The 71,078-nt window shown below is 42.9% G+C and overlaps 4 protein-coding genes across 6 annotated transcripts in view; 2 read left to right on the top strand and 2 right to left on the bottom strand.

Annotated features, from left to right (window-relative positions):
• psmd14 (proteasome 26S subunit, non-ATPase 14) overlaps positions 1–139 on the top strand; it is a 4,296-nt gene extending 4,157 nt beyond the window's left edge. The window contains exon 11 of the mRNA XM_070961352.1: positions 1–139. This exon is cut by the window's left edge and continues 36 nt beyond it. Coding sequence (XP_070817453.1) covers positions 1–63 — 63 coding nt within the window. The 3' untranslated portion in view covers positions 64–139.
• A 21,455-nt stretch (positions 140–21,594) lies between these two features.
• Positions 21,595–42,326, top strand: fn1b (fibronectin 1b). 3 transcript variants are annotated; one of them, XM_070983020.1, is made up of 46 exons: positions 21,595–21,735; positions 22,011–22,136; positions 22,448–22,585; positions 22,853–22,984; positions 23,415–23,552; positions 23,639–23,785; positions 23,918–24,100; positions 24,400–24,582; positions 24,796–24,972; positions 25,726–25,881; positions 26,014–26,142; positions 26,276–26,419; positions 27,620–27,741; positions 28,671–28,839; positions 28,922–29,098; positions 29,355–29,483; positions 29,588–29,677; positions 29,787–29,981; positions 31,109–31,387; positions 31,494–31,757; positions 31,845–31,939; positions 32,457–32,625; positions 32,820–32,906; positions 33,110–33,301; positions 34,238–34,516; positions 34,755–34,946; positions 35,056–35,145; positions 35,485–35,751; positions 35,878–35,994; positions 36,084–36,245; positions 36,339–36,494; positions 36,615–36,731; positions 37,085–37,354; positions 37,443–37,630; positions 37,715–37,802; positions 37,899–38,078; positions 38,194–38,283; positions 38,715–38,903; positions 38,990–39,079; positions 39,484–39,914; positions 40,017–40,155; positions 40,554–40,715; positions 40,804–40,929; positions 41,028–41,134; positions 41,254–41,349; positions 41,540–42,326. In XM_070983020.1, exons 1-46 carry the CDS (start codon positions 21,597–21,599, stop codon positions 41,615–41,617), a joined length of 7,374 nt encoding a protein of 2,457 aa, XP_070839121.1. In that variant the 5' UTR covers positions 21,595–21,596; the 3' UTR covers positions 41,618–42,326. The 3 variants fall into 3 exon arrangements, with proteins under 3 accessions (XP_070839121.1, XP_070839203.1, XP_070839283.1); XM_070983102.1 differs by lacking the exon at positions 22,011–22,136; XM_070983182.1 differs by lacking the exon at positions 34,238–34,516.
• Positions 42,327–42,797: 471 nt separating this feature from the next.
• On the bottom strand, positions 42,798–51,052 carry atic (5-aminoimidazole-4-carboxamide ribonucleotide formyltransferase/IMP cyclohydrolase). Its single transcript, XM_070983305.1, has 15 exons — positions 50,694–51,052; positions 50,368–50,494; positions 50,093–50,236; positions 48,726–48,814; positions 48,032–48,183; positions 46,830–46,986; positions 45,880–46,005; positions 45,692–45,799; positions 45,527–45,612; positions 45,335–45,424; positions 45,108–45,233; positions 44,912–45,004; positions 44,654–44,836; positions 43,491–43,646; positions 42,798–43,287 (listed from the first exon to the last, which is right to left on the bottom strand). Exons 1-15 carry the CDS (start codon positions 50,710–50,712, stop codon positions 43,168–43,170), a joined length of 1,776 nt encoding a protein of 591 aa, XP_070839406.1. The 5' UTR covers positions 50,713–51,052; the 3' UTR covers positions 42,798–43,167.
• Positions 51,053–56,721: 5,669 nt separating this feature from the next.
• On the bottom strand, positions 56,722–60,376 carry mnx2b (motor neuron and pancreas homeobox 2b). The gene is made up of 3 exons (XM_070969141.1): positions 59,959–60,376; positions 58,420–58,580; positions 56,722–57,123 (listed from the first exon to the last, which is right to left on the bottom strand). Exons 1-3 carry the CDS (start codon positions 60,374–60,376, stop codon positions 56,722–56,724), a joined length of 981 nt encoding a protein of 326 aa, XP_070825242.1.
• Between the last annotated feature and the right edge of the window lie 10,702 nt (positions 60,377–71,078).

Below are 71,078 nucleotides of genomic sequence, written 5' to 3'. Positions count from 1 at the left end.
TTAATGACATCCAACATTGTTCAGTGCCTAGCTGCCATGTTGGATACCGTAGTTTTCCAGTGATGGCCCTGTGTGTATAAGTGTTAATATTGCAGCCCTCGTTTTCTTTTATATAAAATAAATGTATGTATGAAATGAAGACTAGTGTCTGGCTTGTGTTGGACAGCTGGGGTGGTACCTTATTTTGCTATCCAAGCAGCAAGCTGCACAATTCCAGCAGTGCAGATATTTTTTCCTGTTAGAATCAAAGTAGTTTGTTTTTTTTATTGATTTATGTTTTTTTTAATGCCATAACAGCCGTGACCAGAGACGGCTGTCGTGGCATTAGACGAGAATATTTTTGGTTGTTCATTAGTCGGTCTGCACATTATTTCCACTCATGAACAAAATTAAACAAAAAAAAAAGGCCTCATAAGATAAAATGATGAAGTGATGATATTTCATATCTTGAGTGTCCACCTTCAAACTGTGCTGATTGTAAAGATCTTCTGTGCTGCGGGGTTGAAGATGTGTGTGAAGCGTCCACGTTTTACAATTTCTAGCTTCTTTTCAGCAACAGCCACTTTTGAAGCATTGTAGTCCATCACAAGCTCAGTGGTTCTGATTGTTGTTGCACCATGTGATGAAGCTCTCTATCTGTCCTCTGTAAAAATAGTCTTTTAAGTGAAGACAGCATGTTTCTGATTGGAGATTATCCACTGGAATCATACATGCCACTGTAGTGATGACTTCTATTTTGCCCAAAAATACACTTTGTACCTTTTACTAAATTCTTTCAAAGTGTTCACTGCATGCAGTATATTATATAGTCTGAACAGACATCAATGTAAACTGCAGCCTGGCTAGTTGGTGGAGGCACAGAACCACACGGTGCTAGTTCTAGTTTCTCCTTTCGTTTTAGTTGTCAGCTTTATTACGCAGTTTTATGTAGTATTTTTGTGTTTATCTGGATGAATTCTTAACTAGGCCAAATCCACCTTGTTCTGTTAGTTTTATTCCTTTGTCCTGACTGGTAGTCAGAAAGCAATGGATGTAAAAGTGCACCACTAGATGGTGCAAAAGCTGCAAGTTACATGAACAGAAACAAGAAATTGTGATCAAGATGGAGTTGTTCAACAGACTTCTTGGCATTATTTCTTTTGAGCAATCTGATACAAAAGTGATCATGGCAATACTTCAGGGTGAAACAACACTGTCTAAAGCAGTTTATACTTAGGAAGAGGTTAAATAAAACTATAAAGTGACAAACTTAATATCCTCATTCCTGTGTCCACTGTGAACTGTTGTTGCTCTACGTTGATGCACTGAATGCCGCTTCTTCCACTGTGTTCCACTCTGAACGATACCTTCCTCTTTATTCATCATGGACGTTAGCACATAGTCACTTACAAGGAAAAGGTTGATGAGTGATGGTCAGTTTTGCCTGTTTGAAAAAAAAAAAAATGCTGATCAGCAAAAGTGAACTCAGTGAAGTTCTGCATAAGGTTTCTTCTAATGTACAGCAAACAGATGTAGCAGTGAGTAATCAGCTCTGAGCACGTGAAAGACCTTTATTCCTTAATATTTCCACTGAATTGCAGCTTTTGTAATCTTTTGCTTCCAGAAAGGACGACAAAAACATTAACCGGACACAGAAGATATCTTGTCCTGACCTCTGTGGTTTGGTCTGAACAGAAGATGCAACACAAACAATACAGTTTACATATCACCTGGATGAACATCTCTCCATTGAAAGGGACACCAGATTATCAGGGAAATCTTATCCGGTGTTTTCATGTGAGGGGAGGCATGTTCTCAAGCAGCAGCCGGGCCTGACAGCCAGTATCTGTCTTAGTTTCATAATGGCTTCACAGGATCTCAGCCAGAGATGAAGCTCATGTTGACGTAACTCCAGTGACATGGAGCATATGGTCTTTCTCCACCCTTTCCAGTATATACTAACTAAACAGAGAGTTAGGACAGATGTGGCCTCTGGCCAGGAAATCAACCTTAAGTGTCTTCAGGATGCATCGTTCTTGTCCCTAACTGAAATTTGCACAACCCACACAGGACGGCACTGGCTTTCTCTTTGAGCCCACTCTGAGAAAAGTGAAAATTCAGGCCCGTGAAATGAAAATGAAACACCTCCTAAGGCCATTTGGGAATGACAAAGTGGGCCCCTTCATAGTCCATAAGGTAAATTCATAACCGTAGAGCTTTAGTTTGTACTGCTTTGCTTACATTTTGAAGTATCAGTAACCGTGAGAAAGTGATCAGTTTGAGGTAAAAGTCCTGCATTCAAAATGTTAATCAAGTAAATGCACATGAGTATTATCAGAGGAACGTAAGGATTCATTATGCAGAATGCATTCATTGCTTTTATAGGATTGTTATCACTGATGCATTACTGTGTAAGCAGCATTTTAATGTAGCTGGGCGACATGGAGCTCATTTTAACCACATTCTTTGTGCAGTTTAATCTGCAATAATTTATAATATTTTATTAACTGATCTTAATCTGCACAATGACTGTTGAGTATAGCCCTGGACTGAATGTAGCCGAGTAAAAAGCACTATTTCCCTCTGGATTATAGTCAAGCTGACGTATAAAGAGGCATGAGTGGAAATCGTTAAGCGCATGTACTGTTTTCCAGATCCCCTCCAGACGTGTTTTAAGACATCACATTCTTCAGTCAAAACAGTATTTTGCATCCAATTACGTTTTTCCACAAGTAAGTTCAACTCCCCAGTTAAGCTTTCTTCAGATTACATCCACTCCTCCTTCTCTCTCACTGAGAAACCCAGAATCTGTGAACATCCAACTAACTGATATAACGACTGGACACAAGATGTCTCCTACCCCACTGAAAAGTCCATTCTCCCTGTGTGTGCACTGGAAGTTTCAAGTTTCCATATTACACTTAAGATTTAAGGTGAGCATGTAGAAACTTTCCTCTTCAGCTGATGAATGCAAAAACAGCCTTCTGCATGTGCGTCTTTCTGCACAGTGAAGCTTAAACATCCAAGTTTGTCAAACTTTCTGTCATTGCATGAAGCCAGTAGAGGAAACTACCTTTTTTTTTTATGGTCGATGAAAATAAAGATTCTCAGTGACTGCATATTTAAAAAAAACACATAAAGCTTATCTGTATATAAACATAGATTTATATGCTTGTGTCTCCTCCATTGTGTGCTGAAAGTTGCTGAATCATCATCCAGCATTTTCATTGCAGCCAGCTGAAATCATGGAGGCATTTCCAGACAAGGTCTATCCTGTTGAAAATGTCGCGCGATGTCTCACTGAGATTACAGACCCACATGAAACCAGCATCCTGCATAAAAGCCAAACGAGACAGCAACAACAACACAAAGTTTTCTTTCTGGAGCCCTGATAAGAGACTTCCCACCCCCCCAAAAAACGTCAGTGTAGCGCACAAGTCTGATCCAGCATTTTTGTGCTCAGCCTGCCTCTGAAAGCAGGATAAGATAAGCCTCAGCTATGCTTTCTTCTCCTTAGATGAGTCTGAAAGTCTGCTGCTACTTTATTTAGCCAGCTTCAGCCTTGGTCTTTCTTCCACCTGTCCAGCTTTTCTCATTGCATGGATGCCCAAAGCAGAACCAACGTCAACATCTCATTCTTAGCACTCATTTTCAAACGAGGTTTTTGCTCTCCGCTTTCCTCTCATGGCAAACCGCTTCCAAGCAGATGAGTTCAAGGGGGAGGCTGTAAACAAGACAGGGGCTTTAATAAACGCTGGTGCTGCTTGGTGTGGTTTCGAGAGGACGGATCACTCCCACGAGGCCACGGCCAAGTACACAGCGCTGCCCCGCCTCGGTGGACGACAGCCAGAGGATGACAGAGTTAAGGTTTTTTTAAGTGCGTGCTCTCACAGACGAGCAGTTAAGAGCGTTATAAAATGTGAGGAGTCGCAGCATGAAAGATGCAGATAAGACAATTTTTGTTCTTCTCAAGTGCTGAAAATTCTTTGTTGCTGAGTCAGAGTGTGCTCTCAACTCCTTAAACCTTTCTTTAAGGTTTAAAATTCACACTTGACTTTGCAAACAGTCCAGTTATTCGCTGATCTGGACCCACAGATCACAGGATCTTCACCGGCAGACTGTGTTTTGGGATGTTGCTCGGTTCATCCACCACTCTGGTACAGACTGAATTATCTCAATTGCCATGAAATTCTGTGCAGACATTCATGGTCCCGAGGGGATGAATCCTGATTACTCTGGTGATCACACAACTTTTCCTCTAGTGCCACCATGAGGTTGTGGTTTTGAGTGAGTGTCTCAGGAATTGTGAGATGGATTGCTATCAAATTTGGTGCAAACAAAAATGCGGTTCAGGCAACCCTGTCTCCTAGAAATTAAGTTTATATTCAACTAATTTGCATTCATAGTAACACATTGTGCTGACAAATGTAATGGCTGCCACTTGCCTGAGTGAATGAAGCGCTATGTTTTATGCACTACACAGTCTCTAGGAGGTGGTGGTGGTGGATGGCAGTGAGTGGACTGTGCATTGCAAGATTGCCTATTTTGGCAGAAAACAAATGAAGTACATTGTCAGTAAACAAACGTTAAGTATCAACATTTTTGTGACTTGCCAGGTCTGTTAACATTTCCACATTATGTTAATACGAACAATAATTCAGTTGGCATTACATTTCCTTGGAAATGTATTTGCTGTTGCCAATTAGCAGCATATAAACAGAATTTCTAGGAGACAGGGCTTGCTCAGGATAAACTGTAGCTACTCTGGTGATCCTCTGACTTTTCCTCTCGTGCCACCATCATGGAAAATTTCATTCTGTCCAGTTCGTTGGTTTATGAGCAAGTGCCTACAAAACCAATTACATCCCATCAGCCTCAATTATACTCTGTGTTGTGCAAACTTGAGCATGCTTACATGCTAAACTAAGAAGGTGAACATGATTAACAGTATACAGTGTCACTGCCCAGTCCGAGTAGTACGTGCACAAGTGGTTGGAGGATTGGTTAGGATTACCCATTGGTCAGGTATTAGAAACTGATTTATGCACATGTGCTGCATAGATCGGGTATCAACATAGGGGCTTAACATCAGCGTGCTAGCATTATCATTGTGAGCATGCTAGCATGCCAACATTAGAATTAAACTCAAAGCTTCATGTAGACTCATGGCTGTAGACTCCTGTTAAACCAGCACGATGAGAGGTACTTAAAATGCTGGGAAAAATCATGGGAATTTGAACATGCGCATAACAAATTGCAAACTCTGTCTGAAAGATCCTCATCATCATCATGTGATTTGATCGAAAGCTCCAGAACAACTAATAAATTTTAGATTTAGACTGTTTTGTGACCCTCTCTCTTTCCTCTGCACAGTACTGTGGGTGGAAGGAGCATGCATTCTGGACTGCGTATGTGACAAAGTGTGAGTATTTCTGCTTGTTCATCTTTGGACGTGAATGTGAATTTTTCCATGTCTTAATGGTGTTCTCTGCACATCTGGACCAGCATCTCTTTGGGCTGTTAAACACTCACCCATCACTCAACCTGATCTGCTTTCACACAGCCTCCACGGAGCACTTGTGTCCCAACTGTATTCCACCTTTCCTCACTGCCCATTAAATGTGTCCAAGCAAAGTTAACGTGGACCTTGTGGCATTTCAGTGTAATGAAATCTTCCAGACAGCTGTGCTATGTCAGCTTAGAGTCTGGCTCCCTTGTTGTGTACCCTACCCAATAGTCAGAGTGCCCTTAACCTGCAAAGATCTTCACTCTCTCAACACATCTGTCCAGCCAAGAAATAAACAGATCTGCTCTTTCTGCTTAGTTCAGCTCAGGGATGGAGAGCAGTGCATACCTACAGTGTTTTCTGCCAAATAGTAATATATACATCACATGAAAAATGGTGCCTGCTACTGGGAGAGGGTGCATGACATCTGGGAAATGTGGATTGTGGACTGTATTTGTATTTAGCTCTGAATCAAACTCAGAACCAGACAGAAGACTTAGCTCATTGTTTGAACAATTGGTAAGCGTCTACAGAGCTGGCCAGCCACATAGAAAAAACCCAAATGAAAGCATAAATGAATGGCGATGGTGTCAAAGTAGTCACGCTGCCCTTAGCATGCCTGTTCAACCGCATTTCGCCTCAGGAATACTTGTGGTGTGACTGTGTTGTGCTCCCTAAAAGGGATGAATGAAAGCAAGTGGATTTATTGGATGTCTGTTACCAGGCAGAATATTTTATAGGGTTAGCTAGACAGCAAATGAGGAACAAAATGAGAAGGAAACAGAGGGTGTGGTCATATGGAAAGGTTAGAAACACTTGGTAAGAAAACAGAAAATAGTTTGAAAAGTAGTCTCTCTCATTCCTCCTCTTCTTACACAAGTTATGGGAGCCTCTGATCTGTTTTTAGTAAAGCAGTGTAACAATAGACTATTTCCTTGATAAGTGGGTTTAAAAGTCTTAGTGCAGAGAGAGATTATGTTGGTGTCTCTTGTTGTGGCCTTATAAGACAGACTGACCTTCTCTGACCCCCCACCCACAGGAATGATTCATATGTATTCTGGTCTCTGGACTCAAAGCTGGCTATGTCACATTCAGGAACTTCAGCCAGTAAACTGATGTCCTCACTCTGGTTTTGTCTGCAGTTGCATTCGGTGTGAGATTCTTCACTGGAGACAGTTTAAAGACCCTATCTGCACTTTTTCAGCCACATAAATTTGAGGTATACAGACACACAGTTGGAGAGTTCAGCTTCCTGATCAAAATGAAGGTGGAATTCAAACAGTATCAGAAAACCTAGACCTAGTTTGTCTCAACTCAAAATCCGCTTACTCACATTTTCTAGGGCTTTCGACCTTATCAAATGGCCCTGGTGGTCTTCACACCTGAGTGTGAGATTGTTTTTTCAACTGGTGTTTCTTCACACATTTGAGAATGAATGTCAAGATTAAAATTAGCAGCATACTTTGCTGTCAGTCAGCTTGGCAGTGATAGCAAGCACCTATCCGGTGTTTTAACTTTTATTGGTGGTGCCATCATTTTGTTTACATTAGACTCACCGCTGCATCTTTAAGGTTTGGGTAAGTTGGGGCTAGACATGTGCAGTACTTGTCATGGTTAAGGTTTGGGGTAAACTTTTAGCTGGAGTTGCATTAATGAAGCTCAGTGAAACAGCCTTAAAGATTTATTGTTTGAATACAAATGCAATGAGTATACAGTATATGCATTGGTCTGTGGGTGAGATTCAATGATAATGCAGGTTCCACAGTGAGAGAAGCTTTGCAGCGTCTCTATTAACTTAGCTTAATTTTATGTTGCAATTACTGTTACTGGAGCCCTTCTTTTCCTCCTGTCTCTATTTTAATGCTATTGTTTGCAGACTCTCTCACCTTGAAGGCTTCGTGAAGTGATCTGAATGGAATCTACAGATGCAGCAGCATGTTCGGGGAACTCTTTGTGCTCTGGGCTGTGTCAAACTGTGGTAAACTGCTGATTCCTGGGAAAAGGAAACACTGGCGAAGGCTCCATTTGTTTTCAGACATGTGCAAAGACGCTCGGGTTCTGCAGGGAAGGCCAGTGGCCAAAACTCGAAGCTGTAGCCACACAGGAAGCCTACCGACCTACCATTTCTTATAATTATGTGAAGTCATTTCTGCCCGTGTTATGTAATGAAGCCATATGCTTCCAATCCACAGGAGAGAGTCGAGCAAATAAGCACAGGAATTTACCAGAACCTTTTATCTTCCACGGCACAGATAAACATATCAGCGGATAGCTCACCCCCCTCAGAGTGTTTGTTTTAAGGTGACTGTTGAGATATTGGATAGATAATGATGGAAGGGAAAGATATGATAGTGAGCAAGTACACAAAGCCCATCCGGGGCGGTGCAGAACATGTAATGTCAGTGATGATTCACTGCTTAATGTTTTTATCATGAAGCAAGATTTTTTGGAAAGCAGAGAAGACTGAGCTCACTTTGTCCCCCTGGAGAGATGTTTTTGCTCATTTGGGCTTTGTGTGTGTGTGTGCATGCATGTCCCTGCGTGGGTTTCCTCGAGTGTCGCACCCCAGAGCCTTTGCTCCTGTGGTCGTGGTACAGCAATGACAGCTACACGCTGCAGTGCTGGTGTTGTGATGTTACTTGTTGCCCGGGACTACATTTCAACTCCTCTCTGTAATGTTACTCAGAGGTCTCGGAATGATGATGTCACTGTCCGCAGTTTCCACCACAGCTGAGGGCCTGCGGAGATGAGGCCGGTGTGTGTGTGTGAGTTTGTGACATGCAGTCAGACCGGCTGCGTTTGCACAGGGAAGAGGGTCGTGTTGAGCAGAGCCACAAAAAAGAGGTGCTGTTTTCGTTGGTCTGGTCTTCAGGGACTCACCGTCTGGGTCTGTGTTATTTAAGTAAATAATGAACTCTAACGTACTTCTGAACATGTATATAAATACACACATGCACGCCAGACAGTAAGCAGCTCTCCATTTCATAGTATATTTACTCTTCCTGCTTTAATTTCTGGTTACATAACACATTTGTCCCCTCAGAAAGGCAGTAATGAGATAGCTGACTAAACGTGGAAAAAAGATTTTAAAATAATGGATTACATGCACGAAGTGCTTCATATTATGACATAACTTATTCTCAATTTACATTAACTTAGGGGAAGTCTGAACAGTTAAAATATTGGTGGGAAGTGGAGCCATTCTGGTTTGTCTCCACTTTTTCCTGTCAAATGCTGATGTTGTGGAGTTCCAGTCACTGGCCAACAAGTTTGACGATTAGGACGGGAAAATTCTTAATTGAAAGAGAGAAAACATGGTAGGTTAGAGAAACCAAACAATTCTGAAATAAACATCAATTAGACACTTACCTACTGCTGTGGATGAAACACCAAACAGATGTCCAGAAGGAGACTCGTGCGATGTCAGAATTTCTTCTTTGAGAAACAACAAAAGCAGAGTTGTTTACAAGCTCCTGATTTTTTCAAGATGCCGTTTATGCTCCTATAATCTGAATTTGTTAAAATCATACACAGGGATTTGTCATCGTTGGCAACTTGTTGTTGAAACAAGCCTGAGTATGCAGCATGTATGTATGAAGTCTGAAAAAGCTGGGACGCTTTTAAAACAAATATCGATTGACATGTTTTATCTACTCTTCAGATGGACCTGTTGGAGCATTATCTTTTATCAGTTTAGTGATTGTTCCGTTTTCTGTCATTAGTTTAATGCTATTTGGGTTAGCCAGGCTACTGTCTGTCTGTGGCTAATGTAATGCTGGTAGTAAGTAGACCTAACTGTTAAGTTACCAATGGGGAAACTTTTCTATATTTTACTCTTTTTAGTTAATCATAGAGTATACATACTAGATTACTTACTGCGGTGTTCTTCCTATTGCAACATGATATTGATCCTGCGTTGATGATACTTTCTTTCTGTGTAGCATGAGGGGTGATGACGGGCTGCACTTTTGTGAATCCAGGTTTCTTATTCATGCAGCCTAAGCTACTAATTACTGTACTACATTTTTTAAAGGGATGGCAAAAGCGTTTTGTCAGACACTCCATCACTTTGGTCCAACTAATGGATGGATAGCTGTGAAATTTTGCACAGACATTCATATTCCCAGAGGATTAATCCTTCTGACTTTAGTGATCCCCTGACTTTCCCTCTTACAACCAAATATTGGATGGATTTCTGTAACATTTGGAACAGACGTTCATGGTCCTCTGAGGATGAATGATCTTAAATCTTGTGCCACGAGCAGGTCACGTTTTTCCAAAACTTTGGTTTCTGAACAAATATCTACAAAACTACCACCAGCCTGAGCGTATTTTGTGTTTGGTGAAAATGTTAGAATGCTAACGAACGTGGCAAACGTGGTGTTTTACCTGCTAAACATCAACTTGCTAGTACTGTGACTGTAAGCATATTTGCACACTGACGTTAGCATTTATGTCAAAGCTCCGATTTGGAATCACCATCATTGAACTTGTTGTCCAGTGCTGTTTTCAATACTTTATAATTGCTTCCAGTAAAAACTGGAGGAAAAGGGCCAATTTCTGTCTTCCACCTTTAATTGGAAGTGTGTTTAGCTCGCTGCATAGCTCTGTAGTTACACTCATGGTGAGGGCAGAAGGTTGTCTAAAATTAGGGAGACAAAACAAACAAAGGGTTTATTGAGAACAAGTAAAATGAGGAAGTCAAAGCAAATTTAGAAAAACCCCGTATTACGGTCCAAGACGATTTGTATCTTCAGATCTGGCCACATTTGGCTACGTGATATTGTGCGTTTGTCCACACAACTGTAAATTCAGATCTATAAATGAGAAAACTGATGTTTCAGAAGGTTTCACTTCCTGTTTTCATACATTTTCACATTTCCTAAATTATTAGCCAATATGACCGACCCTCAGAAACCTCTAGACTTCCTCTTTGGCTCTTAAGACACTCACCACTGACCGAAGCATCTCCATAGGAAACACAATCTGTCCCCATGTCACAGAAGTTATATTTAGATTGAACTGTATATGATTCAAATACTTCTCTGTCTGGGGAACTTTTAATCCATTTCTGCAATGGTCAGTAGTTCAATAGTTCAACTATAGTTCACCCTGATATCAGGAGAGGTGTTTGTTTTCCATATAGATAGGCATTGAAAGGTGGTTAATCACTGATATGTCACTTCCTCTACCTGTTCGTGCACTTCACAGCCCCTGTTGCATCACAGTTTCCAGTGAGTCAGGTGAACGGTAGATCACATAAAGCTCTGTAACGTGTGAACATGTGAAGATGTACAATTTTTCACTTTTGAATAAGCGACTGGCTTGTGGTCATCTGATGTCATCTGCTGGATGCCTTCAGGGGGAGGATGAGCTGTATAATTATAGGAGGTTAGAGCTGGAGAGAGACATCAAACACATAAACATGCACAAACACACACATGCATGCACATACACATTGTGATGATGTCATGTTTTAATAGGAGCTTCTATCATCATCCATTTAACGGTCGTCGAAGCTGCAGGACAAAACAGATTACCATCAGTTTGTGTTGTGTTTGTCTGACAGATAATTACAGTCAGCCATGTGGATGTGAGGCAGGGGCCAGTGGTTTTAAGAGGGTCTGATTGAATTTTGGGCCTCAGGTCCGTTGTGATTTTTGCAGCTTTGTTGTCCTGTTGCTTGTTGCTTTTTCTCGTAAACGCGGAACATATCAGAAATTTCAGTTACTGGCACAACTGAGTAATGAAGTAGTAAGTCATACACTAAAGTATTCTGGCTTTATTACAAGATAATTTTCTTTCCAAGAGTGTGAGGGTGTTTTTAATAGGCTTGTAAGTCTACTTGCAGTGGAGAACTATAATGTTGTGCCCACTTTGTGTTATAACAGGGAAAGCTTTGAGAAACTTCTTTCAGTTCATTCTTAATGTTTTCTCCATGCAGAAAAGTACTGTGCTGGGAAATTCTCTAATAAGGGCTGTCGCTGTGCCCATCCACAGACTGTGAGTCAGTCTCTCACAGCATGGTTATGTTTTTTTTGTGTGTGTGTGTGTGTGTGTGTGTGTGTGTGTGTGTGTGTGTGTGTGTGTTGCATTGCCATACACGTGAGTCACAGCCAACCTGGACTACTGCCAGTGCCATAGCCAAACAAGCGGTTGAGTTTATTATTACAGTCAGCTTTCTTTATTCTGCTGTCAGTTTGAGAGGTCACTCCAGCAAACCGTTAGCAGTCACATTCAAGTAGCAAACATACTGTAGCCTTGAAGTGTTGTGGTTATAGTGCTTGGCTCTCTGTGGCACAGCCAGTAAAACGGTCTGGCATTTCCCTCAGAAAGCAGCACTGTGGCAAATGGTCTGAGGAGGGCTGCAGTCAGTCTCACATGGAGCCAAATGGAGAGAGGCATTCAGACTGAGACCAAAAAAGGTAGTGGAGAGGAAAGACGAGTGTGGGGGATGGTGACATGGGGGGAAAAATTGAAAGGATAACATAAGACAAGGTGGAATGGTATCCTCACCCACGTGAAATTATTCTTTGATGATGCTCCGGTGATGTAAATGCCATTTCTTTCCCCTTACCTGAATGCTGTATGGATAGTAGTTTTGTTTGTCCTAGCCAAATAAATACAAATAACAATTAGTTATTTTTCGATTACCTTTCTTGCATCCAGCTAGCAAATGAGTTCAGTCCATCTCAGTAATGGAAAAATATAAGAATTTATGTGTATGTATAAAGACTCTTAGTCAGGTGTTGGGGTAATGTGACATCAATGTGTGAACAACCCATAAAAGTTTAAGTGTGTGGGAACTGCCCTTCTCAACAGTGCTGTAAATCCACTTTTCTTTGACTTAACATCTCCAGAAGAAATATGAAAATCAACTTGCAGAGACTTGTAACAGGCCTGAGATAGCCAGTTCATCACTGTAAGCATTAAATCAGCATTTTTTTTTTAAAATCACAATTACATGGTAATGTAGAAGCATGGGGTAGTGATTTTTGTTGGTGCATTCAAGTTCACTAAACCCTTTCAGATTTAAGATTTTGTTTTGCATTATTTGGCTAAATGGATGCATGTAAATATTAAATGAAAGAGGCTCAAGGATTGAGCCTTGGGGAGCTCCACACATCGCGTCCCCACTTGCATGCGTAATTGAGCAAATAAGACAAAGTAGTTCCTGGAGATGGGTCCTGAACCACTTGTGGGTTGTGTTCCAGAGTTTAACACAGTTTTCCAGTCTGTTTAGTAGTGCTATTGGTAGATCTGAGACCTGAACTTTCCACAATCAGTTTACATTTTACTGATGGCTACTCGGAACAAGCAAACAAACAAACAAACAAACAAGTTAGGCATACTTATGGCATGGAGGTCCTGTAAAGTTGGTGCAAGTTCTCAGATGTATGTCACTGTTCTTTCTCTTAAAATCCAGCCCAGTATCCCTTCATGTTGGACAATTCTGCATCTGCCTTTGCAGTAAGAAGCATACCCCTTATGTAATTAGGCAGAATGTGGCGTGCAGCTCGGGTTCGTGGATTGCTGAGCAGCACGATGGAATGGAGTTTGTGTCCTGTCACAGATTGCAATTAACACTCACTTTTTTTTAACAGACTGTAAGTGAAATCTGTCCCTATCTTTCACCAAGCACTGCAACTGCCGAACCTTAAGCACACCTAAACTATAGTTTATTTGCCACAACCACAATCTCTCCCTGACAATTTTTTCAAGAACAGATTTTAAAAATGCTTGCAATGAATGTAAAAGACAGGTCAAACTGAAAATAATCCAGCATTTTTCAGAATCGTTTAATAAGTCTTGTCTCCTGATAAGTTTGTAATATCAGGACTTGTCTGTCTTTGCAGGAGAGATCACACTCTACAGTCCCAACATCGTCACCCTCCTACCAACGCTGAGAAATGCTATTATATCCCTCCTGTTAGCCACTGGTAGAATCTTTGTCTGGGTGTGAACTGTGACCCAAGCTTCACTCAGCAACTACAGCAGGACTTCTCATCCATAGCTGCTCTGCCCTTCCTCCACCATCTCCCCCTCTGAATCAAGTCTCCTCAGGCCTGCAGTGCTCATGCTGGCACGGCTGATACGGGGGCCTGTGAATGATTTCTTGTCGTAGTGTCAACACAGATTCCTAACACAGGTGTGTCTGCAAAAACCAAAGACAGGCAGGAAAGATTTCGCTGAGGTAAGGACTTCACTTCTTGTTTCACTTACAAGATCCTCAGGTGTCCACATGCAACGCACAAATGTGGTGAACGCTGAGAACAAACATCTGCATGCTTTGCAGACTGTTTGCTGAGGTGTCTGTGTATTTCTGTGAATGTGTATATTTGTGGAGGTGTCTGACTATGTGTGTGTGTTGAGGGGACTGTGGTGGTCTGCACATGAATGCTTTCGTTACACCTCCTCTCAGGCTTCTGGCAGCACAGCTTTTCTAGCTGAGCAGGGCAGTGGTTCCTACACTCGCATCTCAAATGACAGGGGCTGTTTTCTTGCTGTTGATCATAAATTCCCACCAAGCCCAACCATATAATGTTAACAGTTCAAGCGGGGCATGTCATGCAACACATTTCCCAAAACTGTCTGACTTCACCTGGGATGAGGCAGGTGGGCCTTTCTCCTCCTCCTTCTTTTCTGCACTGCCCCAGGTGAGCTGGCATGTCCATGTCGTCTAGACGGGAACGGGTGAGTAATGGTGATGCTTACAGCAAGGTACACAGTTAATGACATTTCCCCTAAAAGGTTTGGAAAGTGTGTCTGCATCATCAGGGCTCAGTTGCAGAAAATATTTGGGGGTGATAGTCGGTGAAAGGCAAAGGTTTGTGTATGTGTGTGTTGATGGCGCACAGCACCGATGACTTTTGACAAAGGATCACTACTTTGGCTGGGAAATAGTTTTGTCTTTAGTCCTTAAGAGTACACATTGGCAGAGAGAGTGGGAAAGTGCAGACAATGAGAAAAACAGACGGCAGAGAGAGAGCGAGACTCTGACTTACATTTTTCACTTGTGAGTGTCTCGTAAACCTTCATTGTGCTTCCCTGAGGGGTCGGTGGGGTGAAAGTCGACTTCATGTCATCAGGACGTCTTAAGAGGCAGGCAGGAGAGCTGGTATATACCCTGCTCTGACCTGATGTTTGCCTTGTGCATGTCGGCCTACCGAAATCCGGACACAACAACCTATTGCGTCATAAAACACATAGTGAAATAAAACATAATGAACATAATGCTTGCTCATTAAGGCTGAATGCTTTAAAAGACAAGGGGAAAACAGTACATGTAAAACAGTGAGGACAAGGATCCAAATTGGCTCAAACAAACAGCTTTTACTGCACAAGGGAATGAATGTATTTACTTATCAACAGCAACAGCATCTTTGTGTTTTCCTATGCGGTGGAGCAGCAGGTAGTGCGCGTGCCTCACAACAAGAAGGTTGCCGGTTCGATCCCCGGGCGGGGCCTTTCTGTGTGAACTTTGCATGTTCTTCCCGTGCATGCGTGGGTTCTCTCCGGGTACTCCGGCTTCCTCCCACAGACCAAAAACATGCTCATTAGGTTAATTGGTGACTAAAATTGCCCCTAGGTTTGAGTGTGAGTGTGAATGGTTGTTTGTCTGTATATGTTGCCCTGCGATTGACTGGCGACCGGTCCAGGGTTTACTCCGCCTCTCGCCCGTTGACAGCTGGGATAGGCTCCAGCACCCCCCACAACCCCGAAAGGGGTAGGCGTTATAGAAAATGGATGGATGGATGGATATTTAGTGTGACTGTTGGCTGCCATGTTTGAATCTATACTGGTATGTGTCACCTCTGCTGAAGGCCAGTGAAAGTCCTGCCCACTCAAAGCCCCTCTTTGTCTCCTTCCTCCAGGAGCGTTTGAGGACACCCTCCACAGTGAGAGATGACGACGCAGGCAGGTTGTTGCAAAGGGGGCCGAGCAAAAATGCACGTCGCAGGCACACACCAACAGCGTGAGTAACACGACTGACCAAGGGTCAGGGCAGAATGACTGTCTACCTCGCCGCCTTTGGAGCTTACAGTAAGTCCTTTGGAAATGTGCCCTGTCTGTGTGAATATCATCACCTTCCCACTGGCGGCCTAATCGGGAATTCATTAATGTGATGAATCGTGGCCTCTGTTTTATAAGACAATCAGTCTTAGTTGGTGTGACAACAGGAAAAGGGAAAGACATTTTCACATGGGTCCCAAATTCTGTGCACGTCTGCGAGGCTCATTTTGCAACGCTAGCACAGTGGCTGCTTTTTCATTTCGGTGGGTAAACAAGATGCAGACTTGTTCCCACAGCAGAAGCATAAGTCCTTATTTTCATATTGAGTGAATTCACCATGGCCAATCTATGGACTGTGTGTGAGGGCACAGGTTAAAGAAGCACACTTGTAGCACACCGTGTACACTTCCACCAGGACCACATTTCCTTTCCTCTCTCCCTCCTTCTTCCTCACAAACGCACTGCAGAAATGGAAACACACGTGTTACTCTGTTAAGGTCGTGCTTGTTTACACCTGGAGTCATGGTGTGAAGACACAGGCGAGGTTTCCATGACCCTGATTGAAGGAGTCACGGAAGACTGCTGTCCTGGGAATGGCAGCACAGCTAATGTCAGGTTTGACTGGTGCAAGTGTAAACTGTGAATAAACTGAGGACACACAGCTGTCTGCAGAGGTGGAGGGCGTGGGTCAGCATTCACACAGCTTTGCAGTGGGAGTGCTGTTCTTGGATCAGAACGGACCCTCAATAAAAAGGATAGACAGTGATGAACAATGTGTCTTTTAAAGTTAAGATAAGTCACATCCAGGCAGGCAGCTGTTTTCAGCAAAAAAAAGCTCTAAAAATGAACTTCCTGCCCATCACTGATTGAGAGACAGACCAAGTGCATCATTTAGCATCTAAAGAGCCAAAGATTTCCCCCATGAGTTGGTTGAGACCAAAACAGAGCTAAAAGGAGAGTGAGTATTGGAGTGCTGCTAACAAGTATGCGATATTAACCTCATCATGTAATACTGTTGGTAATGTGTCCATGGCTCGTTTCTGTGTTCCCCACAAGGTCAAAAAATGCAGTTAGTGCAGGTTTTAGTCACAAAATGAAGACTCGACTTGAGACTAGAAAGCAAAAACATTCAAATTCTCAATTTTTAACAGTAAAATCTCAGATCAGTACAAAATATGCCTGTCAGTGACAAGCAGGCTCTGCACACTTTGAGATACTGGGTGACAGAACTTGGCCTCAACTATGTTAAAATCCACTTTCGAAGTACGAATGAAGTGTAATTTAACTTGCATCTTCACATTTGTGAAGAGTTGTAACGTGATTTGTGACTTGTTTTTTGGCTAGACGGCCCAAGAATTTAATGGTAACATATTTTGTCTGGTCCCTTTGTTCCTCCTCTGGACTCCCGACACTGAGGTTACCTCATCTCAAGGGTGTGTAAGTGTCTAGTGTGACTCAACATATAATTCAGTTGATGAAGCATCACTGTTAGTACCCTTCACTTGTCAAATCAAACCCTGGCTGTCACTCTGCAAACCGTCCCACCCAATCTGGTTTCCACGGTAACCCTTTATTGTAGCACTGTGTTGTGGAATCTTGGGAAATGCTTCGTCAGAGTGTTCGTCTCCGCACAGGCTGCCTGCGCCCGCTGACCTTCGGCATTTGTCGTCAGCAGACCAGCAGATGCTCTTCACATCCTGTGCAGAGAATCCGGACTGATTCAGACCTGAGCTGACGAGGAATCAGCAAGAATGCTGACAAACTCAAATTACGTTGCTCAACCGTTTTCTATTCAGCCCATAGCTGTTTGGAGAATGAGCTTCTGCATGTTTTCTATGAAATGTTTTCAGGCCTTTGAATGTGCGATGCAATCTGTTCATATTTTAACTGAAAATACACAAATTTACAAAAAAATTCCACTTTTCCTTCTCCAGGCCGGGAGCTGAAGGCAAACAGCAGGAGAGCAGCCAGACATGGGTGAGACAGACAGACAGACAGACAGACAGACAGACAGACAGACAGACAGACAGACAGACAGACAGACAGACAGACCGTCCGTCCGTCCGTCATGGTCCCACTGCTGCTCTCCTCGCCCTCCACCCTGATAGTACATCAACCAGCCGCCTTACCCTCCAACCCCTTTCCACCTCTCTATCTCTTCACCCTCCCCCAGATCTTTCACTCCTCCCTCCATTTATTCCCTCCAGCTGTTGCCATCTGGCTCTCACTCTCCAAACTGCCCATCCACAGTTTGGTGAAGCCCAGGGTGGAGACCCAAACATTAAAAACAAGCAGTCCCAAGGCCCCACATGTGTTAAAACTTGGCACACATCACAAAAGCTAATTTAGATTTGGAAATCGTTGGAGACTCCATACGAAACCGCTGTTTTTACCAGTTTAATCCCTTCTGGTCACTGAAGCACAAAATAAACACACGACTCGCTGCCAAAATACTGGCAGCACATGAACCACACAGATTTCCTCATGATAATGAGAAACTCTGAAGGCCATGCCAGTGTATTTGTAATTTCTTACTCTGCTTACCTAAAAGAATAATTTGACACCCGGGAAAAAGGCTTATTTGCTTGTTTGCCAGGAGTTAGATGAGAAATTGATAACACTCTTCGTTCCACCAGTAGCTGGTTAGCTTAGCAAGAAATAATCTTGTGTAACCTCTGTAATACAGCAAAGCGTCCTCTTTACACTTAACATGTTTTTGTACAATCAAATAAAGAAGACAATATGTGCTAAAGTCTGTTCACCGGTCTTGGTGAGTACTCGCTACTGCATATGGAAAAAAGCTGTATAAAGCTGTTTGTGGCTCGAGGGGGAGCTGTGCAAAATCTGATGAATGCCGTCATGGGATGTCAGCATCAGTTGGGACTGAAGACTACAAGATTGAAAATGAAAGTATTTTGGGTTTTGGCAGTCATGTTGCATTGTGGGTAGTGTAGGCACCAGGTTCTGACAACAAAATAATGGATGGAATAAAAAGAAAATTATATCTCTAATTCTACTGATTTCCAACCATCCATCCATCCATCCATTGTCTATACCTGACTAGGAGCCTATCCCAGCTGTCAATATATTGATTTCTGTTTGTTTTTTTGTTTTTTTTAAACTACTTAAACATCATGAGTCCAGCAGTGCTCTAGGAATGCAATATTGGTGGCGTGCTCTTTTAATTAGTGAGGTTTGGAAGTGGTTGGATCTGGATTTTGTTTCTAGTTTCGTGCTAGGCTAGACTAACCAGCTGCTGGGTGTAGCTTCATATTTGCCGCACAGATGTCATAGTGGTAAGCCAGCAAGAAAGTAAATAAGTGCATTTCCTAACAAACTTTGTCTTTTAAAATTACATATGCTTTATATCATAACTCACCTTTGAATGCATAGCATAGTGTTTTTTAAGAATTTCCCCAACAGCACAGTGTGAAAATTAAGTTGCAGAAACTGTTTAGGTCAAGGTTGCAACTTCATTCCCATGCTAATGTAATGCAGCTTTGACAGCAGTTAATACAGATGCCGTGTTCCTTACAACTGTCTATCTCAAGGAAGTTTCAGTGTTGTTTTGATAATAAAGGAAAAGCATGACCAACTGCAAAAAAAAAAGGCCAGATCTAAAACACTAGATCATAGAAACACTCTGCAGTAATATCAGCTGCAGTGCCTCAAAGGATTATCAGATCAGGTTTTCCCTCCACCCCACAAATCACTCACACTTAAGGCAAACAAAAAATCACTGTGATGTGGAGGTGAGTCTTTGTTGAAATATAGATGTTACGTATGGAAAACAGAGACAGAGAAAGGAGAGACGAGGTCGTTCACTTTGATAAAAGCCAGGCTGCCTTCCAGAGGCTTTGACGGAGACAGCTCATAAATATGATAGTGAGAGCTAACAGCCCAGGAAATTAAGTCATGCCCCAAATACACCACTCGCGTACGAACTGAATGTCTCGTTTGTTCACAAATATTTAGACGTTCTTTTACACCAGTTCCTCCCCTATACTGCAAAAGTGCACATTTCAGGACGAATGCGTTGTATAACATCAGTGACTGTGAAACTCCTGCGGCTTGAAACTGTCCCGTGTCTTGATCTTCCACAGTTTGGCGCTGTTTCACAAGTGGAAAGTATGTGACGGAGTTTTCCACACAGGAGAGATTTCTGACTCACTTGCACTCACTTTAAAAACAAGGACAGTGTTTTTGCTGTTTTATTCCTCTGCTTCCCCAAAACCATCTGCTTCTTTCTTCAGCCCTCAGTTCATAAGTTCTGTGACAGGAATCATTACACGGCTGTCTCACACACACAGTAGTGGCTCTCCAGACCAAAACCAGGAGTGAGTTCAGAGGAAGCAGCAGCTTTTGCACGATGGCATGACCGAGGCAGGATGCTGTGGTTGTTTTTAGATTTTTTTCAACCTTCTGGACATTGATTTTGAAATAATTCTTGCCAGAAATTAACCCCACAGACTTTCACTGGGTACATAACCATCAACCATGAAATGTCAAGTGAAACCACAGATTCCAAAAAAATCTTACTCTCTAAATTCCCAAGGTTAAAAAATCCAAAATATAATATGTTGGGCTTCATGACAAGGAAAAGTGTATAAAATACTGTGCAATACACCTGGAATAATCCATTAAAAGCAAAGGTGTAGCCACATAAACTGCAGCATTCATGAATATCTTGCTAATCTTAAGAGTTATAAAGCTTCATCTGTGAAGCACAGGAACAAAATCACCTTTAAATGTGATGTGTGATCATTGTTTAAAATCTAAACTGAAGTCATTTCACAAGAGTTTTGGAGGAAACTCGGAAACACCTGAATTCAAGTAGTTAATCTGAGGTACGACTGGCTGAGGTGTTATGTGTTACTGATTGCATTCGGCTCAGATTCAGTTAATACGTTTTTGCAAAACATCTTTCAGAGATTTAATGGTCAGCGTGGTTTTTAAAAAAAAATGTAACTGATTTTAAGAGAGGAAATTATGGAAAAACTGCCAGTAAGCAATGACTCAGCAGGCGGTCTGAAGAAAATTAAGACTGATTTCTCAACATGGACAAAAATACATAACGGTGAACTCTTGTCTGGACGGCAGCAGAAGAGAGTCTGGAGTTACTGTACGCTCTTCCTCATTCATCAACAAGCTGAAGTGTGCAGACACTGGAAGCTTTTACTCATCAGGGATTCAGCAAAGTACACATGCTGCAATTGCTCATGTGCTACCATCAGCCTCCAAATGATCTGTAATAACGTACAATTTATTGTTTCCAGTAGTTGCACAAATCCCAATCCCATAGCTGGAGGGACATTTTGTGATTTGGGAAGCTTTAAGTCAGAGCACGATACCAAATATTTATGATGTTGATGCATTTTGTGGTTGCTGAATCATGTTTTTAAATTGAGATTGATATGATAAGTCTTATCTACACATATGTATATAATGTGTTTGAGTCCCTTTGTCTGGATACACACTGTGACACAGGGATTTAAATACTCACAAGGTGCATTTAGTTATGGCTTTGGATATGTGCACATTGCAAAGTTAATCAACTTGAGAGTTAATCTCAAACACTCCCAAACCTCAGCTGAGGTTTCTGTAGTGTCCTTTGCGTTGCTTTATTAATATTACAGTTTATCGTTTTTTTCTCTGACCCCCTGCATTCATCTCTCCATCACAGCAGGCATCTGGGATCCTGGTGCCATCCCACCTGAACTCGTTTCTGAAACGAACAGACTTCAGACGCTCATTCATCTTTATAACTTCACGGTTTTTCTCGTTTTGTGGCTTCTTTAAAGTTCTTTGAAAGTGAAGTGTCGAGTGTCAGTGTTGCTCACACTCATCCAAGCTCCACTTAAAGCCCTCCCCTTCAGCAGGCTGCAGCGGTGCGTCCCGGTATAAAACCAGTGCGCACCCCTCTCCTCAGTCTGGCGCACCAGCTGCGAGGCGGCAGCGGGGAGCAGATAATAAGGGACAGAAATTATTTCTCCAAGCTAAACCTAAGCCTTGCACTCGCTTCTTTTTTATAAAACTTTGCTTTTGTTTTTTTTTTTTTTTTTACTAGTCTTTTTCTGCTTACCTCGAGATTCACAAAATGACCGGTAGCCCACTGACGGGGTTACTGGTTGCGCTGTGCGTAAGCAGCGCGGTCCACGGCTTGCCAAAGAAGAAAAGACAAAGTGGCCAGTATCAGGTGTATCCTGAGCTCCACGACGCAGCGGCTCTTACACCAGGTCGGTACAAGGCCTTTCATTAAAGTATTCTGAATGTTAATGTGTAAAAAATGTAATAACTTTTTCCTGCATTAGAAAATAATTTCTAGTGCGTGTTGTACCAATAAATGCTACTGAGTTTACACGAACTTTTCCACAGCTAATTATTTGATTTTGCATTAATTTGGATTTGTTTTTCTTGTGATATGACCCAAATCAACCAGAACTTTAATGGACATTTTACGGTCCAAATGTTTAATAATCTTTATGTAACAATATTCTTATATGATTTCTAGTCGGCTGTGAGGAAAACGGTCGATCATTCAGACCGAATGATCAGTGGGAGAAACCCTACCGTGGTAGTACACTGGTGTGCACCTGCAATGGAGCAGCAGGCATCAAATGTAAAACTAAGCCTGAAGGTCAGTGAGAGACCAACCGGTTGAATAGAGAAATGTCTTAGCACGACATTTGCGCTCACTTTTCACATTTAGAAGCGAGTGAAAACTGACTGTGGTTTGGGATAATTCCCTCATCACCACTTGATTGACAACTTTTGTGTCAGCGCCAAAATAAAATAGTCAATCACACTAAGCTTTAAAAACACCAGACCTGAGTTACTTAAAAAAAAAAAAAAAAATCTGTGCGTCTTTACGCAGCAAGAGAAATATCCACCACAGCTCCACAATAACAATGTCTTAACCTTCCAGTGTTTCCTCTGTTTCTCTCTCAGTGGAGGAGTCCTGTTATGATAAGTACAATGACCGGACATACCGCGTCGGTGAAACCTACGAGAGACCGAAGGACGGCATGATGTGGGACTGCACCTGCATTGGTTCCGGTCGGGCCAAGATCAGCTGTACCATTGCAAGTGAGTAACCACACAACTAAACTTTCTGCAGTTGAAAAATAAACAGTAAGCATGGTAAAAAAAAAAAAAAAAAAAGCTCTAAAGAAATGTTAGTGATTTACAATGCAAACTGTGCAAACTGAAGTGGCACTTGTGTCCCCTGCTTCCCTAATGCATTGGAAACAAATAGCATTACCTCAGGATGTTTTCAGTTTCTATGATTGAAGATAACCTTTGAATGAAAGATGGGCACTTCTTGAGTGGAACTCCTACATTTGTCATTCACAGATCGTTGCCATGAAGGTGGGAGGTCATATAAAATCGGGGACACTTGGCAGAGGCCTCATGACACAGCTGACTACATGCTGGAGTGTGTGTGTCTCGGGAATGGCAAGGGAGAGTGGACCTGCAAACCTGTGGGTGAGTTCTTTCGCCACATAACCAACCAGGATGGCACCACTTTTCCATATGAAGCCTGGAATGCAGATAAATGTTAAATATTGTAGCTTAAACTTAAACAAGCACGCTTGTGTATTCAGCTGCTATCACACACACACACACACACACACACACACACACACACACACACACACACTTACAGACAGGACCGTTTCTCAGAAGCATGACTATATTTGATACCATTGTAAATATTTGACAACAGTCAAGGCAAATAAGGTAAGTATATGAGAGAGCATGCCTCTCCACTTTGCCCATCTTACGCCACAGCTATTGATTTTCACTTGCTTCATTTCTCCTGGAAAGGTCTGGGGTGATTGAGATGCTGTGATTTCACAGTATCATGTGACAAACTGACACAATAACTGAAGGCTCTCCTGTGTTTTCTGTGCAGCGGAGCGATGCTACGACAACAACGCCGCATCGTCGTACGTCGTGGGAGAGACCTGGGAGAAACCGTACCAAGGCTGGATGATGCTGGACTGCACCTGTCTGGGAGAGGGAAATGGACGCATCACATGCACCTCAAGGAGTAAGAAGAGTATTAACACGCACACGTGAACACACACTTTTAAACGCTGGAGCGATGGCTGTTGACCACTGTTGTTCTCCAACCAGATCGTTGCAACGACCAGGACACCAGGAGGTCCTACCGTATCGGAGACACATGGAACAAGAAGGACACAAGTGGGCACATCGTGCAGTGTCAGTGCTTAGGAAATGGCCGTGGAGAGTGGAAGTGTGAGAGGCACAACGCAGGCAGAAGTGAGACTCAAAACCTAAACAACAAAACCTCTTGCTGAAGTTCAGATTCGCTAAAAATGGCTAAAGCTTCACTCTGATCCTCTCACAGTCACAGACATTCATTATTCTTTCACTCTGTTTGCTGGTTTACAGCCACAGGCGCTGTTGTGGTGACCCCCACCCATTCTCAGCAGGAGCTCGAGGCCCCCCTCGAGGGGACATGCCGCACAGACTCTGGAGCCACCTACTACGACGGGCAGCGCTGGTTCAGAAGCCAGGGCAACAAGCAGATGCTCTGTACCTGTCTGGGCAATGGGGTCAGCTGTCAGGAGTGGGGTGAGTACAGGACGGAGGGAGGAAAAGCGGGGGTTCCTGTGAAAAACAAGTCATTATGGTGATTTGTACTCTTGATTAACTCATCCAGTTTTTTCAAATGAAAAACCTGTTAAAGGATATTCTTCAAGACAAAATGCTTTCTTATGTTTCTCTGTTATTTTTCTTATTGGGATTCCTTGATGCAAAATACGTTTGATAGCCCTGATTCATGTCACAACACTCAAATAATCATCAACATTAGACACACTTTGCCTTTGCTATAATTGTAATTTCCTGGGTCTTCCATCTCCTGTATGCAGAGGCCAAGAACCAGGTGTACGGCGGCAACTCTAACGGCCAGCCGTGCGCGTTCCCATTCGTCTTCATGGGAAAGACCTACTACTCCTGCACCTCAGATGGACGCACAGATGGGCAGCTCTGGTGCTCCACTGGCTCAGACTATGAGAAAGACCAGCAGTACTCTTTCTGTACTGAGAAGAATGGTGAGACTCAGGATGATGGATGTGTGTGTTGTGAATTTTCTGAGCTGACCTTTTATTGAATAACAGCTTTTGCCAGTCAGTGCCATCCACTACCAGTTCATTTAAGATTCCCTCACAATATCTTACCATTATAAAGTTTGTAAAACCTGTAATGAAATTTAATTCCCAGATCAAAGATGTGTTGTAACTCTTGTGTTTCGCTCTCTATTCCAGCTATTGTGGCGACACGAGGTGGAAACTCCAATGGCGCACTGTGCCACTTCCCCTTCCTCTACAGTGGGCGCAACTACACCGATTGCACCTCCGATGGGCGCCGTGATGGCATGAGGTGGTGTGGTACCACCCATGACTACGACACAGAGCAGCGGTTTGGATTCTGCCCCATGGCTGGTCAGTGTGCTTGTGTGTGTGTGCTGCCTTGTTTGTTCCACACCATGCATTTCAAATCAGGAGTGTTCACGACTTCCTGCTGTCAATCCTACAATGCAATGTTTCATGTTTTACAGAGGTTCAAATTACAGTTGTGTGAATCTGCATCTGTGAGTGATGGCATATATAAGTGTCTGAAATCTCAATTTACTGCTCACTATAATGAATTACTGTGTGTTATGTAGGGAGTATTGAATGACTATCAATCTTCTCATCAAACTCTCCATGAGAAAGTGAAAGATGAAAGTTGCATTTGATGTGTGGCTTTCACTCAATTTATCATCAGAAATGTTAAACACAATACTAAACTAGTATGCTAAAGATATACTGCTCATATGGGATGTAATTACACTAAATGCTTTGGTCTTTTTCTCATCTTGTTGTCAGATGTTAATGACTGTTTGGTTGCATGGGTCACTTACTCAATTGGGGACTAAATAGCTGGTGTTCAAAGGAGAGAGGGTTTATGGTCATGGAAGAGTAGTGACTCTATCAGGGCTGTTCATGGGCAGAGGACTGCGGGTGAAAAGGCGTTCAGAGTGCCCTGAAGCCATGGATGCAGGGAGGGACCCAGAGAGAATGCCCCTAATGCACAGGGTCAGCATTTGATTGCACACATAGTCGTGACAGTGGGCTAACTGGCCTGAGGAGAGCACACTGCAAGCACACAGAGCAAAGTCTTTGTTTTCACTTTTTAATTTTTTCTATCTGCAGCCCATGAAGAGGTGTGCACCACCAACGATGGAGTGATGCACCGTATAGGCGACAAGTGGGACAAACGCCATGATGTCATGGGTCACATGATGGAGTGCACATGTCTGGGCAACGGCCGTGGGGAGTGGAGCTGTGTTGCTTACTCACAACTGCGAGGTCAGAGAGCAAAAAGAAAACTTGAAGTCTTTTTGATATTGTCTTGAAGTAGTCACAGTGGTGTTGTAGTGTAATGCGACAACAAAGCCTAAAGGTTTTCTGTTGACTTGACTCCTTCTTTTACATGTCCAGATCAATGCATTGTTGATGGGCTGTATTATGAAGTAAACCAGGAATTCTCCAAGCGGCACAACGAGGGCTACATGATGAACTGCACCTGCTATGGACAGGGACGTGGACGCTGGAAGTGTGACGCTATCGGTATGTTCATGGCTCGTTAGCTCAGCTCTTGGAGAATTAAAATGCTAATGCACTTTTCATCTGAGAATTACCACCCCGTCCTTCTCCGTCCCGTCCAATGATGACATTTGTTTTCTTCTGTTTTCAACAAAAGATCAGTGTCAGGAACCACAAACCAGGGCGTTCTACCAGATTGGAGAGACCTGGGACAAAGCCATCCATGGCATCCACTATCGCTGTTATTGCTATGGCAATGGGATCGGAGAGATGAGATGTGAACCTCAGCAGACCTACCAAGGTAGGAAACATAATCCTTCCAAGCATGACTTCAGCTTTCACTGGTATACCTCTGATATCCCTAACGGATAAACATTCATAAATCCACATAGAAATCATAGAAAAAGAGGCTCCCTCTAACTTCATATCTTCCTTTTTCCTCATAATTGTCAGAATTTAAGTAATCCAGTGATAACAGGAAGTTAGTGAGTGCAAACAGGAGCTGATACAAATTTGTTAAAATAGAAACAAATAAAGGCAAACTGCTTTAACACCATTATTTTCTCATTTGTGGAGGATCTGCTTGTAATAAATCAACCATTTGAAACAACTGTGATAACAAAGGCTGGTCTGAGGCTGAAACGGGGGCAGGAGATTTAAATCCTAAATCCTGCAAAACTCCTGCAGGTTTCCACTGAGCCAGACAGCTGTTAGTGCTTAATTTGTGTTTGCTGTACTCATTCAACTCCGCTCTGTTATTGACCTCCCTCCTCTCACCTACACCTAACCTCCCATCACACGTCACTGAAATGAAAAGTTCGCTTGCCAGGTTAGTGGGGGGAAGCGGGGGTTTGGAGTCTCGACTTTGAAGTCCCACAAATGGAGAGGTGTCGGCCAATCACGTCACCCGCGTCTTCCCTTTGGTCTTTGTATTTGGAGAGGTTTTTCGTCCCCCGCCTGGTGTTGTACTGACCTGCAGAGGAGAGGGAGGGGTTTGCTGTATGCACACTTCCTGCCTACAATATCTCCCTCTGGATTGGGTTGCTTAATGTGGTACTTTGTACTGCAGCACATTGTGTGTTTTCAATCAAACATTGACTTAAAAAAGTTACAGTTGCAACATCTCACTCTCACTATGACCAGTGGCAAAGGAAAGTGGGTTGAGTGCACAGCAGGCAGTTTGAAGTGTGTGTTCTTGGGGGTACGGAGGCTAGACAAACTGTGATGAATATAGTGCTCTGGTGTTATGTCACACTGTAAAATGTCAGTGGGTGTTTGAGCTGGTTTAGCATCGTCTGGTGGTTTGGTTTTGTCCCAGAAAGATGAACCCGCCTGACAGAGCCTCACCATAAAGTAGCTAACACTCACCCACACTCTCTACAGGTAACGCTGTTCTATTATATGTCTTTGACAACGTGTGAGTCTCTTTCTCATTGCTAATAGCAGCTTTGCTCCGCTCTCTCCTGATGTCCTCCCCTCAATCCTTCCTCTAACTCCTCAGACGGCCACAGACCCGTCCAGGTGATCATCACAGAGGCAGGGAAACAGCCAGACTCCCACCCCATTCAGTGGAACCCCCCTTCATCTGTCCACATCACCCAGTACATCCTCAAGTGGAGAATTGTGAGTCTTTTGGTTCATAAGGCAGACGTTGCTTTCGTAAGTGATTTTAGTCATTTTCTTCTCAAAGGGGTGTTTTTTTTGAATTTGCTGACTGGTGAGCAAACAGTCTGAATGAGGTCAAGTGCTTTTGGTAATGTTGGAGTTTGAGCATGGACAAACAAGGTGATGAGAGGGTACATGAAGTCGCCTTTACAGTCTACACACACACAGTTTTTAGCAGATTCCAAAGAAAATATCCCCTTCCCTGTGATTTTTTTCTCACGCATCTTTTTCTCTTTGAAGACCTCAAAGACTGGCAAGCTGGTCGAAATGCTGTAGTCGAAAAGATTTCCGCTGAAGGGGTTTGTATATTTTGGACTGCAAAGTCACTCAAAGCTCTCATCTGGTCCTCCTGCTGAGAGGGCTTGCAGCTTTCCAACAGAGTGCTAAGCCAGTCTAAACATTCCCAAATCAGGATGTGGCAGCAAATGAGTCTCTGCCCAGTCCAAAATAAACAGGCTACCATATGAAGCCCTGATTTTGTGAATTAATTAAGGATTCCAGTAAATCTTGTCAATTTCACATTATATTTTCAATCAACTTTATCATATCTGTGCTGTCAAAAATCTTTAATTACTTTAAAGATTTAAGCATCCCAACAATCTCAACATAGGTCCATTTAGTAGCTGTTCTGATGCTTTTGGTCATGTTACATGGTATTCATCAGCAGATGGAGTTTGTCTAGCTCTGATGTAAATGTTCAAATTTCCATTTTTTTCCTGTGCATTTGTTGTCCATGTTGGCTGAAAAGCTGAGGTTCAGAGGTCACCTGAGCTTGGAAAAAGCGTAATCTTCATCAGCAAATGAAGATGCAATTCAGTTTATACTTTACGCTCTTAAAACTTGACTTAAGTCTCATTAAATTTTTATCTTTTTGCTCCGTCTGGTAGAAAAATGCCCGTGCCCCCTGGAGGGAGGTCAACGTCCCCGGCCACCTCAACTCCTACACCATCAGTGGGCTGCGTCCAGGTGTCACCTACGAAGGTCAGCTGATCAGCATCCTGCGCTACGGACGCCGCGAGGTCACGCGCTTCGATTTCACCACGACCCACGGTTCTTGTGAGTAGATTTAAGCAGTGACATTCTCTCAATGCCATTAATCTGAAGAAATACTCACAGAAAAATCTCTTTATATCTCAAGTGGAAACATCAGAGGGAGAGACGGACCAGCCTGCTCCTGTGGTGGACACTTCTGAGTCGGTGACAGAAATTACCTCAAACAGCTTCGTCGTGTCCTGGACATCGGCCTCTTCCACCATCTCTGGCTTCAGGGTGGAGTATGAGCTCAGTGAGGAAGGGGCCAAGCCGAAAGTCCTGGGTGAGATCCTTTGATCATCACTGAAATCTCGCATGTAAAGAATTGAACACTCTTGACGCAAACCCTTGAAGTATAGCCAAGTAAATACCTGGCGAGTTAAGGTACTTAACCACATTGATGGAAAACTCAAATAAAAATCCAATATTGCTGTTGAGCAGCCCTCCTCATTCACTTGCAAGTGCACAGCAAACTCATACTACACATGGAGCAAATATACTGGTATGTGTATTAACTAACCCTTTATCTGCTTCTCCAGATGTTCCTCTCACAGCCAACTCTGTCACCATCAGTGACCTCCTGCCAGGACGCAGGTACAACGTCAACGTCTACGAGCTTCCAGATCAGGGACAGCCAAACCTCATTCTGACTACCTCACAGACTACAGGTGGGAGAATCCACCTCCTCAGTATAATATCAGGATTATGCAAATTTTGTACATATTTCCGCAAAATGCTCCATGAATGACTCCCATTCTTTTCCTTTCCTCAGCTCCTGACACCCCTGCTCAGCATGCAGTCGATGAGGTGGGAGAGACCTCCATCCGGATCAGCTGGTCCAGGCCTCAGGCTCCCATTACTGGTAAGAAACTTGTCTCTGTATGTGTGTTTATATGTGGTTTGAATTAGTAGCTTGAAATAGAGATCCATTGTATTCTGTCTGTGTGCAACTGTGTATTCGTGCCTGTCAGGTTACCGTGTGGTGTACACGCCATCGGTGGAAGGCAGCAGCACTGAGCTGATCCTGCCAGAGTCGGAGACCTCAGTGAACCTGGTTGACCTTCTCCCCGGTCTTCTTTACAACATCAGCATCTATGCTGTAGAGGAGGACCAGGAGAGTGAGCCTGTCTTTGTTCAGGTCAACACAGCCGGATCTCCTCTACCAGGTACACATTTTTAAACAGATGCTAATGAAAACTGCTTCGTAAATTATGTAACTTAACACTTCGTAACTTAAACTAATGGCAGACTTTTTGTTTTAGTAAAAGATTCACAGTATGTTATTCTGTTCTTTAGATGGTGAATTATTCTTTTTGGATCATTCTTTGTCTTTTGGCTGAGCACTTTATACTCGCAGCTGAAGACTCCTTATAGGGCCATGGGGATTTAGGAAGGGCTCTCCAGTGTTTGGGAAAGACTGAGCTTGTCAAAACACTGCTTTGTCAAAATATGCTTTCATATATACATATATATATATCTGTAATATGCCTTCAGAGACTTCTTATCTTCATGTTAGTTTATTGCGGCCCTTTAATAAACTCTCTTCAAGAGAGACACCTGTTCAGACGTAGTTAGAACACTTACGAAGGCATGCATGTACAGCCCACACCCACATAACAACACACACACACACACACACACACACACACACACACACACACACACACACACACACACACACACATACACACACACACACTCTCTCACTCTCTCTCTCTCTCTCTCTCTCTCTCTCTCTCTCTCTCTCTCTCTCTCTCTCTCTCTCCATAAATCCTCAGTGTATCTTAAATTTACATTTCTTCCTCTTTCCTTCCTTTGCCTGGCAAGGCAGAATGCACTGTTTTATTATGCTGGAGAAACAAAACCAGATGCTGTAGAGAATGGCTTTATCTGAGCCATTATTATTCAGATCTGTAAATATCTCAGCCTGGAAACTGTTAAAGCCGTTACATTTTTTAAGTTACAGATTTTTTGCAAAGCTGCCACAACACAGATTTTTATATTATTTTACTGGATTTGGCATTTCTAATTAAGCTATGTACAGTACTTACACAGCTAAGTTAAAGGTGCCCTGTGGGGTGTTTTTAAACAGCTATGTTAACAGTCAGTGCTTCTCCCCAAATCACATTGTGATTGTACAACATGCATGTAACAACACGTTAAACGTATGTTGCACTATAAAAATTTTGTTCTCTACTGTTACTAGTGGTCAAAAAAAGGATAGATATTTTTGATTCCGACTATACTTCTAATCAATCAATCAATCAATCCATCAACCACTTCCTGTCCACAGAGGAGGTCCCGGCACCCACGGACCTGCAGTTCTATGATGTCTCAGATGTAAAGATCAGCATCACCTGGACCGGTCCACCGAGCGAGGTGACAGGTTACAGGGTCACCTTCTCCCCTGTTGGTGCTAATGGCGCTGATTTAAGACCCCTGCCGCTGCCCATCTCACCCAACGCATATGCCGATTTGACTCACTTGCAGCCGGGCACACTGTACCGCTTCTACATCTACGCCATCAATGGTGGTGTGGAGAGTGAGCCGCTTGTGGGAGAAAAGTCTACCAGTAAGTATCACCATGGACAAAGGAGCCCAAGTTAGACACAGAGGGATTACAACAAAACATCAGAGATTATCCGCCTTACATGTGTTAATTTTTCTAACCCCTCCAGAACCCGACTCACCCACCGATGTGCATTTCACTGACATCGGCCATGACAGTGCATTGGTCATCTGGGAGGCTCCTCGTGCTGTCATCTCTGGCTATCGTCTCTTCCTGAGCACCGGGGGCTCCAGCCCCATTGAGAAGAGGATCCCGGGCAGGGTCACCCAGTACCCTTTGAGAAACTTACGTCCTGACACCCAGTACAAAGCCACCCTCCACTCTGAGCTGGACAATGAGCTCAGCGAAGGCGTCACTACGGTTTTTACCACCAGTCAGTATTAAGAGAAACAGAACGCAAGCAGAGTAGAGTAAAAATATTTCATTGAATTTAACATTTTCCCATTCTGTCCTCCCCCAGACCCTGAGATGGGAAATGCTCCTCCTTTCAGCACTGAAGTCACTGACACCTCTATCATCGTCACCTGGATACCTGTCCGCAGGTTCAGCTACAAGGTAGACACCTGCATCATCTTGCCAGGGGTTACTCATAGTGACAAACCCACAGAGAATTATCACCTTACTCTGCATCTCTTGTCAGCCCCTGTGGAGCCATTTAGCATCTTTTAGCTCATTGTTTTGGTTTTGTGACCCGCCACCAGACGGCAGACGGACACAGTTAGCGTTTAGCTCGTGAACATAGTGGAGGATTTAGCAGCTAAAGAGCCAGATACTTCCCTCATTTTAGCAAAACAGAGCTAAAAGGAGAGTAAATACTGGATTTAAACTGACATGGTGGCCTGACACCTGACCATAAATAAATGCTGATATTTCTCTGTGTCTACTAGATATGTAAATAGGCAATAGCTTAACATTTTTTCTAAGGTGATAGTATGTTGTGTTTACAGCTTGTTGCATTGCCCCCAGGTGACTAAAGAAATCAGTTAATGCTGATTTAATGTCTTTGCTGTGGTGTATTTTAGGTGTATTTTCCAGGTTTCTGATCTCCGCATGTCTGCCTCTTTCTCCCCAGCTGTCTGTCCTTCCCAGCCAGGAAGGCGAGTCTCCCAGGGAAGAGACCTCTGACTCTGGACGTATTTATATCCCTGGTCTGATTCCTGGAACTCAGTACACCTACAGCGTTCAGCCCATCTTCAACGGACGCACCCGTGGAAGCCCCATCACCCGCAATGTTGTCACTTGTGCGTATCCAATTAACTTAGGCTGAGAAAAAGACGGCCATATAAAAGAAGTCGTATGGCAGATTGATTTAATATCACTGTGGGCTCACACAGTACTGTTCTTACCATTTGGCAAGAGTTTATGTAAGAAGCTACTTCTGCATCCAATCAAGCTTCTCATGTCTGTGCCATGGTCTGCTTTCTTCTCCTTGCAGCCCTGTCTCCTCCCACTGACCTCAGAGTGGAGTCCAGCCCGGACGCAGGAGATCTCACTGTCCACTGGGTCGCCTCCAAAACACCAGGTAAATATTGACTGTGCTCCCCACGCACACTAGATCACGCCAAGTCTAGACCTTGGCCCTCAAATGTTATTTTTTTTCACCAGGACAAATGTCTCTTCCCGGTATTTCCTTCTCATTTCTCACAGTGACTCATAAATTACAAAAACCTCTTGACATTATGTTCCATCTCCTCCGTATTTGTCACGTTCCCCCACCCTCTGCAGGCATCACAGGCTACAGAGTGACAAGCACGCCGACCAACGGCCAGCGAGGAAACTCCCTGGAAGAGTTTGTCCGAGCTGATCAAACCTCGTGCCTGCTGGAGAGCTTGAATCCTGGGGCAGAGTACAACATCAGTGTATTCACCACCAAGGGTCATTTGGAAAGTGTGCCTGTGTCTACTATTGTCACACCAGGTAGGAGCCACCAGCAAAGCATTCACACGTCAAACACAAAACTGAACACGAGTAAGATTTGCCATCAAAAGCAAGTCAAACAAGAGCCAACTACAATATTTCACCTCCAGTCTTTACAATAATATTTTCAGCATTCCCACCCTTACATTCGTCTTCATGCTGGAATATTTTCCATTTGAACACTTTCTCTTTGAAACTGGTGCAGTTTCAAAAGAAAAGAAAAGATGGAATGCAGGATAACTTTGAAACGACCTCACAGACACAACATTATCAGCCCACTGGATGGCCACCTCAAAAATCAAGTTCAACACTCACTTGAGCTCCGTTTTGGTCTCCACCACAAATATCTTAGTATTTTTGCTAGATGTTGGACTTCACCAACTAGCTGCTAACTTTACCTATCAGCTGTGTGGTGCTGGGCAGATAGGATGCAGCTGGAAACAAGGTTAGTTATGAGAGCAGTGCGGTCTAACCCAAATGAGCTATAAAACCAAAACAAGGAGCTAAAACAGGCTAAAAAGCTGCATGGAGCTGCTAAAGGTGGGGCCTAATTCTTGGTGAGTTAGAGCAATCTCTCTGTAAAAATAAAAAGATATTGTGTAATGCATCGTGAATTATATTACTACTAACAGGATCATTGTCTAACCTACCACGCATGGAGATCAAGTTTATTAACTGGGATGGTGAATTTTTATTTATTTATTTATTTTCTGAGCATGCCTAGAACAGAAGTATTAATCACTGCTTTAATTATAAAGTAAGTTCTGATTGTGTAATGACTTAATTTGTAATTTTCTCTATCCAGCATGGCTACTGTTACGCTGGATTTCTGATTGCTTTCCTGGGAATGAAATGATTGTTTTTGATGTAACCAGTGGGTTTTCAGTCTATCTGTCTAATTCTGCTTGCGCTTTGCAACTGACCTAACCCTTTCAGAAATCCCCACACCAAGTCACATTGACTTTGTCGACATTACTGACACCACCATTGGCCTGCGCTGGATCCCTCTGAACTATACTACCATTACTGCTTACCGGATAACGGTAGTAGCATCAGGCGAGAGCTTGCCAATTTTTCAAGATATGGTGGAAGCATCGGCTGGTTATTACACGATTCATGGCTTGGAGCCGGGCGTGGACTATGACATCAGTATCTTCACTGTTACAGAAGAGGGGGAAAGCGAGCCGACAACACACACAAAGCAAACACAAGCCGGTGATTTAATTCTTTCACTCCATCATTGGGGAGGGTTTGGGTTTTGATCTTAGAGAATTGATGAAAGCACATAAACAGCACTTTTATTAACACATATGATAAATTCAAAAGTTACAGTAAATTTCAGAAACTTCACGACAATGATTTTTTTCTTTATGTCATTGTAAATCCACTGTTATCAGTTAACCTCTTTGCTTTTCCAGTGTTCGCTATAGCTTTTAACCTCTCATTCCTCCAGTCATTCCAGCTCCCACCAACCTGCAGTTTGGAGGGGTGGGTCCTGACCACATTAGGGTGACATGGACAGTCCCGCATGTTGCCACACCAAGCGACATTTCTCGGTTTGTCATCCGTTACCACCCTGTGGCCACAGATGATGACATCAAGGAGGTTAATGTCGGCGGAGCCACCAACACCTTCCTGCTGCAGAGTAAGACGACATGAAGATCATGCCTCTTTAAAAATGCCTGACAGTTAGCTCCCTTTAAAGTCCAAAATGAGTTGTTTTTCTTTGCATTCTAACTGTAATTTCCACACAGACCTGCTGCCCAACACCGAGTACCGCATCAGTGTTGTGTGTGTGTACGGTGAACGAGAAAGTGAACCAGCCACAGGGACTCAGAGGACAAGTGAGTATGCCAGTGATTTCCAAAGTGGGTGCTTTAAGGAAGGGCCAAGGTTCCCATGAGGCTATATTTATCTTCTCATGTGCACAGCAATATAGCCTAAAAATGCTTACTTCTTTTAAGTTAAATTCTTTGTCTTAATTAAAAGTTGGCCTGCATACTGTATATTAGACTATGTACTGTACTATTGGCTTAAAATCTAATAACCGACATTCATGGTGCCAATTGTTAGCTAAGGTTACATATGTATGCATGTTTTGTGGGTGGCTGTCATGAAAAACAAAAAAAGAAAAATCACTGTGAATTGGTGCCATGGTTCATTCTCTGACGTCTTCCCTCCAGCTCTGGACTCCCCCACTGGCTTGGACTTCTCTGAAATTCGCACCAACTCCTTCACCGTTCACTGGCTGGCTCCGACTTCTGCCATCACCGGATACCGCATCCGCTATCAGAAGACGAGCGGCGGGCGGGCCATGGATGAGCGGCTGCCCCCAACCAGGAATCACTTCACTTTGACTGGACTGACGCCAGAGACGGAGTATCTGATATATGTGTATGCTGTCAGCAACAGTCAGGAGAGTCAGCCTCTGACTGGCACTCAAGCCACCAGTGAGTTTCTCTACTGGTTACCACTGTCACCGCTCATTTTCTCCTCTTACTGACATTCCTCAGCTGAATCCTGAATTTTCTTATTGCTTTTATAGCAGTGTTTTAATGCACCTCTTTCCTCTCCAGTCTCCGATGCGCCAACAGACTTGGAGGTAACATCGTCCACCCCCACCAGCATCACTATTCGCTGGGACGCCCCCTCTGTCACAGTGAAGAACTACAGGATCACCTATGGAGGAACAAGTCCGTACACGTGTTTTAATTCCAATTTTCCATAAAAATGAAACCAGGTTCTGAGTTTAACGCTTAGCCCTTCTCCCCTCTCTGTCCAGGTGGCGAGTCTCCTCAAGAGTTCACAATCCCAGGCACTCAGACCACCGCCACCATCACTGGTCTGAAGCCTGGCACTGACTACACCATCACAGTCTACGCTGTTACTGGAAGAGGGGACAGCCCTGCTTCCAACACCCCAGTCTACATCACGCACAAGACCGGTACAGCAATATGAAAAATATTTCATTTTAAAACCTAACTGTTAAGGGGTTACACTAAATCTAAAGCTCATTATGTGTCCATCTCTCCTTTAGATACTGAGCCCCCCACTGACATGAAGCTGACTGACGTGAGTGACAACGCCATCACGGTGCGCTGGACTCCTGCTCAGGGACCAATCAGAGGCTACAGAATCACCAGTGTTCCCAAGAATGGTGTGGGACCATCCTACTCCGAGGTGGTGGCCCCTGGTAAGCCAAAAACAAGCTGGTCAGAACCAAGCTGCCATGTTTATTTTATATATATCATTTCATATTTTTCCAACAGGGTGTCCTTTTCTCATTGGCTCTTTTTCTGCTCCTCTGTTACAGATCAGACAGAGCTGACGTTCACAGGTCTCATGCCCACTGTTGAGTATGTTGTGAGTGTCTATGCTCTGGGCAATGATGGACAACCCTCCTCCCCCAGAGTGGAGAATGCTATCACTGGTTAGTTTGACTCAATTCAGTGAAAAATTATCAAAGAAAGGCTTGAACAAGAACAACAAATACAGCACAAGTAAAGGAAAAGAAGGGTGGAGAATACCGTATATAAAAATCACCCATGACCAACAACATTAATTCACATTCATGAACTGGCTGCTGATTGGCGGATCTCTGATCAAAAGTCCTGCCACCCAAGCCAACGTTAATGCTTCAGTATCACTATCAGAGTAATTCACAACAACTAAGACGAAATAAATCTTAAGTGTTGCTTTAAGATGTATGTATGTCCTCAGAAGCACACGTTCTTTCATTAAAAACAACAGCTCAGAGCTGAAATGTGTCCTCCTGTCCTGCAGCTATGGACCGTCCCAAAGACTTGACCTTCTCTGACATCGACTCCACCTCCATGCGCATCACATGGGACAGTCCAGATGGTACTGTGACATCATACCGCATCCTGTACTCCAGCTCAGAGGAAGGCGAGAGGGAGCTGCGTCCGGCACCCAGAGGTGACCAGGACAGTGTGGTGCTGAGAGGCCTTCGCCCGGGGACGGAGTACATGGTTAAAGTCATCGCCCTCCATGGCCGCACACCCAGCACACCGCTGGTGGGAACCCAGGCCACAGGTGGAAATACAAAGAAAACATGAACACAATCACGACTTAATTTATATATTCCCCGACTCCAGTTCTGAATGTGTCTTTGCCTTCTCAGTAATCCCTCCACCGACCAACCTGTTGATCTCGGATGTCGGCCCCTCCTCCTTCACTGTTTCATGGCGAGCCCCTAATGCACGCCTGACAGGCTACCGTGTGGTCGTCAACCCCAAGAACATCAACGGCCCCACCAAAGAGATGAACGTTGCTCCGGACACCACACGTGTCGTCGTACCAGGGCTCATGGTAAACAGAGTTCCTGTCTCAGTATTTACATGGATTCAGAGTCAGCCAGTGAGTAAATATCAACTGTATGTCTGTGTGCCGTAGGTGGCAACCACATATCAGATACATGTCTACGCTCTGAAGAACTCTGTCACCAGCAGGCCACTGGAGGGAGAGACGACCACACAGCAGGGTAACTGGCTGCACCACAAATAGACACATTTCCTGTCATCAGCACTTATTGTCCACCGCTCTGTCTCATGTCTGTTTCCATTCCTCCCCGATGCAGATGTAAGTCCTCCTCGCCGTGTGCGTATCTCTGATGTGAAGGACACCTCTTTCACACTGACCTGGCGCTCCAAGGTGGAACCCATCACTGGTTATCTCATCGACGCCACGCCCATCGGTGGCTCGCACCCCACCGTCAGCAGGACCATCCCAGGACAAACAAGCACTTACACCCTCACAGGTACACCACACCGTCCTGCTATACAGACCTTTACAATGGTGGAAACGGTTTACACGAGTGTGATTTTCATGTTTCAGTCTTAACAATGTGCTTTTGTTATCTTTGTTGTTCTAAGGTCTGCAGCCAGGCACCACGTACTCTGTTAGCCTGTATACTCTGAATGGCAACACAAAGAGCGCCCCATTTAGCCTCATGATTCAAACAGGTACTTTGCAAATCTGTGTCTCCACTGTGAACGTATTTCGGGCTTCAAAATGTGAACTTATATTTACTTCTTTTTTCCATATGCAGAAACGCTGATTTTAATCTACTTGATGGTGTCTTATTTCTATCATTACATAATGTATGTGCAGTACAGTGTCAATACAAGCAATGTAAAGAGACAAAGAGGAAGAATAAGGTGCACAGCACTTCAAAATGCACTCATACACAGTGGATGCACACTCTTTCAAAATATGGACACACAATGTAGAACTCTGTTGCTCTTAAAGGGGGAACTTCACTGATTTTACACATCAAATCCTGTTTACAGGCTTTGGGGGTGTTACTGCATCGGTGACATGTTGTATACATCTTTCTGTGGCTCCAGAAGGAGCTGTGCAATCATATGACTTAACATGATACTTTTCTTCATAGCTGAACCAGTGGTCCAGTCTCCCACCAACCTCCGCTTCACATCTATTACCCCCACTGCCATCTCCTTCACCTGGCAGCCACCTGCCACACACATCACAGGATACTACATCACCTACGAGGAGTCGGGAGGAGCACCACGAGAGCTCACCCCACGACCCCACGCCGGCCAAAACTATGCCACCATATCCGGTATGCACTTGTCAACTGGTTCATTTTATATTTGTCTTGTATCTGTCACCAAAATAATGAATACTACTAATCATCCCTCTCATCAGGCCTGAGACCAGCCACTGAGTACATCATCAAGATCATTGCCATCCAGAACACACAGAGGAGCACACCTCTGGTGGGCAAAATCAGGACCCGTGAGTATTTTGAAACTTCTGCTGTGTACAGTGATAAATGTGATGGTACAGGTGATAAAAATTATGCAAAATTCAGATAAGTTATGGGTCCTCTTAAATGTCAGGTTTTGAATGGCAGCTTTAATCTGCTCAGCTGAACCAAATGTTTGGCCTTGATATAAACTGTGCAGTGAATCAGCGTTAGGCTCAATAACAATAATCCTCCCTTTTATTTTGAATGCCTCCAGAAATGTCATTCAAAATATCGTGTGTTTGTAATACTCTATTGAGACACACTTTGCTATGAAGTAGTACCCCAGCAATGCTGCTTATCTGCCCCCTGATGGCTGAGATATGTTACTGCAGCTCTGCCTTTCCCCCTCGTCTAACCTGCTTGCTTCCCTAACCCCGTCTCTCCCGCCCAGAACCGGACTCCTTGCTTCCTCTGCCTCTCCCCCCTCGCGCTGGAGGTGTTGGTGACAGGCTGGATGTGCCTGAAACTGACTTGGACAACCGAGTCCAGGTAGTGGGCAACGGTGGCCATGATGGGCAAAGTGGTCAGCATGTCCAGTACACTGAGTACAACAACAACAACAATGGAGACAGTGGCAGCCCACAGTCACCCTATGGGCAAGTTCGTGAGCCCCTGGTCTTTTTGCCCCTTCCTGATGCAGAGGGCCGCAGACTGCCCATCCTGAAGCTGAATGCGCCCGTCGGCTCCAGGTATGATAACGAGACAGGAGTGCCACAGGAGGCCCAGACTCAGACCTCCATCTCCTGGAAGCCATACAGGCAGAGCAACGCCTACCTGGTGTCCTGCTATCCTCTCACACACGTAAATGAGAAGATGTTCCAGGTACGAGATGAGGGCCATGGCTTCCAGCCCAGTCCATATTCATCAGTCATATGAAACCTCTAATTTCACGTGGACAAACCTTTTCTTTCTCTTCCTCCTCAGGTCAGCCTGCCAGGCACAGCCACCACTGCCACCCTGATAGGACTCACCCCAGGAGCGAACTATAATGTGATCGTGGAGGCTCTGTTGGGGGCGCTCAAACACAAGATTCTGGAGCAGGTCGTCACTGCTGGAAACACAAGTAAGCGTCCTTCAGCAACTACTGTGTCTAAATGAGACTGGATTTAGTCAAAATTTAGTGTAAAGCAAGTCCTGATAGCTAACTTGAGGCCCCTGTGTGCAGAAGAATAGCATCTGAGGCAGCTCAGACCCTCATTTGTTGGGTACCTCTTTTTCTGAACTCCCTGCTGACGTGTGAAATAAAGGAGCTTTTCACTCCATCTGTGTCTCAAACCAGACCTTATGGTTCAACAGATACTGTAAATTCTCAGTAGCGGACATGGCCTTTGTTTACCTCAGTGGCAGAGAAAATCAGAAACATCACAGCTGAAAAAAAGTTAATTCAAAAGAGGGCAGGAGTTGACCAAGCCGAAACTCGTCGGCTTACATACATTTTTCTCCCCACCCATTTTCCTTCAGTCCCAGAGGGAGTGCCCTCCACCAAGGACTCATGTTATGATGCCTTCACTGCAACCTACCATGATGTTGGTGGTGAATGGGAGCGGATGTCCGAGACAGGGTTCAAGCTGTGGTGCAAGTGTCTGGGCCTGGGCAGCGGCCACTTCAGATGCGACTCATCAAGTAAGTCATTTTTCCTGGGCTATGTAAGACATATCTGGAATTTGAATATATTTAACTTGGCGTCTCTTTTGTTTTGTCCATCATTAAGAGTGGTGCCATGACAGTGGCAACAACTACCGCATTGGAGAGAAGTGGGACCGCCGTGCAGAAAACGGTCACTTGATGAGCTGCACTTGCTTGGGAAATGGCAAAGGAGAATTCAAGTGTGAACCACGTAAGGCCTCCTAAAACCCAAAGAGATGTTCTCTGATTGTTTCAAAAAAAGACATAAAGGAATAGCTTGTGAATTAATGCATGTATTTGCCCACACAGATGATTCAGTGTGCTACGATGATGGCAAAACCTACCAGGTGGGAAACCAGTGGCAGAAGGAGTACCTGGGAGCTATCTGCACCTGCACATGCTTTGGAGGACAGCAGGTACGACACATCACCCTCCCTGACTTTGGGTCTGATGTTCAGTGTGAACCATATGTTACCTCGTGGTCATTCTTAGATACATGAAGCATTTTAATGAACACTTGTGTCTGTTTCATCAGGGCTGGCGATGCGAGAACTGCCGCAGACCGGGCGCTGATGTCGATGCCAGTCTGCTGCAGCCTGTTCGATACGGAGACAACACGCTACGCAAATTGGTGAGCAGAACCAATGTAAAATAATTTAGAATATTGTCTTGTGCTACATGGTTTTTTCAGCATTTTCTGGTCCCAAGATTAAGCGGTCATAGAAAGTTTGAATATATCAATGAATAAGCGTAGCTTGAAGAGTGAAATACAGACTTGTTTGTACTTTGGTGTGATCTCACCTCTTCAAATCTTCCTCCAGAATATTCATTGCCCCATTGAGTGCCTCCGACCCGACCTGCTGGCAGACGCACACGTTCCTCAAAACCCCCGGGAGTAAACGATCGGTCACCTGACACCTGCTTCGCTCCCTCACCGTCCAATCGCTGCACTGCCCCACCCTGTAGAAGCCATGCTGTCTGCGACTGAACTAACTGCCTTATCACTTTCTGACATGTTTAGTTAAAGGAGTTTAAGCATAAGGTGCCCTGCTGCCTGATCACAGTGATCCTCCTCTAAAGCCAGTCTTTTCACTGTCGACTATCAAGTCTCTAAATTCTTGCTCTACTGGAAAAAGTCATGAACGTTTTTTTGGTGTAACATTCCCTCCACATACCGTAGTTGTGCAGTTGTGCGAGCTTCAGTGGAAGTTAGACTTGTCAGATTTCCTCTTGTCAAACCGGCATTTGTCGTCCATTTAAATATTGAGAAACATTTCCTAATCAAAGGGCAGAAACTGTCAGAAAGCAAGCACTGTGTTAAAGAATGTCAATGTAGTCATTAACAAATGTTTGTCCATGAAAATGTGCTTCTCTTTTCTGTAGCCCTTCTTGTTCCTGAGGGGTCGCACTGTGTGATTGACACATTCTGAACTCTAATGTCTTTTTACTAATTTATCCCTTTAATCTCAGCGTGTGAATGTGTGAACTGGGATGTGAGAATTTGAACTGTTCTATTTTTGTACTTTGTTGTCCGTGCCAAAGTTGTTTCTACCTTTGACAAAAAGAAATCCCTTATTTTAATAAAGCTGGAGAGGTCCTGAAACCTAACCACAATGTGACGTTTATTCCTTGTTTGTAAATAAGATTAAGATTGTGCTGTAGTCTTGCATTACATACAACAGTGCTTGCAGAGGACTTAATCGATGAGGTGCTCTGGCAGTTGAGGGGCTCTCCCTTTATTTCCATCTCTAATGTCCACTCTCAAAAAGGCACAAAAGGCCCCTGAAAGACTAAATAGATGAGATAAAGGTATGTAGTGGATGGGATTAAAGGAGATCAGTAAGAAATCTCAAGGAGAATGAGGTTACAAAACCAATTCGCTTGATTTCAATATGCTACAGTTTAAATTGTATCATCAAAGTCGTTAACAAGACCGTTATTCGTCATTCTAGCGGCTCCATGAGGCTGAGCTTAGGCACAGAAATGCTTTGAGCTAGATGCTAATATCAGTATGCTAACATGCTCACGATGACAATGCTAACATACTGATGCTTAGCAAGTATAATGTTCATCTTAGTTCAGCATGCAAGCAAGCTAACTTTTGCTAAACAGCACTAAACATAGCTTCATCCTCTGAGAGCCACGCTGCTAACGAGGCTAAAAAACAGACCAAATGCTCACAAACTGTCATTAACTGTTTATTTCACTCTGAAATGTGTCTGACCTACAATAAGCATCAACAGTTACTGTATCTCGCTCTGATGTTACGATCACAAGTCAGGAATGCAGTTAATGTGTAACGAAACAGTGCATTTGTGTCGTCTAAGCTTCGGCATGACGACGGTAGGAATGTTGTGAGTATCAGTAATGTCAGAAAAAGAGTTGGACTTCCTCATAATGCTAAACAGCGAGTGGAGTTTAAAGAACACCTGGGAAAGTGTTGAGGTGCTCAGTGGTGGAAGAGCCGCAGGTTGGTGTGCACCAGGGTGATGTCCTGCTCGTTACAGGCATTAATCACAACCTCGTCAGCAGCAGAGCCCGCTGGAGCTGCGATGTACGCAACGCCACTCTGCAGACGCACACGCACAAAGGGCAGAGACGTTAGTAAAGCTCATCAGAACATCAGTGTAAAAAGTTAATAGAGGTTCCAAAGCAATAGTGACATTTCTGTGTGCGAAAGGATTTCAGCCGGTGTGTGAAGGCCATTCTCATGCAGTTTCTTAACATGCGTGCAGTATGACCGAATGCTTTTGAAAGGTGTGTTACATTTACCCGTTTGGCACGATCTATGTTATCTCTGAAGGGGAAGAAGGCGTCAGAGCTGACAGCCACGGCCTGCAGGGAGCTGATCCAGGTCTTCTTTTCAGTCTCTGACAGAAGCTCAGGCACCTCTTCATACATGGACTTCCAAACTGCCAAGTCTGGGCCCTGTCAACACACAACGTGGGGCTTTTTATTCATTTGGCACATTTTGACATCACAGAGCAGACAGGTGGACTCTGTGTACTGTAGCCCAAGCCAGCTTACTGTAGCTGTTTGGAATGACCAGCCACTGGCATGAATGACATTACACTACCTGACTACCCACTTACTACTACCCGAATAAGTTTATATGATAAACAAAGATGATGTTCTGCTAGCGCACGGTGGCTATGTGGCACTGTGGCAAAGGGACAAAATAAATGTTGCTCAAATGACATTCTTTGCATGATAATTCCTCTAAATGACGCAATTTTAGTGCTCGCAATAAATCTTTTCTGTGCTCAGAATGTCTCATTGCGCCTGGTTTTGTTCTCCCTCTGCAAAGCTTTCAGGACTGTGAATGCTGCTTATCAAAAGAGAAACTTTCTGATTCTATTTACAAAAGTTTTAGTTTGTGCATTGTTGCTGTTAACAAAGCATAATTACATGTGTTTAAAACATTATTCACTGTCAACAATGAGCTTTTGTGCATTGTGCCACAGAGTATAGCACACAAACATTAAGGCAAAACACAATCCAACACTACAGTCAAGTATTTATCGATAGTCAACAGCACAGCCACCAACCTGTGCAATCTGTGTTTACATTTCCCATTAATTCCTGTATCTGTCTATACACATTTAAATCTGCCAGTGACCATGAATGGAAAATAGCAAATACTCACAATACTCAATACAAACAACAATCAGCAACAATCAGCTGAGCAGCTCAAAAATCAGCAAAATTAGTGAGCTTGTGGTGGACTACAACGCCTCAAATATGGATGTTGCTGCAAAGAAGCTAAAAATTCATTGCTGGACACAGACACAATGTCATCAATCTCATGCACACGGTATGCGGACGTTTCACAGTCCTAATTTTTGTCACGCACGCTATGTGCACCCCCGCCTGTACAGACAGCACAACTGCTGTTTCCTCTTAAAAGTGCCAGCTGCCCATTGTTAGCCCCTTACCTCTCCAATGGTGTTGCTCACATACTGGTCAACTGCATTGGCCATCTCCGCTCGCTTCACACCGGCGCGAAACTTCATGTTGAGGACACGAGGGTGGTGTCTCAGCCACCAGTTGTCAGCTTTGTCACCTGCCAGTCTTGTGCAGTGGATGCGAGACTGCTGACCCGCGCCAATACCAATGACCTGTCAAGAGGGAAACCGTCAGAAAATCTCCTGGCTCATCCAGACTCCTTTCTCCCTCTACCTGCCTGCTCTTACCTGTCCGTCTTTAGCGTAGCAGACAGAGTTGGACTGAGTGTACTTGACCGCGATGGTGGCCACAGTGAGGTCACGCACAGCTTCCTCGGACAGCTTGTGGACACAGAAACAGCCAAATGTGAACTCTCTATATATTTTTTTGCCAATAATGAAATTATTTTGAGTGACAAAGCAGGACATGAAAGTGAATACTCACAGCGCCCTTAGAAACGACGTTTCTGAAGAATTCCTTATCGATCAGCCCGCCGTTCCTCTTTTGTTTAAGGTAGAGACCAAACAACACTCTCACCTCGGCCTCATCAGGCTCATAGTCTGGATCCATCTGGGACACACATTGTTAATGAGAATCCCAAAACCGAACTCAAGTCTGATGCAATCATCCTTACTTGAATACAAAGGGTATGAGTGATAGAAACCTCTCACCTGGAGCACACAGTAGTTGCCGTTCTTCTTTTTGGAGAGGATCTTCAGCGCCTCCTCGTCATAACCAGGAGCAATGATACCATCTGACACCTGAGAGCAATTAAATTGAGTCATGGTTCAGCAAAACATTGCAGCAAAAACAAGACAAAGCACATTTTTCATCAGTATTTGTTCTCTGGCACACAGTTTTACCTCTCTTGATATAATCTTGGCGGTGGCCACGTCGCACACATCCGACACAGCAATGAAGTCTCCAAAAGAAGACATCCTGTCTGAACCTGCGGATGGAGAGGGAGTCAATGCAATTCACAAAATACATACTTCACGTGTTTTAATATATAATTCATCGTTTCTGACCTCTTGCCCTGGCGTAGGCTGTGGCCAGCGGGGTGAGATCCTTCAGCATGTCGTGCACCATGCACACTTTGGCTTCCTCCTCAGTCAGAGGAACTCCTACTGCAGCTCCTTCAAAAGGAATGTGAAACGAGTCATTTTCAGACTGAAGGCCCTGGTTAAGAGTGTCTGCACGCCTTTTTCCATCTTACCAGCAGGGCTGACGTGTTTGAAGGACGTGGCAGCAGCCATACCGAGGGCGCTCTTCAACTCTCTGACCAGCTGCCAGGCGTTCAGAGCGTCACACAGGTTGATAAAGCCAGGGGAACCGTTGACCACTGAGAAGAGGCAGCAACAGGAACAGAAGCGAAAATCAAAATGAATGGAATTCAGAGATAAACCATTTGTAGTTTTTCCTCTTATCTCCAGCTCCTCCTGTCAAAAGAAGCACCTTCTATCTCACACAGGGCTTTATTTCCTTCTTCAGCTGTTCTCTAATGTGGTCATTTCAGGGTGACAGGGATATCAACAAGGCACTACAGCCAAAACCTGTGCTGTTTTATCTCCCATCTAAACTTTGTTGACGTTGTACTTCTTTAGGTGCAATCACTGTTAACATCCACTTATTTGCTTTCAAGCAAAGACTTAGATGAGAAAATCAATACTACTCTTATATTTGTCTGTTAAATAAAGACTGAAAATGAGAAAACAGCTTGTCTGACTTTTTATTTCCCAGACAAAACCCACCTACCAAGCACCTCTAAAGTTCCCTAATTAAGTTAAGTTAAGTTAAATAGTTTCTTTAGTTCATACAAAAACCAAAGTTCAAAAAGGGCAAATTGCTGCTTTACGGGCAGTAATGTGGAGGACTATTTCTTGGCTTTGGGTAGTTAAAAGGCAAGAGGATTACTGTGCCTGGCAAAAGAAATAACCCACCACATAAGCCTCTGTAAGTTAATAATTGTGATTTTTATGCCTCTAAACTCCAGATGATGTTCAGCCCTTTAGAAATGCTGGCAGGCAGATCTTGTAACCTAACTTAACTCTCCAACAGTAAGCTAAAAAGCATGTTTCCCAAAATGTCAAAACTACAACAACTAGCATTCACAAAGCTAACGCTGACACATTTAGGTCTGTTGGGACAGTTGTGTGATGGCTCTACCTTTGAGGGGGAGGGCTGGGCGCAGGGTGTAGAGCTGGGCGGGTGCTTGGTGAGGGTTCATGCCATACCGCAGAGGCAGCTGGGAAACGCCACGGCTGTACTGTCCACGAAAGTAGTCCGATATGGCCTCATCGTACTGTGCTGTGTGTGTGAAGGCCTGAAGAACACAGAACACACTCAGGTGAGAGAAAATACATAAAAACAACATCAACATCATCATCTAATGAGTACCAAAGCCAGAGTTCTGAACCTCAAAGCATTTACAAGATTCAAGAACTCATTGTACAAGCACAACGAAATTGCAACTGTGTCAACCGCAAATGATGCAACAACTTATCGATGAACAATTAGGAACCAAGTAAAAGGTCGAGATCACGTTATGAAGACTTCATCTGCATTACATGAAGAGGCATCATCCAAGAGCTTTGATGGATCCATTTAACTCCACAATCAGTTCAGTTGGACAGCAAGATGAAGGTTCACAGGTTGTCAAATGTTAAACTGTGACCTTATCAGACATGTCAGCGCTTGTGATAAAAGGCCACGCTGGACTTTGTTTGGAGGAGGGGGTCAATGCAAGGCAAACAGAACAGAAAGAGCAAGGGAGGACAGCAGCAGGTTTAAAACAGTCCTGAGAAAAACACAGTTTTATGGACATAAAGGAGAAATACCCAAACAGTGATATGATCAACGTATTCATTATGTGCACTAAACCACTGCCTCAGAAACCTCCAGGTCTTATCTTATGTTTCCTAAGCATTTAATAGCATGTGGTTACTATTCTGCAACCACTACTTAAATACTGAGGCCTGCTCACTCATTAAAAAAGCCAAAGGCACAAATAACATCTTACTCCAAACTGCTCAGAGTTGAGATTAGACTGGAACAGGTCTGAACGGGGACGGGGTGGGTGTAACTAGACAATCAAGGAGGGCCGATAGCACACAGTTTGAATACTTCCAAATCTAAAATCTTCAGTTCAGACAGAGCAAATCAGGAAATAATCTGTCCAAGACCTCCACATATCTGACAGTCAGGCGTCAGGTCTGAGGGAAACTTGTCATTCATGTGCATGAATACGCTCCAGAAAGTGTGCGGTACTATTAGCGCTCTAATGTTTTTCTGTAATAGTCACAGAAGTCACAAATTCCATTCACACAAGTTAAAACGGTTGGAAAAATTAGAAAAAAGCGTCATGTTACTTTGAGAGCCAGAGTCTTGCGTGTTTCCAGTGTTGTATCTTTGTCTCCTGAACTTTCCATCTCCTTTGAAACCAGCGAATAGTCGGCGGGATCGCACACTATGGTGACCCGAGCGTGATTCTTGGCCGCGGCTCTCAACAGAGTGACCCCACCTGGAAGAAAGACAGAAAATGTAGAGAATGTTTTCAGTCATGCTAGCTTGACAGCTTTGAGTACTGACGACAGCCATGTTTGTTGTTTATGTTCATTGTGATCATGTTAGGATGTGAAGGAGACATGAAGTAGTGGGACACAGTTAGCGATGACGTGTTGTCCTCTAGTGCACACCCACTGAGCTGACAGCCTCTTGTCCAGCAGCACAAAGCAGTGACTGACGGGCCGCTTCTGACTGAAAGCTACGATCACAGTGGCTATTTCGCTTGTGTTTATGTGATTGTAGCATTTAACAAGCCTGTGTATTGATGTGTTGAATAAAAGAACCAGTTTTCTCATCACTACTTCCCTCCCTAATCTCTCGTGGCCTCGTCCTCAAGCAGCGGTCAGTCAGTGCGTGTTCAGCGTTGTGGGGGAGTGGCTTTGGAGGGACGCATGTCAGATATTCAAAAATCTATCTTACACTGGTTTCTCCACCGTTTCCAAATCCATCTTTAATATTCTGAAACGACATGGACACAATCTCATCTGCACAACTCACCAATATCTATCTGCTCCACAGCATCTTCCACTGTAACACTCGGGTTGGAGATAGTCTTCACAAACGGGTAGAGGTTGCACACCACCACTCTTAAAAAGAGCAACAACAGAATAAATATCAGACTCTCCATGAGGTAAAAACACAACATATATGTCATAGACTACAAGACCACCATTTAGGATGTCCTTTCTAATTTGTATCACGTGATACCAGTGTACAAAAAGTACTGTGAACTTTCAGGCCTGACATTCATTCATCATTTGGGCGATCACAAGGATCACGTAAACACGTGGTGCATCGAGCACACAGATCCTCATGTGCTCAAATTTAGGCAGTTAAATCCATTCACAGATCATTCCTGAAGGTTGGGTAAAAAACAAAGCTTCTCTCTGTCTGCAATGAATTTAACAGTTTGCTTTCATCTCTTTTTAGCCTTTTAGGTGGAATAAACTGCAGGATTTTCTGTCCCACAATCTGGCTGCTATGGTTTCATTAAAAAAAAAAAAAACAACTGCTGATTATCTATCAATTAAGAATATTTTCTAAATGATCTACAAATAGTGAAAATACTGATCACACCTGACATCCTCTCATGCTGCTTTTGCTCAACCAACTGTCCCAAAGACAGTCAACATATAGTGTTATAAAACAGAGAAAAAGAGCAAACTCTCACATCTGAAAAGCTAAAACCAGCATATGTTTGGCATTTTTTCATTTAGAAATAACTTCAGTGAATAAATTGGCCATCAGAGCTGTTGATAGTTAATTCCTGCTGCTTAGCTAATGATTAATTAATTATTTCTGGACTTGTTCCAAACACACATCTCACTTTTAGTATTCCATCATTTAACCAACATGTTCAACATTGTCGTTTGTGTAGTTTTTTTATTTTCTTATATTGTCACCTACAGTAAAGGCTTCAAACTTATTCTCCCATCCTAATCAGATGACCCATTCAACCTCCACCTCACAAAGAGAAAAACGCTCCCCTTCAATGAAGAGTTGAGGACACACAAACAAATTGACCTTTCTGCCAAAAGTGAACTAAGACCCTTCTTTATCAGATATCGACAACACCGTGACACCTCTGATCTAGTCACATTGTCCTGAACAAATGAGGGTCACAAGACGAGCGTACAGCAGGGACAGCAGTTTTCCAATTAACCAGCTGCCAAATCAACTACATGTGCTTCCTAATGGGACAACTCATGCATGCTCGCTGCAGTGATTATTTCTATCTCTACTGTAAATGAGCAGAAATATCCACCATCATGTGGTGTTACTATGCAGCTGAGCCTGTTTATACATAAAGATTTCTGTGCATGAATGTTTTAGTATTTTCCAGCAGTTTTTGGAGCTTCTCTCACCTGACCAGGCTGTAGCCCAACTTCTCCATGTCTGCAGTGTCAGTGGGGGTTTTCCTGGCCAGGATGCCTCCATGGACGGCGGGATGCAGGGTCTTCACTCTGCCTCCCAGCATCTCCGGATGTCCAGTCAGCTCAGACACGTCCCTGACACACAGCAGAGACTGACGGGTTAGAGAAGGCCAGCTGCAGGTGGCTACTGCATTTAGAAAATTATGGGGGCAAACAAACAAGTGTACTGAATTTATTTTGATTTTAAGGCCCACTTCAGCACTCACCTCACAGCCAGCCCGGCACTACGCAGGGCTTTGGCTGTGCCACCTGAGGCGACCAGGGACAGCCCCACATCCACCAGCTTTTTGGCGAAGTCCACCAGTCCAGTTTTGTCTGACACACTCAAAAGTGCTGCAAGGACAGATCAAGAGAGGACTTAACAAACCGATTCACTCATTTTTAGCGCAGAGAAAAGAGCCGTAAAGGTCTGCTTTAGCGACACACCGCCGACCACGTTGGCTAATGTTAGCCGGAGCTAGCATGCTGCGTGTGGCAGAGCAAAACTTTTATAGTGACGACAGCGAATTAATTCAATCCGAAAAACTTTTACCGAGCTCTGAGGAGGCCATGTTCACAGTCACAGTGTCAGTCTGCAGTCTGTCTGGATGTCGAGTGGGTTTCTGCTCAGTCTTCCCTCCGTTTGATTAGCTGACACTGCAGGGAAAGGTTGCGTAGATTGACACAAAATGTACAAGCTTTTCATTGAGACATCATGTGCTTCAAAACTATAAAGGCCCGCCCTGCTGAATCGGCCCGCCCTTGGCACACAAGCGCACCTCAAAGAGCCATACGGCGCAGGAAATGCGCATATTCATCCGCAAAAAGAGCGGAAATATTAGAAAGTACGTGCTAAAAGATGAAGGTCGTCTAGCGAGACAATAACAATAACGGTTGGAAGAAGAAGAAGAAGAAGAAGAAGAAGAAGAAGAAGAAGAAGAAGAAGAAGAAGAAGAAGAAGAAGAAGATAAGGAAGAAGAAGAAGAAGAAGAAGAAGAAGAAGAAGAAGAAGAAGAAAAGGGAGGAGAAGAAGAAGAAGAAGAAGAAGGAGGAGGAGGAGGAGAAGAAGACGAAGAAGAAGGATGCGGAGCAGACAAGCCGTTTTATTAGAATATAAACATCATATTTGCGCAATTAAACTATGGCTAGTTAAAACTTTACAATATCTCTAATTACATTCTGACTTTTAAGAATGAACCACTGAGTTTCGTGGAGACTGTTTCTCTCTCTCACACACATACTGTGTATGAGTCAAAAAGTGAAATTTGTGAAAGTGAATTTATGTCAATTATCTTTTGATAAAACAAAAATTATACATGGACAACAATATTACTATATAAATATTATTAGTTAAAACCCAACTGTAGATGTCTAAAATTGGAACTATGACTTATCTTTTGCACCTACATTTTTTCCACCAATAAACAAATTTGTTGGTCATTCATACTTAGGAAAGCCTCATAAAAGTAAACAAGCAGCTAAAAACTGTTTGAGGATACATGTGGACAAATCTTCGGTTTGTTACCCTTACTGCGGTATATCTTGCACAATAATCAAATTTGTCGTATTTTTCTTTCTTTGTCTTCAATCTCTGCTAAAAATGAAGTCTTTTATTTTGCCACAAGAGGGCAGACACGGGCCTTGTTGGAACATGTGTCTCCTCATCCCAGAGTGTTACTGGTGACTCCAGATTTATAATTTAAATCCACGTCGTTTCTCCACACATCATCTGCGTCTTAACTTGGAAACTTAAATAATTTATGTGCAGAGCTGCGTCTGACCTTTTGAGTCACTGCCCAGCTTCTATTTCTGATATTGAGACTCAATGTTTTACCAGTAATGACTCTGCTTTGTGCATGTTTTATTATTAAACGACTGCCTGAAAATCTGCTCTGAGGTGCTCTTATTTATCACTACCAAAGAGCTTCCGATTCATATTTTTTCTTTCATTTTAACACACGTCGCTTCTCCATCCAGCTCATGATTTTTGTGCGTTCATTTTATTTTCAGATCCACCTGATTGAACCTACAATAAAACTACAGCGTTTTTTTTTATTTGATCCAAGTTGCGTCTTTCTGCTGATCAGCAGAACTGAAGGTTACATCCCCTTCACGTTGGGCCGCGAACGCCGCGACGTCCACCTGATTGGTAAAACACCTGTAACGTACGTCTCCTGCTCCAATAAATGGCGCTCGTGAATGCGTTCCCTGCTCGGCCACGCCTTTTCAATAAACTTTATTGGCCAAAAAACGGCGCCTTTTTCGTGCTTTAGAACAGCGTTTTAAGTCGGACAGATGTGAATTTATTGGGGCCCGTCACTCACTTTCTGACTCGCCCATTAGTTAAGTGACAGGACAGGGCCCCGGGAAACCTGCACCAATACGTGTGATTACGTTAAAAGATCGCACAATCTGTTCATATTTACGTAATGAGCCCGACATTCTGCTGATTGATTAAACTACAGGGTGTAAATATTTAAGGGGTCTCTGATTTATGGTCCAACAAAGCAAAAAGAGGCCGATTTATTTGTCTAACTATGAAAATGGGAGTTTCTGGTAACTGCGCTGTGTTTGAGGGCCGAGCTGCCATCTCAGGGGGGACTTGAGTGATTCAATAGACAGTGAAACAGTTTTATAGAAAGACACAGGCTCACTATGCATTATTGGTTCAAAAAAGACAGAGGTGGGAAGGCCGTCAGCACTTTGGTCAGGCTGGCTGGGGAGAAAACTGACAGCATTATCAGCAGTAACTGTAATTTACGCAGGGAATTTTTAATCAACATGACTGGTGTATTCAGATTAAATTAGAAGAGAAACGGAATCAATGACCTCCATATATTGCTCCACTGCCTTATCAATTAGCTGTGATTTTTGTACTGTGTCAGAGGGGCCTGTGTCATAAAGCGGGCCAAATGGCATTTGTCATGCAGCTGACAAGTCACACAACTAAATGAGCTCCTATTGATTCGCATGATTTTTCATCAGCCAAATTAAAAGCTGCAGTTTGATAGAGGCTCGGCCTGCCGGCTTGTTATGTATTCTGTTCTCCCCCATTAAATCAAGTGGAGAAAAGTTCAGTGAAAACTCCTTTCAAGTTCAACGTGTAGCGTTAATTTGGTGAATTGAACAGGTTATTTGATGCTGCTGCATGAGTTTCCAGCTTCAGATGAATTATCAGTGGGTGACAGATTGGTGAAAGCTGTGCTGTCATATGAATCACTGCATGTTTAGCTCCTAAAATGCAAAAACTGACTCCAGAGCACTTGTTATTGTGTGGATCTTCATTTCTCTGTTGCTCTACCTGCAGGTTACTTCCTTTTTTAGCCTATAATGGAGGGTGACTGGGAATTTCAGCTGTATTGCTACTGAAAGTACTCCACATAATTTGATAGTTATTGAGCAGAAATTGTGTGTGATAACACAGAAACAAGGAATGTAGGTGTGTAGCACCAACACCGCATGACAACATTTGGTCTTTTTCATATTGTTGATTCCTCACAGAATTTGACAGGTCACACACTTTGATAGCTGACACCAATAATCCCAGCTAGCAAAATTTGTGACCTTATCCAAATAAACACTATGGTGTATTTGGTAGCATGCTGTTAAAATAAATGCAATAGAGTAAATATTTTGTGTGCAATTGTGTGATTTTGGGCTACACAAATAAAACTGAGTTGACATGTCTTTGTATTAATCTGCTTTTGAGCTGTATAATGTTGATTAAACCTGAGAAAACAAGACAGAAACTCAAATACTAAAGAAACGTTAGTGCTACACATGTAATCATGAATGTAAGTGGATGATTTTGCATATAAACTTCACTGCATGTTAAATTCGAATGACAGCACATCAAACTACTTTCATCCACATATATTTTTTAAAAAGTACATTGGCTTGTTAGTCTTGGTTTGGTGGCTGTTAATGTCAGAGGGACAACCAGGACCATATGCAACCCATCAGAGAAACCTAAATCACAATAAATCTGTGAAATATGATGCTTTTAATCTGCGTTCTTATTGTGAAATACATCCTCAATGAAATCTGGGCATTAGGCCTGCTACTGTGGCAGAGACCCAATTAATTTCTTCTTCACAGATGTTTGATGACAAAGTGAATAATTTCATAGATGATTGCTGATTTTTTTTTTTTTTGGAAAAACATGTCTGACAAATATACATTTCATACATGATAACCTTGCGAGTCTTATCAGTTTCCTGTTTGAGGTTTTGAGCAGAAGACACGATTCAGTCTTTTGCCTGTAACCAAAACAAAGTCTCCACTAAAACCTCGGTGTTTCAAAGCAGCACTTCCAATCACCGTACAGCCACTATCTGTCCAGCCAGTTAAGAATTCATTTAATCACTATATAAACATGTGACTGTGGTCTGAGAAGGGGTTAATGACACCATACTGCATGTCCTCCAATCTGCTCTTTAATCACAACCCTTACACGGCCGCCTAATAAAAACGCCCCATCGCACTTCCACACACTCATCATGCTGTTGCTCTTGGAAATTAAAATGGGCCTGTGTGACATCACCATCAGGCTTTTGATTGCTTTACTTCCTCTTCATTAACTTAATTATTTGGCTATCAGTAAACCCCGCCGAGTAATTAATATCTGAGAGCTTTTGTAATAAATTAGGACTGTGAGCTGAGAAATACTTTGGCTGTACTTTGCCAGCGGATGCAGCGTGGTGGCTGTCGACGAACAGGAAGGAGCTGAAGGAGATGAAGGAGGAGGTGAAAACAAAAAGTTTTTTTTATCCCCATTATGTTACTACTGCACGTACCACCTATTAGTTACTTACTAGCCACTGACGTAGTACTTAACACTGCACTGCACTCTGTCACCTTGAGTTTACTGCACCTTACTGGCTCCCAGCTGGTATACTAAAAGCTACCTCATACATCCTTCCACAGTTCCTCACTAGGCACAAAGCAATTCTACAGTTGTTTACTGGAGTCTCGCATTGTTATGTTGCATTATTGTATTTATTGTTTGTCATATATGTTGTACCGTGACTGAGAGACCAACGTTAAAGCTTTTAATTATACCCGTGTTTTAGTATAATGACAGTAAAGTTGAACTGAATGTTGGACTGTTAATGAAAACATGGACCTCTGTGGTTTTTCTAACTCACTTTTGCTGTCACTCCATGCACTACTTTTTGGTCCAGACTAAAATATCTGAACAGCTATTGGATGGATTGCCAGGAAATTTTGTTCGATATTCATGTTCCCCAAAAGATGAATCCTACTGACATTGGTGATCCCCTCAGTTCCCCTCTAGCACCACCAGCTGGTTTGTGGTTCTGACTGAAATTGCAGCTACTGGATGGACTGTCATGATATTACACCTTCAGGATGAATTGTAATCTCATTGGTGATCCCCTGGCTTTCCGTTTAGCTCCATCAGACAACAATGTCTTCTTCTCTGGTTTATGACCAAATACCTGTAAACCAAATGACAATGATTTTGTGTTTATCGCTAATTGAAATGGAAATGTTAGCATGCTAACACACTAAACTAAGGTGGTGGACATAGTAAACATTGTACCTGCTACACATCAGCATGTTAGCACTGTCATTGTGAGCATGTTGATGTTAGTATTTAACTCACGGCTGCGTGTAGAGGTTTAGTCGTGTTTTTCCTCTTTCATCTTAAAAAACAGGAACATCTCAAGAAGAGCAGGAAACCTCAGTCAAATTGTTACAAAAAAAAAGAGGTCAGTTTGACCTTGAGGACAGTTGACATTTATCTAATGTCTCATCACTGGCTGTCCTTTGTGACTGCTCTTATGTATTTATTAACATTTGATGGAATTTTTTTATTGAGCATTGATCAAAAATTCATTCATTTTTTAGCTCTTTTTTAATGTCTTTTTGCTGAATCTTTTTTTATTTCACAGTTACACCACAAACAAGTTTCAGATAAATACACGTGTGATTTATCTTTGCAATCGTTCAAATAAATTAAGTTCATCTACATGTAAGTGACAAGAACAAATTAATAAACATCATCAAGAACAAAAAAAACATTGTTATACACAATGAATGCACAAAAGTAAATAGAATACAGGGGATGTTCCGCAAGGTATTTTCTTAAATTTGACTTTGCGGTCTTTGTGATGCAGTGGAGTCTGCAAATACTGTACATTCTCACGCTGTCTGAACGCACCACAGTTCAATTGTCTTACTTCACATCTTTCATGTAGTGGTGTGTGTTCACTGGGTGGAGCTCTGGCAGTCTGTGGATGGAGCAAAGACAAGGTGACCAGAAGATGATTGGCAGATACCCTTGAAAACAGATAATTTAGGGAGAAAATGAGCACCTTTTTTTTTTTTGACATGCTACGAAATGTACAGTACTGAGAGATGATTTTATTCACAGATAGTTTATACAGAATATGTGTGTTTGGTGGCTGTGTGAATAATTAGTGATCCCAACAAATGTCCTGATTGGAACACATTAACAGAGCAGACAAAGATGTTTAGGTTTGGGAAACTGTCTTCTCCGGTGATCACAAACAGACATGTCCCAGTGGAATGTCTCTGCAGTGTCTCTGGGTGTCTTTTCACAGTCCTGCCCTGATCTTCCTGTCACCTCCTCCTACTTGCACCCCCTCCAGCTCGTCATCAGAGAAGGGGCTGTGGGGATTGTAGCCCACGTCGGTGCTCCGCTGCAAGAAGTCCGTGGATCGTGACATCCCAACAGGAAAACCATGCTGGCCTTCCTCCTCTTCTTCCTCCTCTTCATCCTCCTCCTCCTCTTCCTCCTCTTCCCCATCCTCCAAATCAAGATCCATCCCTCTGTCGTCTGGATTCACAGCTCGTCTGCTCTCATCAGACTTGTCGGTGGCCGTTTTTCCTCCGCTGCGCAGTCGCTGTGCCTCAGACTGGGCCGAGGCGGTGGCCTGCTCCTTCGCCTTCCGGCTGCGTTTCCACTTCATCCTCCGATTTTGGAACCAGATCTTGACCTTCAGAGCATTGACATGGCAAATAAAATGTGTTCAAATGATGGTCACGTTCAGGAAATATAATTCAGAGTCTGTCTGAGCAGATTTAAATTCATATTTTTTTATGACACATATCATTTGCAGCTGTAGAAGAGAAGTCACTCTAAAAACTGCCTGTCTATGTTTTGATTTTTAAAATGTTTCCTCCTGTGTTGCTCTCCCTGAGGTTTCTAAAATCCTCTGAGATTACATAAGTAAACTTGACTTGCCTTTATGCTGAATTTAAAAAAATCCGTAGACCTTGATATTCACTTGTCATTTCCCATTGACACTAATGAGCAAATCTGACTCAAGGAAAAGTGCAAAATCTCCAACACATCCAACAATAAAAGCAACATTTAAACAATGTAGAAATGAAAAAAATATGAATTATCTGGCTTGTGGTTTGGGCCTGAAAGAACGTGAAATTCATCACTATTCATGGTCAAATAAACTGTAATTATAATTAATCAATATTGAGAGAATTTTGAAGGAATATACATTGAAACTAGAAACAAAACATCATTTAAATCTTAAACACAGACTCTTGAAGCAGTCACAGATGGCCAAATATCACCACAGTAATGAAGTGGAGACATGCAGTAATGTGTCTGCTGTGCAATGTGTACCCCTGCAGGACTTGTTTGCCCTCAAATCGTCCATCGACTTCTCTTAATTAAATGTGTGCATTAGGGGCTTTTTCGCATGTCAGTTTCAATTTGTTGAGCAAATAATCAGTTTTAAAACAGATACAAGTTTCCCAGAATGATTTCAATTTAACTTTTCTGGCAGTGGTTACATGGTTGTTTTAAAGGGCTTTTTTTTAGGATGAAACCTTTCATGTGATTGTATTAGAATTGTTATTCATGATTTTATCATCTTATTTGTGTTTTATTCTGATTTTGTGGCATATTTTGTGTCTTATTTGTTGCTGCATGTCTCAGCCAGGACACTGCTGAAGACAAGAGATTTGATTTTAGTTAGGCTTTCCCGATGAAATAAAGATAAACAATGAAACTAAACAAATTAAAGGTCCATTGCCTGCAGGAGTTATCCAAGAGATGTGCCTGCTGTTATTTACTGAGGTATAAGACCTTTAGGCCTACAACCCAGCTATTTTATTGGACGAGCGTGCTGTGGCTGGCCTGTAGCTGCAGTTTGGATGAGCAACAATATGTCTTCTGTTTGTTACGATGTGATCTCCTTTCATTTTGTTTCTGTGAATGATTTTTGCCTTGAAAAGAGCCTGTTGGCTCCTGAAGTGGACTGGTCTCTTACCTGTGTTTCGGTCAGCATGAGTGAGGTGGCCACTTCGAAGCGTTTGGGTCTGGACAGGTACTTGTTGAGTTTAAACTGGTTCTCCAGCTCCAGCAGCTGCTGACTGGTGAAGGCGGTGCGGGGCCTCCGGCACTTCCCCAAGAGACCAGACTGAGGGCCCGCTAGAGGAGGAAGAGCAAAGATATCAGTCTATGACTTCATATGGAGAATATGTTATTTTTGCAGTTTCCACTTCTTTTATGACAGCTTGTTTCTCATTTGATATCAGCATACAGAGCCTCATGATTCACTTTGTTCTTAGTGTTTTTTATATTTAACACACAATATCTGAATATTTCTATTTTGATAATTCAGCTGAATCTTATTTTGAAATATCAAGTCTTTGGCCATAAACTCTCACTGTAGTCTTATTTATATAATACCAAGGACATAGGAAGTTCAATGTAATTTTGTGGGTGGGAACAGACACACATATGCCGGCACTCTCTGGCCATCATTAACTATAATAGCTTTACTCCAGTTTATTGTTGACGGGGGGACATGGCAGAAGCGGGCACAGAGGCCATAAAAACACAGGCACGCCATTAACTTAATGAAAATTCAATGAAGGCTTTTGGAATTTTATTGATGAACTACAGAACGTTTTAGGTGTTTGTTTATAGTTCCTTCATCACACAAAGACAATTTCCATCGGGTTGGCGTTTATAGAAGAATAAATGGGCCAAAATTAAAATATGACACAGAGATAAGCAGTAAAACGAGACCAGATTACTAAACGGGGTATGCGTGGCTGTTGGCGCAAAATATATGAATATCTCGGGCATTTCTTTGAATTAAATATCACACAAAGCATGTGAAACTTTGAAACTCAAGAGGATGTAAGTTCTAATTATACTCGCTACGTAATTAATTTAAGCTACTTCAGCTAAAATACAGAAAGCTGCCTGTTTCTGCCTCGGATGGCTGATCGAAATTATTATTTTTTTATTTTTTTGTTTAAAAACTCTGAAGCATAGAAGGACAAATCATCTGTGGCGGAACTGCTGATCTCGAGTAATTTAAATTGTAAATCAATGTAATAACTTAGATTATAATGAAAATAAAACAATAAATAAGCAAAAACATAGACGGAACTACTAACATATAATGATGAATATAGGTCTATTGCATTCCTTTTGATAATAGCTTTTACTACTACTAAGAATAATATTAATCCTAATCATAAATAATCAAAACCGAACATAAGTCGAGTTAAGTCGAGTTAACTTAACTCCGTTTCCTTTTACAATCAGTGTTTGTGTTCAATGATTTTATGACTCCTCAGCGGTTCTTCAGAACTCAATTGGCCTCATTAACTCCTCTCCATTCCTGTAAAGACTGATAAGGAAAACGATTCATAGTTGACAGACTTGAGTCTGTCTTAGACGAATCTGAGAACAATAATTTTGCTCTTGTCAATTCTGTAACTTTGTTTGGCTTGTGGGTTTAAAAGTTTGGATGTTTCTGACCTATTAATTAATCTTGTGTGATTTTACTCACAGCTGTAATCTGGCAGTCGTGGCATCATGATCCCAGCGCGGATCCAGTGCTCCAGAGGCAGAGATCCCGCCATGGCAGCCGCCTTCAGGTGCTCTGGGTATGTGTGCGTTAGCTGTGTGAACCCGGTGTACGCGAACGCGGGGTGCTGGCCACCCAACGCCGACAATGGGTACATGGGTGCAGGATACATGCCGGGGATTGAAGCGAGTCCAGGGTGCGGGAGATTTAGGATACCCGGTTTGGGAATTATTCCGGTCTGAAGATGTGCGGCCCGCGGGGACGGGGTGTCCGCACGGCGGCAGGAGACCGGGCTGCCCGCGGGACTGTCGCTGCTCAGACCCGGGGAGAGGTCTCGGCTCCCCCGGTTGGTCTCATCCGCAAGCAGGGCGTCAATTCTGAAGTTTCTCGATTTCTCCATGACGGCTCGACTCGGGAGGACTGCAGAGTCTTACGAACACAAACGCGTCAAGCCTGGCAAGTGCGCACCTGTGCAGTGCGTCAGCGCGCAAACAGCGAAGCCTCTTCCAGTCACAAACTCATACGATCTCCGTGTCCTCTCGGAAACGCTCAGGCTGAACGGGTGAGCACAAGCATTAACACATTATCAGCTTCTATCTTAACGGTCTATCTCCTTAGAAAAACTTTTTTGACGGACTCTGCATTACTGGCGCTTGCATTTGCACCCCTCCATCTATTTCCTTGTATTGTACCCGCACTTGTCACTCTGCAACATCACGCCCGCCCTGGTAGTTAACACTAACTTGACAAACAACAGAGGTGTGTGTCTCACTCCATCAGCCGTCCTTCTCCACCCCTGCAAGGCCGGTGTGCGCCGGGATTGGCTGGAGGCTGAGCTGCTGTGACGGGCCTCTAATCAGCTAATTACTCGCTCGTTTCTCCCCCCCTGAAAGCGTTCAGAGTGAGGTAATGTCCAACCCTTGTCCCGCCTGCAAACACCTTCAACTGCATCAAAGCGCGGAGGTACATTAGAAGATTAGGCAATTGTATTTTCAGTATCTATCTTACTGCCAGCTCCTCATACTCACCACAGATTGCAGATACCTCACCATAAACAAAGAATTATATACACCGCTGTGATCGTCCAAACTAATTACCAGTGCTGCAAACATCCTCCACACCTTCGCACCAAATATTGGCTGTTTTTCAACAGTCTTAAGGTGATTGGATACCTCTGATTCAGTGATAAAAAAAAAAACAACAACATAATGTTCACTCCAATGTTTAAATCATTAATATTAATGGATTGCTTCATCCTCATACTAAGGCCATACTAATGCCATTAAAGTTTACGATCAAGAACCGCACACAAACCGTATAAATGTGTAATGACTTGGCAGAAGAGGCTACAAGTTAATTGGCATTCTGCTTTAGGTGAACTAATGTCATTTTAAGACCTGATTAAGCGGACATGCGCCGACTGAAGAGGAGTCTGACTCGAACATGTCTGTCAGTTCAGCACAATGAAAGTGGTCTCTCCTTGTTTTGTCATTGTCCAAAATGAAATTAATAATGGGCTATTATAAAGTCTAAAAAACGCGTCTAACTGTGCTGCAGCATGTTCAAATGTAAATCAAAGCAATTCTTCGTATCTGAGGCTTTTATTCTCACAATTTCATGCTGAGGATCAAACAAAGCAGCGCCAACACTGCATGCTCAACGTTTAGGATTAAACTTTATGTAAAAGACGATGGATTTTATGGGAAATGCAACCTTTCATCCATTGATTTCATAGAAACTTCTTCTTCTTCTTTTAAATAAACTCAGTTACAGCCTATAGCCAGATCCTCACGACCATCATCAACGCCTCTAAATTAAAGCCTGTATGATATTTAATTACAACACATTTTTCCAATGGTGTTTATTTATAGGTAAAGGGTTTATTTATACTTTGTGTACATGCAGCGCAAATGCTTCTCTTTCTAACGCTGGTGGGGAAATAATACTGAATCTTTTATTTGGGGCTGTTTATTTGTTGGCCTGTTAGGTGCATTAAACAACATACCTGAAAAAACTGAAGGACAAATTGATCAACATAAAAATAATTGTCAACAATTTTGATAATCAACTCAACGATTGGGGTTTTTTTTAATGCAAAAAAGGCTCAAATTCACAGCTTCCAGCCTCTCAAGTGGGGATATTTTCTAATTTTCTTTGTTTTTTTATGGCAGTAAAATGAATATTTCAAGATGTCATCTTGAGCTCTGCGAATTTAGGATGAGTATTTTCATCAAAATATTTAATCGAGAAAATAATCAAATGAATCGATCATGAAAATCATCGTTAGTTGCCGCCGTATCAGACTATGATGATTCAATCTTTGGTTTAGCTGTCACGTTCACAGCCTAATCCAACCTGCAGCTCCACACGCCACCCAAAAAGCTCTAAATCGTGAGTCTCAGGAAACTGAAATCCATTCTGCAGATATGAGTAAAACAGAATCATCTCGAGACCCCTCACTCATGATATGTAATTGGCTGGTGCGTGCGCGCGCGCACGTGCAGTTGACCTCCAGGAAATTGGAGCAGCGCTGCAGGGCCGCCCCCTCTCTCTCTCCTTCACCAGTGTTTGTGTACGTCTCTCACCCTCGGCTCTCTATCAAGCAGATTACCGCCTGTCTCCGGCGCTGATATAGAGGTAATTTGCTTCTGGGAAATCACTGTTGCTTTTTGCCTGTTTCTCTCAACCTCTTCCCCTCGCGAAGCCTCGTTTCCCTGCTTCCATGATTTGAAAGTAATTTAAATAGCCAGGCCACGGGTAAATCCGTCACCCGGGCCTGTTGACAGAGGCGCACAAATTAAATTGCATCGGTGGCTGAAAGTGCGCGCCTGCTTCCAGTGTCAGGCGCCTTCGCCTGAGCAGCGCTTTGCACACTGTCGGTCTCTTTTAAGAGATCAAATGGTGCTGTTTGCGTGCGAGTGTGTGTAGAATAGTAACATTCCTACAAATGCTTGTAAATTCCCAAAAAGGTTATTCTGGTCTGACAACCAACAAAACTGAAATTTTATGATTGCAGGATTGTGCTCAACTTTAAATATGCCTAATTAAAACCGATAAAGCAAGTTAGTGAGTAGGGAAGTCAGTAAAAGAATAAAGATTCATCAGTTTGTGGCCTCTTCTGGCCCCTAAAGAGGAAATGTGACTGAACACAACATTATTTGGGGGAAATGCAAAATGTTAACACAAAACACAGTAAAATAATGAAGCTGCTGGATTTTGAAACAGGGCCCCTCTTCAAGCCATGGTCATACAGTTAGGTAATGGACCTATAATGCACAGTCTGTCATAGATGATACTACACTTCAGTGCTGTTAATCTCTAAACAAAATTTCAATCAATCATATTAAGCAACTTAACAAACATACAATTAACCCAGGGTTTTTGGAGCCACAGGACAGTTGCCCACTTAGTTGCACCCCACCTTGCAGTACCCCAGTTGCAATAAGATTCCCAGTGAGTTTGCTGGTCTAACTGATCTAAACTGAGATTGCATTGTCATTGTGATCATATTAGCATGCCGATGTTAGCATTTAGCTCAGAATTTGCAGGTCTTTGGTTGTCCTTTAGCATGGCTGCAACACTCCTGCAAAATAGCAATGTGATCCTATATTGATCCACTGGGGAAAAACCTTTCAGAGGTCGGGGTCACAGTGCATCACAATGGGCCGAGTACAATTTACTGTGTTGCTGAACAAAAACAGCAACAGCAGAGGTGTAGATCATCAGCTGAATTATCTGATTGCATTGATCTCAGTGGAAGGCCTCTTAGCATTGAATCAGACCTGACTAACCTGAATTCTTATTGTCTCCTATCCCTTCTTCATGTCCTTACATGCACATGCCCTCTTGAACTTTCCACAGAACTCTCAAGATGCAGCCCACACCCTTCACACCATGACAGGACATTTGGTTCAAAGAGGCCGCCCTTGACGTTGCACTACAAAGCCAGAGTTTATCAATGAGTTATGTGTCAGTAAACTTAGTGGCCAACAGGAGTTTACTGAGACATTAAAGAGCTTATCAGCAATTACACGCATATTTTTCAATCATTACCACAGCTCTGAGACAGCTTGTCCTGTCCTAAAACTAATCCACATGCTCTCCGGACTCCCATTGGTTCACTGATCTTTGCTGATTTATTTAACCTACTGATAACCCCTTCACACTGTTGACAGATGAGAAAGTTCAGGAGCTGAAATAAAGCAAATAGAGCTTCTATTGTCAGTCTGAAGACATGGATGATATGAAAACAGGTCAACACCATGCAACAGATCATAAAAGATAGACATTCTTTGAATCATGTTCACTGATACACTGTGAGATAACTTTCCAAATGTGCTGCTTAAACCTGATTCAACAGGAAAAGCCTCACTGAGATTAAAAATCTCCTCTACAACAGTGACAGTGTCCTGACAGCAGCACATCAAACATTTAACAGTTACACACAATACCTCATGTACAAAAGAAGACCCAGGTCATCATGTCCTGGATCAGACGGGGGCAAATAGCTCAGTCAAAGCATCTACAGCCTGACCTGCCGTCCTCCAACTCCTTCAATCTGTTTTGGAAAACACCTGAAGTGACCAGTTCATCATCAATCCACAGGAGCAGCATACCTAAAAGCCCTTTGGCCATTTTGAGGTGGACGCTGTGGACAGATAGCAAAAGCAGGTCCTGCAAATAGTCGATAACTTCTAGCATTGTTCAGGTATATAAATTTGGAAGGAGCCAAGACTTGCTTTGTACATAAAGACATGCCAGTGATTAAGTCTACAAATGGACAATGATGGTGCATGTTTGTTTGTCCGTGTGTGCACATTCCTTCCCTCAGGCTTGTTGTGACACTGTCGACCAGCACCAGTTTTCCCACCAGACCAGGAGTCCGACGTCCAGAGCGCTGCTGTGATAAATGATTGGAGTGCACAATGGGCTTTCTGTGAAGTGAAAATCAGCTCTCTATACCCCTGGTAATTAGACTAATTCCCACAACGTTAAAGGCGGACGATAAATCAGCTCGCTTTCTGCCAGACCTTGAGACCAAAATTAATGTTGTCTCATTAAGAAGATAAAGGTAATTTATTAGAGTTTTTCTTCTACTTCCTGGCTCTATACCTTGTCCCCATCATTTATTAACCAATATTGAGCTTTGCCATATGACATCTAGCTTGCTGCATGTGACTCTCCTTTTGTCTGTTTTCGCTGCTTTGGCCCGTTCCCACTCCTCTCCCTCTCTCATCAGGTGCGTATCAGCACTTTCAGGAGCCATTGCTCTCCATGCAGTTGTTTGCCGAGCCTGGAATTCATGTCATTACTTGAATTTTCTTTTTGTAAAATTGATTGCTTATTTTCAATGAAGACCTACTACATCAGCAATGAAAATATGTTCATTTCAAGAACCAAAGCAATGCTGAAGCAGATAGGCTGTTTATGGCAGCATGCAGCATTCAGTGAGACGTTTATTCCAACTGTGAAGTCCGACAGATGCTGCTGAAGTATTGAGACTCAGAAGAGGGATGAAACTGCTTGTGTACTATAGCCTGGAATGGTTTTTCAGTTGGCTGCTCGTAGTAGATCACCTGTAGTTACACAGTAATAGTTTGGGAGATATAACAAAAAGAAAATTAAGTAGTGTTAAAACTTTCATTGTGTACTTGTACTCACAGATGTATGGATAAATCTTCTGCTTTTAAGATGAATTGGGGTCATTTAAAAACTCGATGACCTGTCTGCAAGAAGCTTCAAATAAACATCCACAGTGTAGTAAGCGTAGTACAATATAGACATTGCATATGTGATAGTTGTGATACTGACATTACCTGGCTTTCACTTTATCAGTGCCACCCCTGATCAAATTCTGTAAAGATATCTAAATACGTGCAATTTGCTGGAAATGAACTCTTGTGTAATCTAATCACAGACTTCCTGATCTGAGAAGCTGCTTTGCATCTTTCACATGATGTTAGGTAATCAGTCAGTGGCACATTTGACAAACTGCAACAGTGGCAGAACAAATAAAACAGCACAGGTTCAGAGTCTGCTTTACATAGAAATCGGGAAATTCCAACCTTGCGACTCTCCAATCTTTTTCCCGGCTCACCTGTTTATTTTTTCCACCCTGGAAACAAAAGCTTCCTTTCAACATAATCCAGTCCAGTGTGAGTTTTATGATCATTTAATGGGCCCTTCCATCTAACAGCCCTGTGTTTTACTATCACCCATACAAGGGCCCCATTGTGCATAGACATGGGAAGATAGGAGATTACCCCTTATCAGGCACAACAACACATCATTACTTTCACCCTGCTATCTCACTGCCCCTCTCCACCATGCATTATCTGGCCACTTATGAGGACATTCAGAGCCATCAAGTGCTTTGAAGATCTCCGCCAGTTTGCTGTTTGCTCTCTCTGTTTCTCCATTTCTGCAGGTCAACTCAGTTCCATCCGTGTTATACATACAGTGTATTTCGGTCCATTGTGAGCCATACATTGCTAGCTAAAATGACATTTAAATCTGCATCTAATTGCTACTTTAGTGATGAGGCTTGTTGCTCATGATAGCATGTCTTCTGCTGTGCCTTCCGCTGTGAGGAAATCATCCACTGCCATTAGCAAGCAGGTAATGTCTTCTTGTTGCCCAATCTACCTGTTAACACTAACCAAAGGTTACTGAGAGGAGGAGGACAGGCAAACAATGAAGGATAGTGAAAGCAAGGCACAGACAGGTTTGCTTTTTTAAATAAAAAGAATGAAGTTTTAAGCTGGTCCAGTTTTTGATGTCCAGCAAGCCCTTTCTACATTTTTCAGTATTTGGCATTGAGTTCAATCAGCACTTGGCTTAATAATACTGCAGCTATTAAACAGGTGATATTGCAGAGAAAATCTCTCAGCCATGCAAAACTCTGAGGATGACAGTCAGTCTGTCCACCACTGTGGCCCAGAGTCACATGGGACATGGCATCCAATGGAGAGTGAGGCTGCAGGTTATCTGTACATCCACATATGGTTTCAAAATCAGAATCAGAATTCCTTTATTGATCCCCAAGGGGAAATCGGTGATACATATATATATAAAACAATATATATATACTGAGAAACTATAAGTATACACATAGACAAATAAACAGAGTATATACAGAAGGATGTGCTTTGTAAATTGAATTTGGTCAACAGTGAACTGCAGTATAAATATGTGTGATCTAACAGGCAGTGAAAAAGTCCAAGGGCCATTCAGAGGGTGGAGTTGTACAGTTTGATGGCTGACCACTTTGTCTGACACACAGTGTTGCAGGCACACATACCATAGTCTGCCAGTCAGGTAGTCCACTATCCGCTATCCTGTCAGTTTGTCACCCAGTAGAGCTGGACGAATGGTGTTAAATACACTGGAAAAGTCAAAAAACATGGGCTGACACCATCAGGGCCAGGAGCCTTGTTTGAGAGGAGTCTCATCAGCTGTTTCCATGCAAGTTGCAGATTTAACTACAGGAAATGTGGCCTCCCACATCTGTCAATATATTCTAAAGATAAATTCGTATGTGCTGTCCTGCTGAGGGGTCTTTGTTGTGGTTCGTCAAATGGCTGAAGAGGAACTCTGGAACCACAAACTTTCTTGCAGTGGGGGCTCTGACGTGAGGAGCTGGAAGAGGGACGTCAGAGAGCCTTTTAGGTGGGGTCCCTCTTTTCTTTGCTGCTGCTTGACTCTGGCAGCCTGTCGGAGATTGTCGTCATGGAACGTGTTTCCTTCATGTAAACTGCTTGTCCGTGCAGTTTCGTATTGACTGAAGTCTTCACAGTTGGAGCTGATTACCTGAGATTTGATGTTGATCCTGATGGTGTTCTTGAAACGCTTTTTCTGACCTTCTGGTGCTTGTTGGCCAGCATTCAGTTCTGCATTGAGGACCTGTTCTGGGAGGTGTGTGTTGTGAGCATGTTAGCATGCTGATTTTAGCACTTAGCACAGTCGCACAGAGCCCTGAGGCGGCTGTAGACTCTAAGCTGTTTAGATTTCACTTTGAGCACAAGCAAACAGTGCAGATAAGATCAGTCGTTACCATGACCCACATATTGCTTTTAGAGTTAATGATATACACACCTACACACACACACACACACACACACAAATGAAGTTTCATTTTGTCAAATCAAATCTTACATTTGTCTGTTAGTTAATGGAGTCGTTACTGTGCGAGCGCTGCATGACGGGCCATGCAGATTAGAAAACAAATTCAATCAGGCTAATCTTTTAAGCAAATGAATCTCTTTGTGGTAATGCTAGTAGTGCCACCTCCCATCAGGTAATTTCTGTTAGGATGCAGTCAATATTCCAAAAATTTAAATGAATTGATCAGTCACTTGACTTTGTCAATAGACTAATGGAGCTCTGTTAAGATTTGTCAATCTATGAAGTTATGGCAGAAGTAAATCACAGCATTGTGGTGTATTTTAATGGCTCTCAATTGATCAAAACGTCGTCAGAGGTGTGACAAAGTGTGGCCGGTCCGGCTACTTCGGCAACAGAGCTCTGATGGAGTGACACAACGGTCAGAATACCCTCAGTACCAACAGACAGATCTCCATTCAAACTGATAGTGTGCAGTCCTGTAAGTTTTTTTCAATGCAAGCACTTCTGTAGTAAATGTTGTCTAAGCACAACTGTACCACTGACTTTGATGGAGCAATGAAAGTGTTTTAAATACAAGTGTCTCTGCTTCATTCGCTTGTCTTTTCTTCATTCCCGGTTCCTTATTTGTTCTATTTATGGCTACAAGGGTAAAGAGGTCAGGGAACTCATACCTCTCTGTCAGTGTGCTAATTGGTTTGAATAAGCTGCCCCTCCTCCTGATAAACTACATGTGCTCAATCTTTAAGGCAGCCTAAATCATTTTTACTCAGCCTGTCACAAATACCTTATCTGTGCTTATTTTGGATTGGTGCAGAGACACAGGATATCAGTGTTACCGTGAATAAACTAAATCCAGCCAGCGATTTTACATTTTACTGTTTTTTTTCTCCTCGCTCTTAAAGCACCGGTATACTCCGACAGAAGTGCTTTTTGGATGGTTGACCAGTGTCTGGAGGTGAGAAAGGAAGTTTGAGTGTTTCTCTCAAGCTCTTTTTTTAAACTTTCTACATAAGTTTTTGTGCAAAGTTTTTTGTGTAGTACAGTGAAAGTTTTCTTACATAGTTGTGTGCAAAGTTTCCAATAAAGTGTTTTTGTATATATAGTTTCAGTTTTCTTTGAGATGCACAGAAAAGGGTAATGGTATTGTAACTAGCATGCCGGGTTCAAGAAGTGGGACAGTTAGTCCAAACTTATTAGTGTAAACACTGTTATATCTTTAGAAGATTTTGTTGTAACACACTCCCCACTAAATTACAGATATTCTATCCCCTACGAGCTGGACCGTGTCTCCTGGTGTTTGTTTAATGTTTTTCTTTATCTTTTTCTTTCACCGCTGTTTTAATATTCATTTTAGGATTCTAACTAACTTCCTTCTTTGATATTATATATGTTATTATATATGTTTGTTTTTCTCTTGTGGTTCTTATTGTCTTTGGTTGTCTTTGTGTTGTAAAGCACTTTTGTCTAGAGTGCTATATAAATTTGCACATCTCAAAACAATTCTGGGTGAAAAAAAAAAACTACACCTCCCATATTTACATAGCTAAATCTCATGTTTATTGACATTTGGTTTTGTTCAAATATGCTTATGAGATTAGCGCTGTTTGTGATATTCTGTTTGCTCTTGGTGCACTGACGTGTTGAGTTTCAGGAAATGTTCCAGAAGTGCCGAACTTGGACTTGTTCAGTGTGAGCTAACTGAGAAATAAGCAATTCTGTAATTGACTGTTCTGTCAGAGATTTTGAGGAGCAGAGATAATGAAGTGGCCACCAAGTGATTTGTCTCCTGCTCTGTCTCAAACTGGGCCTCCACAAAACTTCAGTCACTCATTAACACATCCACTGTGTCACAGCCAAGAGCTAGTCGTAGTTACATCAGCCGTTTCAGGCCAAACACAAGATTTGTTTGTGCTCAAGTGATGAAGTCGTGTCCATCAGAGGCAAAGGAGGAGGTCATGTGTTGTTCTAATAGAGCAACAAGGTCAGCAGGAGGTGGAGGTCAGGGTGGATGGATGGTTCAACAAAATGTCTGACTGTAGACTGCTAATTGTTTCCTGTTTCCTCCTGCAAGTCAGCTTGGTTTTCTCTTAATCGTGATGACAAAGCTCCTCTAGAGGCCACTTCAACACGAGATGTTTGCTGTATTCATGTGCTTTAACTCATTCATTGGTCAGAGGATGACCCAATTTTCACTTGTCAGAGAAGGAAGTGTGTGACACTTCACGCTTTGCTCATGCTAAAGGTTTAAAAGCCGCTGTGTTCAATCGAGTATTTATCATCTTATATAGAGAAAATTTAGGGCACATCTGTGCGAGTGAACCACGGGGTCAACAGGTTGCTTACACTGTCTGAGTAAAGTCTCCTGCAGTATGAAAGCCGGTCAGTGTTTGTCGTATGGAAATCTGTCTGAAGTTAAAATGTCACGAAAGGTTGGGTTTCCAGTTAGAGTCCGCAGCTGGTTGGGTTAATTGCTGTACAGCTGCCTTTTAAAATTTTATAGTGAGATTTCAGAGGGTAGAAATATGAACATGGAACACGTAAGATCCCAGTTCATCTTCATTCTGTCATTCATTAATTCCTCATTAAATATTACTGTGGTTAGACCCAGTAATGTTTTCGAAACTGACAGAATTTGTCTTTAATGTCCTTCATTGTCCTCTCTGCTTTCTTGCACCGGCTCCCTCTGCTGCTCTGTCCGCCCTCCCCGAGGCTGTGCGCCTGCCCTGACAATGCAGCATTATGGAAATAAATTGTTCCATTAGGTGCATTGTGTTCTGTCATCAGGCCAAACACGCTGTGTTATTAATGGAAACAGCCTCCGCTTTGATTAAGGCTATAGATTTACGAAAAAAAAAACAAAAAAACGATCACTGGTGGTAGATCAACCAACATATTTTCCTTCACTGAGGTGTGCTCACACAGAGATACACTTGCAGGAAGTAGCTTTATGTATGTCAACAAACCTGAAGACACCTAAG

Source organism: Chaetodon trifascialis, chromosome 1 (genome assembly GCF_039877785.1).
Source record: "Chaetodon trifascialis isolate fChaTrf1 chromosome 1, fChaTrf1.hap1, whole genome shotgun sequence".
Taxonomy (NCBI): Eukaryota; Metazoa; Chordata; class Actinopteri; order Chaetodontiformes; family Chaetodontidae; genus Chaetodon; species Chaetodon trifascialis.
This window is presented reverse-complemented; position numbering and strand designations above follow the sequence as displayed.

Bases quoted from the DNA above. Each gene is read 5' to 3' on its own strand.
- mnx2b (XM_070969141.1), bottom strand. From the start codon at position 60,376: ATGGAGAAATCGAGAAACTTCAGAATTGACGCCCTGCTTGCGGATGAG. The intron at 58,581-59,958 runs GTGAGTAAAATC...TTCCTCCTCTAG, and splicing joins ACGACTGCCAGATTACAGCT to CGGGCCCTCAGTCTGGTCTC. The intron at 57,124-58,419 runs GTAAGAGACCAG...AATGCTCTGAAG, and splicing joins TCATGCTGACCGAAACACAG to GTCAAGATCTGGTTCCAAAA.
- fn1b (XM_070983020.1), top strand. From the start codon at position 21,597: ATGACCGGTAGCCCACTGACGGGGTTACTGGTTGCGCTGTGCGTAAGC. The intron at 26,143-26,275 runs GTATGTTCATGG...TTTCAACAAAAG, and splicing joins CTGGAAGTGTGACGCTATCG to ATCAGTGTCAGGAACCACAA. The intron at 27,742-28,670 runs GTGAGTCTTTTG...TCCGTCTGGTAG, and splicing joins ACATCCTCAAGTGGAGAATT to AAAAATGCCCGTGCCCCCTG.
- atic (XM_070983305.1), bottom strand. The intron at 45,613-45,691 runs GTCAGAAACGAT...CTCCATCCGCAG, and splicing joins AGCCTACGCCAGGGCAAGAG to GTTCAGACAGGATGTCTTCT. The intron at 44,837-44,911 runs GTAAGAGCAGGC...CCCTCTTGACAG, and splicing joins GCTACGCTAAAGACGGACAG to GTCATTGGTATTGGCGCGGG.